The sequence below is a fragment of the Tyto alba genome, unplaced genomic scaffold (genome assembly GCF_018691265.1).
Source record: "Tyto alba isolate M040663 unplaced genomic scaffold, T.alba_DEE_v4.0 Super-Scaffold_17, whole genome shotgun sequence".
Classification (NCBI taxonomy): domain Eukaryota; kingdom Metazoa; phylum Chordata; class Aves; order Strigiformes; family Tytonidae; genus Tyto; species Tyto alba.
Window position 1 is genome coordinate 5166736 of NW_024881279.1, and position 72089 is coordinate 5238824.

The window sequence follows — 72089 nt, forward strand, 5'->3', positions numbered from 1 at the left end:
CAAATGCACTGCAAAATTGCAGCTCAATAAACTTAACTTTATATGTCCTTCTAAACTGATGACACGAGTACAATATCAAGATGTTTTCCAGTTGGGATTTAGGAAGCTGTAAGACATGACAGAAGTGTTCATAACAGGGCATTTCAGCACAAATTTTAACTTGCACGGAGTTGATCCAAAATCAGCTCTCCAGCAAGGAATGTATCTATTTACAACACTTACTCTGGAAGGGATCGATCCCACTGCCAGAGCAGTAAAACACACATTTGCTGCAGTAGCACAGAAGCAGGTCACAGTTTACCAGAAGGAATCATTTACTGTACAGAGCTGTTACATTTTATTTCTGTGCATTTGGAAATTTTGAGTTACATCCTGTCACTTGCAATTGCAGGCATGCAAGTGCTGTGTTTATATTCCATGTTGGTCACTGAGATCACAAACACGATCAGTCACTGAGTTAAAAAAAAAAAAAAAAAAAAAAAAGCAGGATATTTTGCCTGCATGTTTTTCTAGGAGTGGTGGTGTTTTGGGAGATAAAGAGCAAAACTGGAGTATCTGAAAACAGTCCTCAGGATAGCTCTCTTTCTCGACTTCGCTGAGCATCAAAAGAACACAACTGAGTTAGAGCCAATGTTTGTTAAGGATGCAGGCTGGAAATGGTTAACTATTAACATGGAGCTAGGAAATCAGCATCCATCCCTGGCACAACTGCTTCAGGAATCCTGCCAGGAGCCAGTAGCTGAAAGCCTCACTAAAAACAGGACAACACTATTAAATGCCTGGAGTCTTAAATGGTTAGTAGGTTTGTCAAGGTGATATGCTTGTGGTCTTTATTGAAGTGCAAGCTGAGGGACATCTCTGTTATTTATAGAAATGTGTAATCAATGCAGTTTGTGAGCATTTATGTTGTTATTACAAGAACAAAACGTTATCTGCATAATTACAAAGTTATATTCTGATAGGGATTCTTATTTAAGCCTGTTACATGCTCCAGCAAAGCAGAAAATCCCTTACTGAGCACCGTTAATAATGGAGCATTAAGAATACACTGTTTTCTTTTCTTGCTCTATATACAGCTATTTATTTCTAAAACAACTGGGTTTTGGTGCTTTCTAGGATTTCTTTTTTGGGTGCTGGAGAAATCTTTCCTTGGACCTGGCTACAAGAAGGAATGTCTCTACAACCACTTCTGGTAATCTTCCCCCTGTCTTGCTGGGACGAGCCCTCTCCCTCCCACCTCAGCCTGCGGCAGGGCCTGGGACAGGGATTTAGGTGGGCGATGGAGTGAGGTGAGTTTATCAGCTCTAGGCATGGCCTGGGAGAGGCTGATAATGTTCAGAGATTGCTTTCTGTAAGGGCCAAACTGAACTTTGTTGTGCAGAAATCCATTGTATGATGCCAGAGGACTAAAATACCTCTGGTTTCCCCCCAGCAATCTTAGTAGAGTCTAGTGAGGTGGGCATGTCTTCAGGGGTGCCACACCTAGGCACTGCCTCCAGTGGTGGTGGGGATCTCTTGGGAATCCTCCTTGGGGCCTGAAAGGGCTTTTCAGGCTGTACTGATGTGCAGAGTCCTTGCAGCTGATGGTGAGCAGCCGTTTGAGAGGTTCCTCCAGCAATATGGGATGGCCTCGGCCACCTGAGCTCGTGGAATGCTGGGCTGCAGACCCAGCCCTGCCCTCTCCAAACCCAGGGAGTAAAAGTGCAGTATCCTAGTGTGCTGACCTGCGAAGAGTCTGGGAAATATGACATAACCCTTTGAAAGGAGAGGGAAGGGGAAGGAGTGTAAACCCCACAAAAGGAAGTAGGTGAGAAGGAAGGCAGGAGGGAAGGGCAGGTGGGGTAACTCCTGGCAATTAAGCCTCCCTGAGGCAACCCCACTCCTTGGGCAGAACCTGCCTGGCTGCTCCTTCAGCTGCTGCTGCTTGTGCACGACAGATGCATTGGCAGAACAAACAGCCAGTGATGATAAAGATGGCCACTACTGATCAGGCTTTACTTGTTGAGCCAATGGGAATCTGTATCTGGAAAGGTGGTGGAACTGGTTCTCAGGTTAATGCTGTGTCTAGCTGAGGTGTCACGGTCAGACAGCTAAGAGGGGGGCAATCTGAGGAGCCTGCTGCCCTACAGGGATTCCCACACTGCAGAGCCCTGTAGTTGGATGGTAGTTTAGCTGGCTCTTACCTATACCTACTCCACTTGATGCAATTTGCTGTTAGCATCCATGGATGCATCTCTCCATGCTATGGGAAATGGGCTTGTCTCTCTAGTTTTCATTAAGACACAGGAGTAAATTAAGTAGTGGAAAAAAGGACCTAGAATCAAACTCTTTCCTGTACTGAGCACTTGAAGAATTGCTAAGTGTAACATTAGAATTATGTGGCTTTATTGTGGACACGTGCACGCTCAGATTTAAAGGCCAGTGGCTAGACTGAGCAAACATTTAGTGCAGATGGGAGGAGGGAAAACATCTATTTTCTTGTGCCGGTACAAAGGATGACTAATTACACCAGGAACAGCTGCAGTGCACTTGAAACTGTAGAAGACCAGCTGATTCTTACCATGCTTCCCCAGCCAAGTGGCAACACCTGAGACCTGCCAGGTAAAAACCAGGCTCTGTGCTTTGTCCAAGTCATTAGAGCTCCACTTGGAGAGAAGTGAGCAAGGAACAAGCTTTGCTTCACTGCTTAAAGAGTTACTCAAAAAGAAAAAAAAAAATATATACCTGGAAGAAATATTTCAGTCCAAAGTAATATTTACTTGGGTGCTTAAAACTTTGTAAAATGCCCTGAAGGTCACAAGCCATTCATCCTGCTGTGTATTTCTCTTTAAGAAGGTGCTTGTAAGTACTACTGGAACACATGTGTGATGAGGGGTTGCCATGGCAAACAGGTTTTGGCACTATTTAAGACAGAGTTTTATTGCGCAGCAGAATAAATAAGCATGTTAAAGCCACATACAGTAACTTGTTGGCACATACATTAATGCTCCCAAGGGCTGCAATAACTTAAGCACCCTCCCTTTAAACATTTTTCAGCTTTTTTTCTTTTTTATTGACTACATGCATTTAGTATTAGGGCTAGGAATGTCCCATTTCCACCCCCTTTTGAAGTGAGTAATTGAGGCAAAAAAGGAGGACTGTCTAATAAATCATAAAGGGGCATTGTGCACAGACAAGAGGGGCAATTTTCCTTTTCCTAACATACACGAGGGTAAGCCAGCATGAAATCTGGCTGTGTACTAAATTTTGACTTGCTCCCTCTAGACATAGGAGTAGATTGGTGTGTTTATATTTCTGATGGAGCCTGAATAATCAAAAATAATTTCACACCATTTTCTGCAGTTTCTGTCTTGCTTTTTTGTGCCAAGCCAGTCTTCTACCACATCACAGCAGCAAGCTAGTTACTTCAGCTTTAGTCATTTTATGAACCACCTGTTCTGTTCCCAGTTTGGCTCCCAGTTCACACCAGTGAGTCCTGTCAGGTCTGGAAACACTCCCAGCTTTGAGGAAGTGCTGCAGGGAGGCAAGAGGCAAATCTGTGCCTGTAAGAGGGCTCAGGTTTGTGGTGCTCTTAAAGGTGAACATAAATTACACTTTATAATGAAAGCTCTGGTTTAAGAAGAGTTATTAGTGTATTAGGCTGAGCTTTATTAGCTCAGAGGTTTTGGAGCCATGTGGGAGGTGTGACACTGGCTCCCTCTTCTGTGGGAAGCAGTAACTTTTCTGGTTTGGAGAACTTTGAAGCTGCCAAAAGCAGGCAAAGCCAACAAAATCTCCCCCATCCCCTCCCACCTCGGATACATAAAAGCACAATTAGTGCAGATGTGATCAGATAACGCCCAACTGTGAGGCAAGTGACACACTTACCTCCTCCCCTGAGGAGTGAAGGATGGCTGAGGCTTCAGCCAGAGGTGACAGTAATTTTTTCTTGTTAAAAACTGGGGAATTGGTGAGTGCAGTGGATCTAATTGTCTTTGTTTTGTTGGTAAGGAAGTTACTGAGGAAGAGTGACAGAAAGTACACCTCATCCTAAAAGAAGATTGCAGTCTGTGCTGGCTCCCACTGTACTCAGAAGAAAAATCTGTTTTACGTATTCCCTATGAGTTTAGGATGAAAGCTGCAATGTATTTTACCCTTAGGGCCCTTTCTGCCTCTTGCCCCACTGCCAAGATGACCCCAGAGCCTTCAGCAAGGCTTGGGCTCGAGGTCAGGGCTACTTGTTTCTCTTAAACGCTCCTGTACACTCAGCAATCACTGAAACATGCTCAGGCCTCAGGAAATGGGGGACGAGAGAAAGAGTTGATTGTTTTATGAGACATACACGTTTGTAATTGTTGTGGTTTAGCCAATATTGCATACTGATAGGCTCATTATGAATTACAATTTACTGAATAAGAGAATTCACGAGGGAGGGATAGTACATGGAGAAAAAAGAAAGAAAAAAGAGGGAGGTGATTTTTATGCCTATAAAGGTGTCTCCTGGGCATAACTGGAGTTGAAGACCTACCATTTCCTTCTAGCTGTTTGGATTTGCTTGCAATTAAAGCCTAGTGGAGCTGTCAGGGGCTGTTGACAAATATATTATAACCAACTTAGGTTAAGCGAAACTTACTTAAAATTAATCCATCCCTGCACAATACTCCGTTTCACTTCAGAAGAATGTGCCAGGAGGAATACGTACAATCCTGACTGCGTTCGGAGAACCTCCTCAAGGTGGAAATTTGCAAATAGGGCTACTGTAGTATGTAATGAGAAGCTGCAGGGCTTTCAATTATCCCATATAGTCTGTCTCTTTGCAATTTGACTGACAGCTAATTATGCTGGTGCCATTTTTTTGGCAGTGGAATTTAATCTCCCAGATGGAAAGCAAATCAATCTGCCCATCGCTGCAGCTGAGGCATACTTTGGCTCAACTTTAATTTATTCTCCTAAGCCTAAGAAGGCTAGTCATTTCAAGGTACAAAAATATCAAATTTCTTCCGTTAACCAGGCTGGTGAAAAAGTGTGGAAGAGTTGGGATTTCGTAGGCTACGCTGTGAAACGTTGTTGCTCCTTCCTTTGTATTAGGAAACAGCAGTATCATCTCCCCTTGATTCCTGTTCGTGGAATCTGACAAGGAAGAAGCATTTATGAGCGGGTTCCTAGTGATAATGGTTAAACATGAGTTGTGGAGGCATTAAGTAGGATTCTATGGAGGAATGAACTAAATCTCTGAAGAACTCGACACGAAAAGGAATCGGTGGCAATTTTCAAGCACTTTAGCCAGTGTGCAATAGCCCGGTTCCCATTGGGTTTCACACCAGGGATATAAATACAATCCTTCTACTTACCTGCACTCCTCAGGCCTATCAATTATGCTGCTCCCTCCGAGTTGCTGTTACAACTTTAGGTATTACTGTCCTCTGCAAAACCGTTGTAGAACAGAGTATGTGACTAGTTACCACAGGCTACAGACCTGATCTTCAAGTACCAAGGCACCTGCAGCTCTTGTCAGTGCTATTTTTTCAGGCTAGAAAACTCAATTTTAGATAGGATCAAGGGGAAGGAAGCTCACAAAAACTTGGTGTTAATGAATGCTGAAAAATCAGAGCCTTATTTTTCTGCAAACTTTTGCCTGTTTGGTTAATGCTGTTTCAGCCTGCGTGTGGTACCTATGTTTTATCTGTGTGGTGTTATTTTCCCATTAGAGGTACTTTCTCTGAATTCTGAATCTTTCAGGTTATTGGATATACGTACTCTGTTTTTTGGAGGGTATACAAATAAAAAGGTTCTTGATTCCCCTTTTTACTGCAAAAAGCATTTCTAAAAGTGCTTTGCTCACACCTAGCGAGTCCGATTCCAGTGTTTCCTGCACTTGTACAGAAACACAGCCTTTTTACTGACGCTTCCTTAGCACATTTGGAGGCTGAAAGATTACAAGTTCTCCTATCTAGCTATTAAAGCTTATCTTTTTATGTTTTCTTATTATTGTTATAATTATGTTGACGCTCTTCCTAATGAGCCCTAGAATGACATTTTATAATTATGATGAAATCTTGTACATGGAAGCATTTGTTTGTGACCAGTCTCTGGAGGACAGATGTTCTGACACTGCCCCATCAGTGCACTCATTACCATGCTGCACATTGTATTTCTGCAATGTGACAGTTAGGAGGGAGCCTATGCAGCGCCCTCTCGATTTGTAGCAGAGGAGAGAGATCATTCAATAGATGATCAAAGTGCTAATTAGTCTGTGGGAAGAATGATCAATACCTGGGGAAAAAATAGTGCAGGAGCAATGGAGTGTGGGCTTGGAAAGTAACATCTTGTGTGTCTTGTAGCTGATGCTTGAGGTTATAATGCCACTTAAAGATGCTAGCTGCAGGCATGTCTTTGAAAATGTATGTGTAGCAAATGGAAATCCAACATAATCTGGAAGTAACCAGCTAAATGGAGAATTACGAGGAAACCCACCACTCTCACCAGATGTCAGACCTCTCTTTATAAAGTGCTGTAAAATATTGGCGTGTCCTAATGGCCAGAAAATGGGACCTCTTCCAGCGCAACCTTGCCAGCAGGGCTTTCTTCACCTGGGGGATGAGTTTCAGAGCACAGTTGTAAGAGTGAGGTGTAAAGATGGGCACACCACCTTCGGGGAAGGGATGTGGAGGAGCCAGCAAGGCTCTTGGGCTCTTTAGGTGGAAGTTCTGGTTTGAACTTGGTACCCACTGGCAACCAGTGCTGGCTGAAGGCAATGGAGAAGTATGCTGGGGCAGGGGGTGTGTGTTTACTACACGGCCAGCTGCATTAGTGGTTGGTTTCCAGATGGTTTAAGAGTTATTAATCCAAAATTAGTGTGTGTTTTTTTTTTTTTAATAAATCCATAATTTATTAGTTTTAAACAATTAGAACCATTATTTGCTCTTAATTATCCTAGAAGTTTAAATGCCGATGGTAAAACGTGCAGTAGAAGACTGAAGAGCTGTGAGCCAAGTGCAAGGATTGCAGTGTGATCCTGCCAGTGCTTGTCTGCAAACGGGGGGCAGTGAGGTCCCCAGCCTGCAAACAGGGATTATCACAGGGGAAAGTCTTCACCAGATTTCCAAACCTCCTGTCAGGGTTGGTCCTTGCTTGGCCACCACTTTACCCTTACTGATGCTCTGATCTCTGCTGCTGCAGGGGGGGTGTACCTCTGAATTTGCCAAAACGACAGATCTAAACTTTCAGAAAGTTGACATTCAGAAAGGAGCTGAAGGAAACTCAGCAGGATTTGTTACTGAATTCTAAATTATTTGTGAAGTATGAAGGGCTGATTTCAGTGGAATGTAACATGAAACAGAAAGTCTAACCTGTCCATCAGCATGCTAACCACCCAGAAGACACATCTGCATTACTGTTGGCACAAAATCTGCCCTTCCCAAATAATTTTAGAAAAGTAAAGCTTACACAAATGTTGTTATTCATTGCTCCCATTTTTCAGGGTTTAAAAAAATGGATTTCAGGAAACAAGGATTCAAAAAGGCAGATGAGCTACAGGGTGGTTATAAACTTTTCATCTTCGGGGGGAAAAAATGACCCCAAACTTGCATTTTTGCTTATTTTCTCTCTGGGGCACAGTAACCCTTCTGTCAACAGCTAGTTTCAGCTCCAACCCAGCCTGGCAGCCTGAGCATGGCTGGGGCGGGGTAATTATGCCAGCTCAACAAATCATACAGGCTGACAACTTAGAATGAGGAAAGCTTCAGGATCATAGGCTGTAAAATCAGAGGGAACTTCTAAAGTTACACCATTTGGTGCACCCTAAGGACAGTATTACAATGAATTTTCTACTGTGGAAAAAGTCAGTTGACTACAAGCAGAAAAGTAAGTAGTGGGGAACAGGATTTGAAAGAGAGGATCAAAAATGCTCTTGGCCACAAAACGCTTTTAACCTTGGAAAGTATAGAAACAGTTAAAGAGAGAATGTTTATTTTAACCATTGTTTTCAGAGAAGATCTGTAATGGACTTACCAATCAGAACAAGCTGGCAAGGCACTTTCACTGAGCTTTTTCCATATGTGGCCTTCCCAAAGTGTGATTAATTTTTTTTTTTTTTTTCTTGCAAATGGAGCTTGCACATTTAGTTATAACAAGCAAAATGCTAGAGAGATTCCTGAAGTAATGTTGTCCTGGCTGCAGCGCACATGTTAGCAGGAATTTCTTCTCCTGTTTTTCTTGTTATGCACGTAACTCGATATGTTACTTTTTAGGTTCTTGAATATATGCCATAATCTACTCGGGCTGCCCCATGTGGCTGAGTTCAAGGTTGTTCTGGGATCTCTGGCTTTCTTGGCAGAGCCTGCTGCATTTCGGGACCTCAGAGCAGAGCTCTTCGGGCTGTGGAGATGGGGGTGAATGCTGGCTGGGCGGCGCTACAGGCGGACTCACCTGCGGAACAGGCTGGGTCACGGCAACAGAGTCAGGGTATTTGAGGGTTTATGGGCTTTTGGATGAACGCTGAGAAAGAAGAGGTTGCTCTGGTGTTTGTAGAGAAGGAAATACAGTGATGCCCCCGTGAGACCAGTTTCAATACTGCAAATGATTTTACACCGGAGCAAATACTGCAGAAACGTGGTCTGTAGTTCTCAGAATGAGGCGGCTGTGTGAAAGCTCTGGGGCTGTGGCCCTGCTGGCCATGGAAAGCAGCATTTTCCTCGTTCGAGGCAATGCAAAAAGCCCTTGGTAACCGGTTTTGGTCAGACTGGGATGCGGTGCTGAGCTCAGACTCTCACCAGGTGGGAGCTGTTCGTGGCCCTTTTATTTGCGAAAGGGCCTGAACCCAGGCAAGGCGATCCCCAGGAAACCGCGGAGCAATTCACAGAGCCAGTGGCTGAACAGGCAGGTGAGATGCGAGGCCAGAAGCAGCAAGTCCGTGTGATGTGAATTCCAGTACAGTTTGTTTTGGGATTTTCTTAGTTGAAAGACAAAAGTTGACCCTCCCAACATGGTGTAACAGCATAAAGGACAGATTTATTAAACATCACTGGAGGCTGTACTTCTAACTGCTTTGAAAATACTTGTGGACAAACACACTTTTTTCCTGTTACTGACATGAAAATTTTGATACTTTAAAAATATGAGATATTATATATTAAAATACATTCTATAGTGCAGAGACCGAGAATCTGTAATCTCTATGCTCATCCTGATGTGCACATTCCTGTGTTAAAAATCCCCTTCTCTGCTGAAAAAATTAGGGCTCTTGTATCAGGCGTTTCCTCAGGTACTTGCTCATTCATGTTTTTTCCTATTTTTTCAATCCTTTTAGTGACACCTAGTGAAATTTGTGGAAAGTGCAGCTTCAGTATTTATAAGAACTGAAGCAACTGCAGTAGCACACATTGCACAATAAAATGCTGAAGTACTGCATCTTATTTCATTTATTGCCACAGTCTTTGAAGAATGATACCAGATGCATTTAAAAAATGTAAATTTGAGCCTATAGTATGGTCAAATACCTTATATATTAGAGGCAAAAAATTCATTTACTCTTTGTTCCTTTTTAACTTTGGGTATGTGTTTAGAATGACACTTATTTAAAGTTTTGTCTTCTATTGTTGCTGCTGCTGTTCTTCTACAGCAGTCCACTTAGAAAGCTGCAAGTGTGGAGACATCTACAGAAAAAACCAAAGCTCCTTCAGGAGCTCAACCTATGCATTATTAGTATTTCATATTCAGGATACATATATTGAGTCTTGAGCTTACTAGGAAGTCACTCAGATCTGGCTCACTCAGGGCTCTGGATGCGAAGCCCTGTTTCATCAGCAACTGAAGTTTTCAGCAGAGATGGAAAATGTGTGCCTACTCTCTGGGCGGTAGGCTAAAGACTTCAAAGGAAGAGCTTCCTCTTCCGAGCGAGCATTCGTATGCAATAGCTTTTGAACATGTAACCTTTTCTCAAAGTACAAAAACTGTAAAGGCTTATGTTGGTATGGATTTCAGCTGTGCAAATGCTACGGCAACCAATACAAACCAGGCTCATAAATTTCTGGAAAAAATACAAAATGGCTTCAAACAGGCCAATATTAAATGACTGGAACTAGTTCAAAAAACCCCAGGCCTTGCTTGATCTAAAAGGCTTCAACCTCCCAAAGTGAACAGCCAGTTAAGTCAGATTCTGAGCAGGAGGGTCTGAAGCACCAACTGGAAAGTCTGAATGCTCACTGGAAGGAAACCTGACTGGGAGTGTTGCTGGGTGCACAGGCATGAGGTCAGGCACCCCCGAAGGTGTCTCCAGGCCACTGCTTCAGAGCCAGGATTTCACCATCCCTCTCACGGCTAACTTTTCAGAATTTAAAAAATATAGGCTTAAGGGAAAAATGAATTCAAGTACAGCAACAGTTCAAACATTTTACTAAATCAATTCACACAATTTCAAAATTGTAAATATAATTAAGGACAACAGGGTTTCTGTATTTTTTCTTCCAGATTTATCATTAAGACAATAAACAAACACAAATTAGGTTTATAGCATCTGTTCTTTTAAAAAATGAAAGGAACACCACTCGATGTATTGATAAAGCACCACAACACAGTTACAAAATAGGGTCGGCCTGTTTCTTTCACAAGTAAAAGACTACATACTTCTAACAGCTTTCTGCTTCAATCCATACTTCATTAAAATAAAACTATAAAATCTCCTAGATTACACTAAGTTCAGACGATGCCTGGTATACAGTGCATTAACAGCAGTAATGCCAACTATCAGTGCCAACATAAAACATTTTAGAAAGTAAAAACAAAACAAACAAAAAAAAACCCCAGAACAAAATAAAACAAAACAAAACAACAAAAAATCCACCTTTATTCCCCTAATGAGCAAAATTTAAAATAAGGGATGCTCTGCTTCACAATGAGTTAAGGATTTGGGGAGGACGATGGGTAGAAGAGGGGGCTGGTACTGTAGCTTTCTAGGCTTAGTTGGCATCTAGTTTGGCCATTTCCTGCACGTATATCCCTATACTCTCGCTGTCAAAGAGCACGAAGTACACCGTCTTGATTGAAGAGGACATTGTTGACACAAAATAGCTGGAGATGGCTTTCAGGATCAGCTGAGCAGCCGTTTGCTTTGGGAAGCCGTTTCTAGAAGGAGAGGCAAAACAAGAAAGAAAATCAAGACTTGCTAAACAAGCTTTCGATGGTATAAACCTTGCAGGGAATGCTCTGTCTTTTCTCTGTGACAGAACAGTAAATAAAGCTACAAAGTCGGTGTTTACAGTCTGAAGTAGAAGCTACAAACTTGTTTCAGTCAAGATTTAAAATGTTCAAACAGAAGAAAAGCATTCCCAAAATATGAATACAGAGCTCACACACATGAATGGGTTGACCCTTATGATATCTGATGGGTCAGTTATTCTCATTTAACAGAAAAGTAAACCAACAGCCTAAAGCGTTCAGGAAAGCACCGTATACGTTAGAGTTGCAGAGTCAAACCTGTCCTGAAAACAAACCAACCACTGAAGTAAAATAAAAAGGGACAGAGAACTTGATGTAGAAAATTAAGTGTGAAAAGACACAAAGTACAAAATGGTTTTACCACTATTAATGGTTAATAATATAGTACAAAATTAAAGAAATTACTTCTACAGCCTTGCTGTAGACTGAAGAGAGAATGAGTTCTAGTAGTCCGGTGGTGAGAAACAACACTGGCCACACTCTTACCATTTCCAATGTGGTAGAAAAAGGGAAGCAAGAGGCCTGAAGGTGAGCAAGGCTGTGCTCCTGAGTCCCAGGGAGCCTTGGCTGGACGGGGTCAGCCTAACTTCACTGGGCTTGGGGAGCCAAAGTAGCTGTGTCAGGGCTGAGGACAGACTTAAGGGACTTGATGGCTTCTCTAAGCCAACCTCAGCAACACTTTCAGTGCTCCTTACATCCTTTTTAATTACAGGCTGACTCAGCATGAGTACAGTCCTGAGATAAATATCTTGAAAGACATCTGCTTGGTATCAGCTGGGTTGATCTGAAAACCAGAGGCCTTTCTACTCCTCTAGCAACACCTAAAGAGGCTCCTGCCTCCCTCTTCTGGGGAAGCCACAGAGAAACAGAACAACCCTTGCAACTTTCTCAGATAACAAAATTGCACGACTGAATTTCAAACCTCAGTGCCTAATCTGGGAACGCTTCTTACAAGATTTTTCACATTTTTATCCAGCAGCCCTTGTCTGAAAGTTCCATCTAATCTTAAAACAGGTCAAGCCCAAGTAGAATGGTCCGAACAAAGCCATGACCTGAACTGTGAGTTTTACAGGTCATGGCAAACTCCCAGACTGTGGTTTTGGCCCAGCTGAAGTCTGAGCAGTCCCCGAGCCGCAGTGAAGTGCACTGCAGTCATCGGTCTGAAGGTGACAGGCCCTGGTCACTCTGCTACGAGTAGGACCCAAACAGAATTTGAAAGAGCCCGTGGAACATCACCTGGTTCCTTGACATGCACTTCCAGATGTACGATGGTCAATACTCCCTGTTTAAAGTGTGTACTATTAATACCACTAATAATTTACAGATTACACAGACGGCCGAGTTTCTCAGAGTTTCCTCAGCAATTTGAAGCAGCTGGGCTAAATTCACCTCTGGCACTAACAGGTGCAACATCACTTAGCACTTGCTCACCGAAGCACCAAACTCTGATAATAACACGCTGTTGTACTCTCCCTCTCGTTACGTGCTGCAAGACACAAAATGAGAAAGGCAACTGCCTGTGTCACGGCCTGCTTACTGCACATTACCTTACCATAAAATATACTTCGAGAGCAATTCTGTGGTAGTGCTGCCTGTAATGTGATATACATGCTGCCTGAAGATAATGCTTATGATATTTCAAAAACGATGACATGAAATAGCTCATGCTGTTTCTTTCTTTTCTGAAAATGCCCAATTTTTTCTGTTACTGAAGAAGACAAAAGGGAAAAAGCACTGTGAGAAAACCCTGTACTCTTCCAAAGCCAACTGAGCTAGTCAGGGAGAATCAGCTGAGTGACAAGTTAATCAACTGAGAGCATAGTTTTGACATAGGAGTTACTTCCTACTGTTGGCTTACATTGAGAAAAAGACACAGGCTCAGCATGCTCCACATCAGATCACTTGCTAGTTACTTAGGAATGCCGTATCCCGGCATATACTGAGCAGATCTTTGAGGAATTTTGCTCCTAGGCAGGGATTGTCATGCAGGCCAGCATCAGAATCAGTGTATAAGCTGTTTCTGAATTGTTCACAGCGGGCTCTGAAGTCCTACAACTTCCACTTCAGTAGTGTTCCAGCAAGGTGGTCACAACAGGGCGAGTGAAAGAAGAGCAGCCTGGTCAAAGGGAGGCACACGCACAGGGAAGCCGATTAAATTCTTTAGGACCACTGTCTCAAAAGAAAGGAAAGAGACAGTAGAAAAATCAGGAGGATGGTGCTGACCCAATGGCCATGTGTGGGCTGCGAGAGGAAACAGAAGCCTCTTGTGTCAATCTACTGGTCTGAGTTAAATTCTTGTGAAAAGGCAGTTTGAGACTTTCGCCAACTAGTGTCAGTTCAGATCAGTCAGAGCCTCAGAACGAAATCCCTACTCCGAGGGTGATTTTACATTCAATCCCTATCTCTCCTTTCCCTGTTCTCCTGCTGGCCCTACTAGACTGAACTCCAGGCTACCTTTGTGCAGCACCCAACTTGTGCTTTCCACAAGTTGGCTGTAGCTGAGCATCTGGCCCATTGAATGCTACAAGTATGCTATTTTATTTCCCCCCATGATTTATTTGAACTGCCCTCATGTAATCCCATTCCTTAACTATAAAAGAGAATGAAACTGTTTATGTGGGTTTATTGGGTGATGTCTGCTTGACAGATGTCTGTACTAGAACAGCTGCATACATGTGGTGTCTTTGGCATTTGCTGTCTTTAAAAGCTTTACTTTTATTTTTTTTTAACGCTTCTGACATCATAAAAACAAGTAAAGAGTATTGTCAGAATATATTGTTCTCTCCAAAATTAATTTATGCTTGAATATCTCTAATTAAGAGAAAAAAGGGAAAATACACAACCTCATATATTTCTCAAGGCCTGTTGATCCCTCTCCATCATTTAAAACCACCACTTCAACTGGCTGGAGTGAGAATGACGTGCATATGCCAAGTTGAGAACTCAACCACAGATCCTCCCTGTCAGTAACCACATTTCATAACAGGATGTGAATCTCATGATTATTCAGGGTTTCATCATCTTCCAACACCAATCAGCTACTTTGCAGCAACAAAGGTTGGGAGTGGTTCTTTGCTGGGAGCTATCCAGAAAAGAAAGGGCTCTGTGGAGGATACTTTATGTAGTCTTGCTTTAGGCATCTACATAACCAACTCCACAGTCCGTGGAGGAATACGGTTTCTCCCAAAGAGCAATTCAGAGCTGCTCCTTGTACTGACTAGCCCGTGAACCTGACAGCTAATTCAGCTGGCTACTATGAACCCTCCACTATATTTCTCTACCGTTCTAAAAAGTAGGCTCGTGTTACCTCCTTAAAATGGCACCCATGTAAATTACCCTCATTTGGAGCTGTGTCCGATGCAAGTCACTTAAACTTACTATCCCAGTGAAACTTCTATTTCTTTATCGTCATTCACCCAAAAGCTCAAGCAGCACGTCCTGCCCTAACCCACAGAATATGCAGGAATTAATCTAGTGTTGCAACATGGCACAATGGGAAGAATATCCTTGCTGTACATCAGCCAATGCCTTTCATGGCAAATTCAAAAGGGGCAGCTGTTCAGGTTAAATACACAGCGGTGTAATTCAGCCTAGATTTGGCCCTCAGTCTTCACACTGAGCCATCATTACGGGCCAAGTGTTCCAAGCCTCCCTCCCCACCCTGAACCCCAGAGCCTCAGATTAAAAGTGTGGTCCATATTCAGACTCTTCAGAACATGATCCAACCTTCAAAGGCACTGAGCACCCTGTACAAAGCCAGAGGAACTTAACTTTAGGCTTTGGCTTTCAATAGACCTTGGCAAAGGCTTTTAAGGCCTTTTATTTCCGAAAGAGTCCCACAATGTAAACTACATGGAATTCAGGTTATGGATTTTGGGTGAAAGCTTGAAGTGACTCTGCAAATCCTGAGAATCCAGGCACTTTGGGTTTGCTCCTTAAACAAACACTAAGCCATGTCTTCTGGCCATCCTAAGACATATATTGCAGTAAGTTTAATTGTGCACTAAAGCCAGGTAAAATAGAGCCCTTTTCTTCACGTTCACCTCCATACCCCCAATTTATACGAACAACTTGATTGTCTGAAAGACGTCTTTTAATATCCTCTTTAAAAAGTTCGTTTCATGCTCTTTAACCTATTTGCATGCTTTAAGACTCTGCAGGGATCACTACTAGACCTGCCAAACCTGAACTAGTGTTCAGGAGAATAATGCAGGCTCCATGCACAGCTTGAACAGACCTAGAAGAAATATTTCATTTAGGGAACTGATCTAAACGAACAAGAATAAAGTCAACATTGTAGCAATGGGTTTTGTACATGAGAAGGGACTGGAACATAGGATATGGCCCTTAGAAAATGTGACTTATTTGGCATCAGGTTTGTGTAACAGCCTTACCTGCCACTGCCAATTGAAGGAAACGCAATTGATTTCAGCTTCTTTTCATCAGCCAGAGCCAAGCAGTTCTTCACCGTCTTTTCCAGCAGCTCCTCACATTTGTCTGAGCCCCAACCGGGGCTATTACAGTGGATCACAAATTTCGCAGGCAATCCGTGGCCAGCACTGACAACAGCTAGTAAGAAACGAAAGTGAAACATAATTGCTCTCCTCTCCTTAGGATTAAAAGAGTACATCTGTGATTACAATAGCAAACAATTGACAGACATTCCTTTAGCCCCTGTGAATGTTTTAGATTACAAATCACAGAGCCTTAAAATATAACAACATGATTACAGAGACTTTGTATTTTCCATTTCCAGCTGCACTTTGCTGTGGTAATTTATAAATCATTGCTATAATCGAGCTTATTTTAGAGAGAGCAAGAATTCATGGCTGACATCAAAGGAAACACATTTATGTTGGGGATTGTACAAACTTGTGTAACATCTAAGGAAAAAGGCAGCGATCTGTTAGAACGCAAACCCATTCAAGGGATGATCTTGCTTTGGTTCGGCTTATTGCAGAGCTATGGTAAATATCAGGATGCTGGACAGTTGCAAAGAGTTATAGCTTGTGTGACCTTCAGCTATTCCTCCTAAATACAGTTTGTTTAGCTAGCTTCTGATCACACTGCCGCCCAGACTGGATCAGTTCAGAGCTATTAGTGCTCTGCAAACTGGTGAGGAAGGCTGGAAAAGAGGTGAATTAAGATTTTTGCTTTATTCCCAGCTTTGTTTCTGAGTAACTGTAAAGAAATCATTTTGTGTGATTTCAAGACTTTGAGCCTGGTCTTATTAGAGCTTTTTTGTCATCCAAAATCACTTAAACAATGCTGGTTTGAGTTCATCTCTTTCATCACATTCTTGACAGATGGTTGGAGAGGGTGCATTTATAGATTTACAATGATTCGCACTGTTTACGGACCAAGAGGCAAGGCTTTGTATGTACAAAGAAATGAAGAAGAATTTTTACCAAGTTAATTGTATATTATCACCACGATACTACCATGGTCGTGTGGGCACCCAGAGGGTGCAGCAGAACCTGCCTACAAGCTACTGACAGTCAGGGCTCCTCCAGGCGAGAGGCCGTGTCTCAGGAGAGCACGTTCTGGGTTCACACTTCCCATCCCCAAGCGACAACAGACCGTGCTCCACCTGGCAGAAAACAGGCTAAGGGGATCGCTGCCATTTCTGAGAGCACAGGTCTGGGGTTGCAATTAAGAACTTGTAACTTTGGTTTGTTAACAAAAAAAAAAAAAAAAAAAAAAAAGAAAAAAAAGAAGTAAGAAAAACACCCTAGTCACAAGCTGTGGGAAGAAAAACACCTAGTTGAAATCTCATGAGAGCGTACACTAAACCTCCCTAAAGAGTCAGCCCCCTAACACACATGCTTTGGGATATGATCATACGCAGCCACAAAAGTGTAGGTATAAAAAGGCAGCTTATGTCTTAAAAAAAAAAAAAAAAAAAATACCAATAATTACAAAAAAAAAATTAAAAATTAGGTTTGCAAAGGTGCTTAGAGGCCAGAAATCTTCTACTCCATTCTGGAATGTTTATGAGGCACTTTGTTATTTAACTATAGTAGAAATAACTCTTGGAGCACAATCATCGCATATGGATACTATCCTGTAGCTGCTGCAGGAAAGAGAAAATAGACTTTGCCATATGGCATTCTGACTGGAGGTCAACCAGAAGAGAACATTTTGAAGGACAATGGAAGCACAAGCATTTACGTTCTTATGGGTTTGCATATTCTCAACATGTTGAATAGCCTCAGTGTTAGGCAATGTTAATTTGTCATAATGTGCAACTAAAATGTTGGCAGATTTAGGATACATCATAAATCCAAGAAAAATCTATTAAAAGCAGCTGACATATCTCTAGTCAGATGTGAAGTGTAGATAATATCTTCATCCTAAAAGAATAAAACACTGTATTGATACACATCATCAACTTTAATATTTCTCAGGGAGTGTTTTCTAGGGAAGTCATTAATTAACTCATTAGGATTCTGTTGAGGACAACTGTTAATTACCAAGAGCCCTTCAAATTTGAATTCACTTAAGTTTGCAGTCCCTTATTTCAAATGCAAATGCTCTGAAAGGGGAAGTCAGTTATGCTTTTGCTGTAGTAACAGAAAGAGAGAACCATGGACACGTTCTGTGCTAGTTACAATTATATTCCAGGTAAGGATCCTGCTTATTGGTTGAGTAAAGGGATACCCATATAACTGAGAAATCTGAAAACTGTATCTGTATGATTGAGAAATTGATGTGTATCAATTCTCTAGAGTCCTCCAACAAGTCCCTAACAGCCAGTTTCTCCTGGTGTAGTGTAGAGCTCCCCACGCGATAAGACGGCCAAGTGGCCCTCAGATCTGAGGGATGCATCGATGGCTGAGAAAAAAAATCTGTTCTCTCCAACTTGCAAACTATTTGTAGGCAGTTTGGTATGAGCTGATAAGGAATACTGTACGGAAGGAAAAAAAAAAAAAAAGTCATTGATTCTACATACTTTTGCAGCACAAGAATTCCAAGAAAAACTTATTAAAAATTTTAAAAAGCACAGGAAAAAACCCAACATATTAAGCATCAGAAGTAAACAGTTGTAATTTTTCCTGTCAGAGCTGGTCTTACATCTCCCCTTCAGCTTTAGTTAGAATTCGTTTACAAAACCGCGCACACTGTATTTATTTTTATAGCATAAACACAGATGGCAGAATCAGCCTTCTATATGAACAACATGTATCAGCAATTTCACAGATGGTGTAAAATTATGTATCGCCATTACCAAACTTTATTACTCATATAGTAGATTTTTCTCAGATATTACATAAATTTTGATAACTAGGCATCAAAAAGTCGTAAGCTTTTACAGTGATGATTTTGGCACTGATTAAACAAAGTACCCAAGCAGATGCTTAACTTCAAGCACGTGCTTAAGTTCAGTGAAAGTCAGTGGCATTGCAGCAAAGCAGATGTTGAACAGAGTTGGACTCGACTCTTCTGAAAATAAGCATCTCATTAATTGCTTTTCTGAACTGTGCCCTTAATAATCAGCATCCATTGTGTGTGCGTGTACCTGTGAACAGCCTGCTTTCACTTGTAACATTACATCACTACACCATTCCCCGGATGCTTTGGTAAAGGTTCCTTAAAATGCAACGTGTGGACTTTTAACTCTGGAGAATACAAATATCACATAACCCATAAAAGCTGTCTGGAGAGAGCACGAACCCGAGCGTTGTCCTGGCGGGAGCCTGGCTGGCTGACGGCCCCAAGAGCGCTGCCGGCAGCGCGGCCAGTGCCCGCAGGGGTTTGTCTGCAGGTTCCCGAAGCGCAGAACCTCACCTCCAGCTATGTCCAACGGCCCGTTCTTTTTGCGAAGCTCAATGACAGCTTCCACAAACTCCTTGCCGCCTTTCTTTTCCAAAGTGCTCCCTGAACAGAGAATTGTTATTTTACTCCTCTGATCCCAGGTTTCCACAGCAGACATGTGACTCATCATTATTTTTTTATTACATCACTCTAGAGTTTTCTGCCCAAACATTTTTTGGGGACTGCAAAGTAAGATCTAAACCTTTTGGGACTTCAGAATTAGCTAGTCATTAAAAACAACAACAACAACAACAGAAAGAAAAAACCAAAAAAGACAACCCTAACAACCCAAAAACCTCACATTGGTATCCCTTGCTAACATTCTCAGACTCCGATTTTAATGTCAAAACCTCTGACATGACGTCCCTACCTCCTTCCTTATCATGAGCATCTCAGTGTGAAATGTTCCAGAAGAATGTGCTAGCTCAAGAGTGGTGGAAGGTTCCTAATTCCTTCCCCTAAGATTCATTTCCCCTCTCTCTTACAAATTGTTTTAAAGAGCCATTTGCCACAATAAGAATTTGAAACTCACCTGATCTTGGTCCCTGACCCCAACAGGTGGCACCAGGAATGAAACAGTCTCGTGAGTGCAGCGGGCTGCTTTACTTGGTAACTGCCCAGCTTGTTGAGCCACCTTTAACCAAGAGGAAGAGCCTCAGAAATAAGGAGAATCTCTAAGGAACATATTCCTCCAATGAACTTCTCTAACTACAGCTAAGGAGCTGGACAAAGTCATTCTGGGAGGAGAAGAGCTGTGCAATGTTTCAGGGCAACCAAAAGGTATGCTGTTTACAAAGGCAGTCCATCACTAAATGGTTTAGATCTTATTTTGCAGCTCTAGTTTTAAATATTTATATAAAAAAAAACAAACCAAAAAACCAAAACAAAAACAGCCCAAGAAAGCATTTTCCTAACTACATAAGCAACCCACATAATTTTGCACTGTGCATATAATTATAAAGGTAATAAGTAAAAAGCAGTGATATCATAAAGGCTCTGATTTATTACTTTGAAAACTGATTTCCAAAAATTCAGAACTAGCATCTCTAAAGATCTAGACATTTATTTGGTGAAACCCCTTACTTTCACTGATGAAGAAAGAAAAAATGCATTTTCTGATGGAAGTGCACATACTATATGCTCAAGGAAGCAGAGCCCTTCCCCCAAGATTCAGTTTACTGAATAGATCTCATTATAGCTCTAAGAACTAAGAGGACTGCAAGATGCTTTTGTTTTGACACCATTGCTAAATTTCTTTCAAAACGAAGATTAAAAGTTGAAAACAATGCATTTGTTTGTTCATTCAAGAACTGACTCTGTGACCCTGCCTCTACTTTGCTATTGGCAGTTTATTGCTTTTGGGGTACAAAAGCTGAGGACAATTAGAAAATGTACGCCTTTTGTTGGTGGTTTGTTTTTTTTTTTTTTTTCATAACCAATTCACAGTGGGTGTTTGCCAAAAGCTGGACTCCAAGCTTTTTTATAGAAATACTTTGGTCTAGGTTTATTCAGACAGACTCCTCACTAAGAATTTTCTGAAACTCAGTTACCTATCCCTGTGCAACTGAGTGGAAGGCACCACCTTACAAATCTCTTAGAAAAGACAGTAATGGCTTTATTTGTAGCAGCAAGGTGTCTTAGGAGGGTGTGCTAGGAAAGGAGATCCACCCCGGCACGGAGGTGCAAAGGCAGCGATACAGCAGATGCCCCCCACACGGTGCCCTTGGCTGAACCAGGCTAGCAGACGTGGCTGACACCAGGGCCTTGTAAAATCACTCTGACAGAAGAGGGATGGGGAGGGAAAGAAACAGTCTTCCATTCTAGTTATAGTCATCTTGTATGTATTTCAATATCGTTCCTATTTATATTTGTATATATTCCAGTTATATTCCCCTTGAGTCCATGAACTCAGATCAGTCCTAAAACCCATGACATTCATAATCCTTAATTTCTCCTGTTTCAAGGGGAAACATAATTAAGCCTTGTGTAGAACCTAGGAACAGAAAAGATCTATTAAGTAGGTCATTTCTTTGCCATTGCAAAGCTGTTGTACATTTAATGGAATTTAGCCTGGTTTGGTTTAATTCAATCCAGAAGGATCAGCTTTTTCACTTCTACTGGGAATTAATTTATAATTAAAAGCAATGAACAACCCTGTCAGTTTACTTCACTGAGCTCTCTTCTTGCAGATCTGGTACAAAGAAGAGCAAAAGTAGTATTTGGTATGAATCTGTAAGGTTTTCTGCATTTACTCCTCAATTATGTTCTTCTGATTAACGGTGAGGGTTTATATTGAAATTACATTGCAGAACTATGTTGTAAATTAGCTTCATCTGGGAAAGGGCATACTGTACTTAACCATTTTCCACTACATTAGCAAGTTTCTTGATGGAAGTCTTGCTTCACAGCTCCAAGGTTAGTAGCTTATTTGCTCACAGGCATAAATATGTGTCACTCCCATGAGAATAAGATCATTATCTCATGCTCTCCAAGCAGGCATTGGTATCAGTGTTGAAAACAGCGTTAGCAGAAATTTAGGCTCTAAAATTCTCAGGATAAGCCCCCAGTACATTTAAATTGTTAGGGAAAAAAAAACAACAAAAATTAAAAAAAAAAATTTTAGATGGGTAAAAGTTAATCATTGGAAGCTAAGCATTTGTGCACTTCTATTCTTTCTTACAGCAGTCAGAGGCAACAGGAACCTACACTAAGGAATAAGCAGTACAGCTTCAAGAGATAATTTTCTTTGTAGAGTAGCAAAGCATTTCTTTGTCAAAGGGTAACAGACAAACACATTAGCTAAATGGGTCTGACAGACTTTAGAAGCATATTCTTCAGATAGAGGGTTTTAAGACACTTTTATTTTAATGTCTCTGCATAATGTTTAGCCAGCCAAGTCACAGCTGTTCCGGCCCAACAGGCTATACAGAGCTGCATTTGTCTACGTGTTACTCAGAAAGTAGCCCCTTCAGAAAGAGTGGGTGTTGTAGGAGACGCCAGCTCTGCAGCAGGACGTGTGTCCCTCCAAGTCAGGACTGAAATGGGGCCTCCGGCATGGAGGGAGACCATTCGTGCAGCGATGATGAGTTACAATGAGATGTGGAACAGCCACTGGGATCCGGTGACTTTTTTTTTTAAGCGTGGTAGGTCATCACCATTACCAGCAACATCTGTATTCAGCCCAAATTCTGATTTGCCTTCTCAAATTACCACGGCAGTTCAGTTAAAGTAGTGCTACCCTTTTACAAAATCCTTCAAAATACTGTACGCAGAGAGGGGGTACTGCTAAGATAAGAGTTACTCAAGGGACCCTTAATATACTGAATTAAGATGTCTGTCATGTTTTCTATTGTGTCTTCTCTTGTCAGTGTGGCTTAGATGACTGACTGCCTGAAAAATGTACGTATCATCACTAGCCATGCGCTTGTGGGTGTGAGGACCATTGGGCAGGGCTATGAAGGTAATCGGTCCGTAAGGTAAAACACAAAAAAAGTAACCAATCTGAAGAGTTCAGAAAATACAGATGGGCTAGATCCAGCACGTCAGATGTGAACATCTGAAACTTGGCATGGAGAGGGTGTACTGGAACTGGTTAGAAATCTAAAGATCAAGACTCAAACCACATTCAAGACAGGCATTTAGCATGTCAAACAAACAATGTGGTAATTCATTTTCCTTGGTCACATGCCTGCACTGAACGTACTGTTCCTGCCCTTCAAATTTTGGCGGTGCATTCTATTGTTACTTCTGAAAGTCTGATTTGGTGATAAAAATCAAAAATGCCTACTGAGTTTGCAATTATTACTTTCTTTTTATTATCCATCAGGACTGCTGGAAGTGAGAAATGAATGCAAATCTGCATAGCTACAACAAGCTTGTGGCTGCTGATTGACCATGCACACACATACAAACTCCGCAGCACTGAACTTTCCATTACCTACTTCACCACCGGTGTAGAAGTCAGAGTTTGTCGGGTGAACGACAGCATCACTGTCGATCGTGGCAATGTCAGCCTGTACAACTTGCAACTACAACAGGTAAACAGATGTATATCAACCACGTTGGACAGAGACCCAGCACAGGCTCTACATTTACACATGTACCAACGTCCATATTTTCCTACCTTTACATCTCCAAACCTTGCGCCAAAGGAGTATGCTGAGTTGTGTGTGCAGGTGTGTGTAGAGAAAGGGGTGTAGGGAACAGGAGGAGGAATATTGAGTATGACATGATCAAATAAATGTTAAAATGACAAGTCAGAGCAATCACATGAGATCATTTCCAAAGTTTTAAAATCAGCTAATACCCCATTTCACTTTGCAGAAACCTAGAACAACCAGTTCCCCACAGAGCATGACACTAAAATATGGAATCTGTTTAAAAAAGAAATTCAGGATCATCAAGCCAAACAAAATAACTAGTTTCTCCATTTTGTCAGCATCAATAAGCTGACAGGCACTAATCTTCATCTGTGTAGTGATTCATCATTTTGTTTCTAAAAATGACAGTCTCCTTCATATGGAGGAAACCATGTATTTGCAGACAGGGTTGCACTGAATTTGCCTTAAAAACATAAATGATCGATCTGATATTTTTAAGGTAAGGCATATTTTCTAATTATGTGCTGGAATGGCTGAGACACTTGTAAAAATATATATGTTTCTGAGAAAGGCTGATTTAAAAATTAGCCTTCTTAAGTCTTTTTCTTGTTAAATTACTTGTGTACATTCCCGTAGGAAATGCAGTAGTAGAAGAATTATGGGTTCTATTCCATTAAGGAAGTTTTAAAAAAAGACAGCAGCAGGTATAATGAAACAGGATGAGATGGCAGTATATAATGTATAAAAGTTAATTTTTCTTTTACTTTTGCTGAAGAACAGACTTGTTGAAAAAGGATTTTTTTTCTTTTTCAATCTGGAACAAGATAGAAGCTTTAAAGCGATCCACCAACTATGATAGTATCTACAAGTTCAGTGTGGTATAATGTCTGTATTTGTTTTCAGCTGAATGTGAAAGTGGCAGGGAGTAATTGAAGCATAATGGAAACAAATTATTTGACTGAATTAAACATGAAATCAAGGTAGAAAAGATTTGAGGATAGTTAATTATTTAATCATTCCTCTTTTAAAAATGTATGCCTACTCTGAATATCAGAAAAAATCCCAGGATTGCAGTTAGAATGGAGAAACTGCTTATTTTGAAAACAACCTGACAAGAAAGTATTTTAGTCCTCAAAGTATCCAAATAAGAAACCCCCCAAAATAGCTAACAGTCACATATGATCATTATGGAAAAGAATTTAAATGATTTGTTTTAACTGAAATCAACTTGAAGACTAGCAATAGCTGCAAGTATTCAGATTTGGTGAAAAAGTCTTTTGAGTGTAGTTCTTCATCAAAACAGAACCTGGAATATTTTAATTTCTGCTCTTACTGAATGTATGAAGCCCTAGGGAGTAAATTCTGGGTTCCATAATTTCCATGTGACCGTTAGTTGTGTCAACCCATGCCCCATTTACCTAGGTCATCTTTAAGGTCAATGTCAGCATTGGTAGGATTGATAATGGCCTCCACCTCGAAGCCGGCTAAATTACTGATTTCACTGTGAATAAGGTTCAGCTGAAAAGAAAAGCATGAGGTGGGAAATAACAGGACAGCTGGGAAATCACAGAGAAGCTGCAGAAAAGTGAGCTTTGCAACACAGATGGAGATAGCATCACTGCAAACAAATATGCAAAATAAAAGGCAGGTCATAAAGGAGGGTTGTTATCCAAAAAAAATTCAAACACAAGACTCAAACATTGTTCACACTGGGAGGACATGAAGGGACCTACTAACAAGCTCTGTTTTGGCTTTATGTTGGCCGCTATTTGGGATTCTTACTTTGGCATTATAAGGGGGTATTTGTTTCTCCTCAAAGTATAGATGAAAGACACCCTAATAATTTCTTAAGCATCAACTGCAGGAATGTGCCATGACTGCTCAGCACTGAAGATAGATAAAAGCTGATGCTCTTCCTCCTTTAACTCAGCAAACATGAGCACATCTTTGAGAACACACACACATGTCTCCAGTAATTCCTCCATCCTAACAAGGGGACATGTTTCTTTTTCTTTCCTTGTTAGTGGCCACCATATTCTGCACTGCAGGCACTTCAGTTTTCATTTGCACAGTTCTGTTGCCTTTGTGAATGGCTGGGGAAGCCCTGTAAGCAGGCACTAATATGTACTTATTGCTCCTAGCTTTTATTTTATTTGCTTTACTTCCTTCTGTCACTGATGAAAACAGAGATTTTAACCCCGTCCACTAATGGCCATTAACTCCTCTCATCAACACCCAGGTATTTAAAGCGTGCTTCTCAATTGCTGTCTGAATCATTACAAAATCAGAAGGATTTCTCATGGCCATACAGTAGAGGTGAGGAAGTTAGCACAGATATCTAGAGATTAACTTCACATCTGCAGTATACGTTCTTAAAACAATTAATGAAATATGAGGAAGTGCAGATTTCAACTTCTAGCAACACATTTTGAGCAAGACTTACGAACTAATACATAAAATAAGAAGCAAGGGTAACAAACTGATCCTGCTGTGCCATACTGGTGAGGACTTTTTTTGGAAGCTCTTAGATGTGTAAGGTGATAGCACAATTTGCTTACTGCTGACAGTTCGGGTGTCTCACAGTATGTGACCCACACCACAGAAAGAACTCCGTAATTTGAAGGAAACTGAGGTGAATGCCAAACCTGGCAAAAGTCAAAACTACCATAGCTGACGGGTATGTGCAGAAGCTTTGTGACAGGGGTCGTGGCACTGCTTTGTAGCCAGTGTTGGGAAGTCTGATTTCACACCAAGTTTACTACCACCAAAACTTAAACCACTTTAAAGTGCAAAAAATTTTTCAGACTTTCACATGGGGAGATACATTATGTACATCATAAATTATGCTTCTGTCCACAATATGCATTTAAAGTGATTGTTTCAGTAGGCAATATGGAAAGTAATTGTTGATTAGGCAATATGGAAAGTAACTATGAAAGAGAAAGTTCTCATTCATTTATGCAAGTCCTGAAGCCAGCTGCAGTTAAGCCAGGCTTTCCTTCTCATCCAAAGCCCACTGGGTTCAACCTATGAAGTATAACATACATTCAGGCATGGCAATTAATCTCATCAATTACTGAATTTTGTCTCTTGGTTTGTAATCCATGTTCTGTAAAATTAACTCTTCAAATCTTCTCCTTGGGTATGTGAGTTTATGAATAAGGAATATGAGCCAATTCATGTAACCAATACAAGCGAATGGATCATTTAAGGAGGCCAACATCCATATATTTAAGTTTTATGAAAAAATTATTTCCATTTAATTCATGTGATTATATGAATTGACCTTCTTTCTCTTTTTAAAAGCCTGCAATTTCATATAATTTGCATATGTTGCTTGAGTAAACTATGTTCCCTCAAAATAGGGTGATTTTGGCTAAAAATGAGTGTAATTCAGCCCTGGTTTAAGTACAGGTCTGTTCAGGAATTTGTAATAAAATCTAAGAAAGCTTGCTTTCCAAATAGCTTAGAATCCTTTAATACTTCACATGTGGTGAGTTATTCATGCCTGAGTTTGAGTCTTGAGTTTGACTACAAGCAACTGCTGTTTAAAAAAAAAAAAAGTCAAATCAAACCAAACCAAAATGTTAAAGAAACTTTATGAATTTTGAAATAAAAAAACAACAACAAACCACATGCACACACCAAAAGACTGTTTTGTGGAGATTTTAGTATGTTTCTAAGCAGATTTTTTTCATCTTCTATGTGACTCATTTTGATCCCTAATTCTGCGTTCTACAAGTTTTTACCCCAGATCCATTGGATGCAGTCCATTTTGGTTTCAGACCTTTAATGTATCTCTGCTCCTACTCATATATGGGATTTACATAGCAACCAGCTGGTAATTAAAGTTTCAATTTTACAGCAACAACAAAACGCACAAAAAGCTGCCCATCACTGATACCATGTGTTGGCAGCTAAGTACTATTTTGCTAATTTTTGCATATTCTGTCCAATGTACTGTTAGCTATCAGATTGCCAAAAACAATTAAAAAAAAAAATCAGAAGTTTTTCCACAGAATTAAATCCTCCAATGAGTAATTGTTCAATTTTATTACCCAATAGTATGGAGCATGAAAGGCCACTTTTAAAAAGAAATAGGCACAACTTGCATATACATGTGCAACAAAGAATGGACATAACTTTAGGTAACATTTAAATAAAATGTTAGTTAAATAAAATGCAGATGGCACTTAGCACATCCATGAGTATTTTCTGAGCCAAGCCTTGCATTTCTTATTTCAGACAAAATTACCTTTAAAGTCTTGGAACTTTTTCTGGTATGATTTTCATAGAGAAAACTGAAGATGCCTGTTGCAGACAACAAGCTGAGGTCTCTCTGAAAGTCCAAACCCTAACGCTTAGGCTTGAGGTTTTACAACTCTGCCTCTACTCCGTAATTGTCTCAGGAAAAACAAACTAATTAATGTGCTGAATACCACGTCTCCATTGGGATGTCACTTGTAGGATGTGCAATCGTTTACACATTAACTAGATTTTAATACTTAATTAGTGTAGCACTAATACATTTCTCCAGGTATAACTGATGGGTTCTTTGCTATTTCCTGACCTCTAAGAATTTTAGCTGAATGTCAGCAGTTACCTAAAGATTTGATTCAGTAACAGTACTTTTAAAAAACTGAACAATACCCAAGTTTACAACATTCTCATTTGTGTTTTCAGTAATTAAATCTGAGGATATCAGAAGGATGAAGAGCCATTCTTGCAAATAAACCCCTTCCCTTTCCCTTCTGCAAACATGGAGCCAAGAAAAAGATTTTTCCCATTAAACACTTATGAATGACGTGATACTAAAGGACGGGATTGTTTTCTTCTGTCTCTGTATCTAGCATATAGTGGTTTTGCAGACCAAAGAGACAGGCTGTAAAGGTGTTCAAGGATGTCACAGGAGGTTTGAAAGATACTGCTTGTTTGGGTTTTTCAGTTTCAGGTTTCTGTGTTTGCACTGTAGTTTATTAAGAACACACAGAACATGGAAGTATACTGAAAATCTGTATGGACAAATTCAAGACAAATCAAATAACTGTGATTAAATATGAATATTTTTGCTTTTCAAATTAAAAAGCTCAGAATGTTTTAACGTATTAAGCTTTCCTACCATCCATGTGAAGAGTGTAACTGTATCTCCATTTCGCAAATGGGGAAGGAAACAGAAAGAAGAGGTGATTTACAGTATCTCTGAATCGGCCAACGCCAGAAGCCAGGAGTCGTGGTTTCCCAGCCTCCAGCTGAACCACCGGAACACACTGTCCTCCCTACACAAGTGACTAGCAGATTTTTCCTTCCCTCAAAACGCTGGTTAAGGAGAGTGAGGCTCCGCTGAATAGAAGAAAGCTCCTCCTCCACACAGGCAAACACCTTCTTGCCCTCGTGTGCTTTGAGAAAAAGTGACATGCACAAGTCTAAGGAATTAAACTGCAACACTAAAGTCCAGAATCCCTACTGAAGAAAATTTTTAGTTCATTATGTTTATGAATACCAGGTGGCACTAATTTAAGACAACTATAACAAAGTTAGATAACTATTTAAAAAAAGCAGTATTATCTTTTTAAACAGCAATTGCATGTAGAAGTGGCTAAGCAGAAGCATTTTACCTGATTCAAACTCACTAGAGTTTTTATAAATAATTGTTATATTTAATTTGTACACTTCCAAAATGAATAGCAATTATTTGAGACTTCCACGTGTCACTTAAATAATTAACAACCACCACCATCAATGAGATTTCAGGCTGCTAAACCTACACGTAGCAGTTGACATCCTGTCACACCCAGGAGCCTCCTGGCCCGTGCAAAACACACCTCAAATTTAGGAGAGAGGATGCATTCAACTCCCACTGATTCCACGATTGAAAGTTTTATCTTTGTCTTTTTTATCACCAGAAAATCAAAATTATTTTGATAAATTTGAACATGCATGTTTTGAAAATAATTTCTGGGGGATGGTCTGAAAATATTTCTAGGAATAAGCCAGGATAATTGTTTTTGTTGTTTTTACGCTAAATAAAATCTCTTTGATCACTAGAATGCAAGCGTTTTTTGTATTTTAAGTTTTCCACATTTTCAGTCTTAAAATTATTTAGGTTGGTCTAAAAGTGCTATTTTGGCGGTAAAATCATAACAAAGACATGAATACATTATTTATTAGCTCAAACAAGGTAAGAATTTAATTTTTGACTCACACATAATAGGATACAGAAAATTCTTATATTTGTTAGACATAGCCTACTTTTCCTAGATTTTTAGACTAATCATTTACTGTCTCTGAAGACAGTTTGTCGCAGGGAATCAAAAGCAAAATATAATCTGTGCTAGGCACATCTCAACAGTATCTATGCATTCTCTACCCCCCAGAAAATAATCCATTTCATTTTGAGTCTTCCCTCACAGGAAACAAACAGGTTTTCATTTTTCTTTTAATTCTGTGTCCTGTGTTACAAATAAAGGCTAACGCCTGGCCCCTCTCATGTGCAGAGCTACCTGCCAACGAACCAGTATGGGTATGGACATGTCATATCAGTAATTTCTGCAGGGGGCTGCACTCCAAGTGAATGAGAAAGCCAGAAAGTCCATTTCCCAGCACAAGATGCTCACTGGAAAGCTCTACAACAGACGCTGGCTTTGCTCACCACGGCTTAAAGCACTCCTGGTGTTCATGGGTCTCCTCCACTGAGCCCAACAGCAAAGCCCCATTGATTTGCTGGGTCCGTCTTGCTGGAGCACAACACTAGCTCTTACTGCTGGTTTTCTATGGTAACTAAAAGGAGTTCAAAATCTGGTCCAAAAGTCTTACAATACTTGCTTTCTTGAAATAGGAATGTATTTTATAAATTTTGGGTTCTAATTTAGTCATCAAAATGTTTTTAAAAATATGTTCAAAACCACCCCCTAGTAGTAGTCAAATAACAAAAAAATCTACCAAACCAGCAACCTAGCTCTAGCTGTAAAATTAAATGTGGAAAATCAGAAGTCTTGCAAAAAATAACATTACTCTCATGCATGTTAAACTTGGCAAACGAACTGTGGAGGGATAAATGGAGAACAACCTCAGTATGAAATAAAGATGAGTCAGAGGAGATACATTCCACAATGGACAATGGCTCATCTTTTATGATTTACAACGCAATGATCTGATTACTGAATGATAGAAGAAAGATGCAGTTTTACTTAACAAAATTTTGTAGCATGAACTAAAGGCAGGTTTCAAGATAAAAGACCAAATTATTTTAATTAATTGTCTCTTTAAATGGATCCTCTCTTTAAGCAGATATGTATTTGTATTAAACCACCCCATGTCCCAAAGCATATTCACAGGGAAAAAAGGATCATTGACTTCTAGCTTTTCATAAAAGCATCATTTGTTATTATACAGCATTAACTTTTGTAAATAACAAAGCAGAACAAAACATAAAACCACTTTTATGAACAAATGTCTAAAATAGGTTTTGATAAAAACCTGTAAATTATTTACATCAGCAATGAAGTGGGCTGCCCACTGGAAAAAGACATTTTATTCTTAGAATAATCTCATCTTTGGCAGAAGTTTAGCTGTAACAGTTATGCTGTTTATGAATAAGGTGAGACAGATTACAAGCACAAAGGCTTTCCTTCTATTTGCATCTTTAATTATGTAGCCATATGAAGACTCATTTATGTATTTTTAAAATGTTCTAAAACTTGTTTCAGATAATTTCTTTGTTCAAAAACTAATACCATACACCTCCTCAAGTGCTCAGTGGGGAAATGTCCATTGTACCTAGACATTTTGGGGAAAGGGGGGTGGTAGGAGGGGGTATTCCCTAAGCAGCACTGAAAAATAGGTATTCGTCTGTAAAAATGCAGGAGCATACCTTCTGGCCAAGAAACAGACTTTTGGTGGACAGGACTGTGAAACCATCTGCAGGAGTTCCCTCTGTTGTACTGTCAGCACTGGCCGATTTGCTCACTTCTCCCTGCTTCTTCTTCCAAAAATATAGTTAATTAGTTAACTCAAGGCTGAGAGAAAAACAGTTTAATAACACTAAGATATATGACAAGCCATAAATGCTTACCAAGCAATAAAATGCCAGTACAAACAGTGACATTGGGATTTTATCCTTTAGTCTAGCTAAAGTGACTGATTACAGCTGAAGGACTCAACAAAAAAAACAACATCTGCATATCTATCTACATAAGCCTTTTCTTGCCTACAACAGTGCACAATTCAGATGACAGTTGTCTCAAATTTTGCAGGAAAACATATAAGCATCCCCAAACTTTTAACAGCTTTCTAATGGTTTGTGTGGAAAAAGATAATGTACCTATTTATATGTGCAGGCAGACATTCATTCTAAGGTAAAAAGAGACTTGTCAGAGCACAAATTTTATCTCTCTGTGAAGGGAGGCACTCCCAGATGTCACAAACTTATTTTTAGAAAACTGCTTTGAAATCTGGCCGTCCTTAGAGCCAGTGTCAGAGAATACATCTACTTTCTACTTGCCTAATAGCTGGAAACAGGCTGAACAATTTTCTCTGTCCTGTTTAACATCATCACCTTCCTTTATCTCCAGTAAAACTGCAGGGGGAGAAGGAGTTCCCCTCAACCACCATTCATTTTTTCAACTGTATTACTGAAGTAAAATAACAGGTTTCACTAATTAATTGAGATAGTGAATTGAAGATAGTGAATTGACTGCTGTGGTTATAAGCTCAATGGCAAAAACAATCTAATATTTTCTATAAAATTACTACTTATGATTTCATATAAATATTTGGTGCCTCAGCAATATATGTGCTAGAGCTAAAAACCACACCTGGAATATTAAGCAAGCCACTGTTCTCCTGTTGTCCCTTTCCAAAGTATGTAAACTAAATCTGTGGCTAAGCAGCTATAAGAACTTTGATGCAAGGGTATATTGGTGCTTCTAGGAGCTGTAACCATTCTTTACTTTACATAAATGTTCTGAAAATTCGATTTTCGTGGGTCTTATTTCAATTCCCCAGGAGTTTACTGTTAGCCAAATACCAATATAGTAAGCAGACAATACAGTTTATTGTGTGGAAGAAAAACAGAACCCCACAACAGACTTCCTGCTTTTGTAATCAAGTAGGGGAAAAAAAATCCAGATTTAGGAAAATTATTAGTGGATGGTTATTAGAAGCACTGCACTTGAAATGTCAGCTACTAGGTGTTCTAAGAGAAAAAACTAAAGTCAACAGTTCGAGAAAAAAAAAGGTGAAACAATCAGAAGAGTGACCAAGTAAACAATAACAGACATACAGGATGAATACAGCAGCTTTGTTCAACCTGGAAGGCAACTTTTCACATGCATTATCCATTTCATGTGAAATTCGTGCACTTTTTTCCTACTTTCATAACCTATTGATTGACAGTAGATGTTTTGCAAATAAATAAATAAACAAATCATTGGCTACACATGCACACATTAGAAAGATTAGAGTCCCTACTACAAACTGAAACTGAAAAAAAGCAATGAAGGAATGTTCTCCTTAGATTAAAAAAAAAAAAAAAAGCTATTCTTAGTTTCCTAGCATAAGGAAAAAAATCACATTTTGGTCCTCTTGTAATTCCCCTCACCTCCACACTTAATTTTGAATGAGTTTAATTACTAAAAAACCTGAAGTCTAAACATGGAAGTCTCTCGTCTGTATCACACTAATAACAAAGGAGAACATTTGTGGGTCTTTATCTCAGCCAAAGAAATTCTATGTAGCCACAATACAGCTTCTCTGATGCTGCAAGAGATGCAGCTGCCAGATCTAGCAGAATTGCATCCTACTTCAGGAGGATTATTTCACACTCCTTGGATTCCACCAAATCAACTTACAGGAATCTTATACTATGCTGGAAATAAACAAAACCCATTAAAAAAACAACAAATAACAGAAAAATACAACACTTGAAAACAGGACTCTGACATGCCAACGGCTGAGGACATTATTACAATGCAAGTGACTTAAGCTGTTGTTTTTCTTCAATATTTAAAACTGGAAAATGCTGCTTTAGTGTGACTTTTGAAAAAAATACCCAGACTCCTTGTTTCTTGCAGACACAGATCAATAATTGAACAAAGTCCAAGCAAGTTTACTTTGCGCAGCCCAGCGCAGGCACCTGAGCAGTCACAGCACAGCTACCCCTACAGTTGCTAAATAAGATGGTGTTTGCTCACCAGTAAGCGTGACTAGCGTAGTCCCCATACATTCTCTTCTTCTGGCTCTTGGTGCCTCCAGCCCGTGCCCACCTAACCACTGTTTCGTACAAAGAACAGCATATTTACAGCTTGCCTGCCTGTCCTGCAGGCCTGTGCTGCTCCTGAGTGTTTTCAGACTTCCAGCCATGCTAGGGAGAGGGCAGCACTTCTGCAGCATTTGCTTACACTGCTACTGAAATCACTAGTGTTAACACCACACAGGACAGAAAGTCTACCCTACGTAATGCTCCCTACAGCTACTACTAGCAAGGTTGTTTGGGTTTAAAATAAACAGATTACTCTACCTTGGATTTCCTTGCCCCTTTCTTGCCACCTGTTTTCTTTGATACAGTTTTTTTCTGTGATGGAGACTTTGCCTTCTTTGCTGGAGGTGGAGTGATGATGGCTTCCAGTTTTCCTTTTGATCCCCGCTTCTTTGCCAACAGCTCTGGGTGAATATTGGGTAACACTCCACCACTGGCTATGGTGACTCCTTTCAATAGCTAATAAAAACCAAAAAAGTTGTAGATGACAAATTCCAGCACTTACTCACCAATAAATAGAAAATGGCATTTACTGCAAACTTTGTACAATGCCTTGCGTTTTAACTGGGTTTTGGATGTTTCTCAACATATTATCCTTGAAGGAGAGACATGAAATGTATGAAATGAAGCTGATCACATACTAGATTTTAACTATAAAGGGAATATGTATTTTTCTTGCACATATGCTTGTTACTGTCAGTATCTCTTGGGCTCACACAAGATCTGTTTCTGTGAAGCCATGCAATGAAAACTGTTACCCAGCTACTAGAAAACAGGACAGCCCCAGCCACAGACATCAGGGTTCTGCAGGGCAACCTGTGTGAGAGAGGTGGGGCCCCGAAGTCCATGGTACCGGACTGCAACGGGTACCACGCTGTGGAGAACCTAACACAAGTCCCAATTGCTGAATTTTCTCAAAAGTGCATTTTTAAAACAGACTTTTTTTTTTTTTCTTAGAAAAAGAAACTTCAAATGGAGGGTAACATTTATACAAATCTCTATACCTGGAAGTCTTTCTTCAAAAAAATCTTTATGTAGTTGAAGAAAAGCAGATCAATATTCAAAAGTGTGCAGTTCATTCAAGCCTTTAAAAGCAGAGGTGAAATATATCACGTTCTGTATTTAAAACCACTTTAACCCACTTTTTATACATCTAACTGGGACTAATTCACTATTCAGGAGGATACAAGCAGTGACATCAAAGTCCCTCAGGTACTCCCACCTTCTGATTTGTGTTTACTGCTCCCCAACCACAACTCAGTGAGGCTCCAAGCTTACAACGGGATGATGAATGGAAAGTATTATCAAATTTCAGACAAAGCCAGAAGGAGGTTGGTTTGGGGATATAACTTTTTTTCCCTGCCCCATGATGATACATAGGTTTGGAAAAGTATCTTTTCAGATGTGTTTTTACAGCACCTCATACAATGGTACATTAATCCTAGCCAGTGCCTCTGGCTGACACCACAACACTGTAATAATAATGCCCAATTTTTTTTTTGGCTAAGTTAAAGGCATCTTGAAATCCGCAAAGGACACAGACTTGCAAGAGTTCCAGAGCTCTTAATTCTGTAGTCACAATGACAGACTTCAGTGGGAAGAGGATAGGTCCCACTGAGTCCTAAGCTGCGTAAGGCAGAAAACAAAAACAAAGAAAAGCATCTACAAGATATTCTTCATGTCTATGTAGCATTCATGACAATGCCCCAGTCTAACAGAAGTGGCTTTAATAGGGCAAGCAAATGTCATATTACATCTCCATTGCATTTTTACACGTTTTAAGAGTCCTGAAATACATAATTAAGCTGAGTGCTGTAGCTAGTTAGACGGGCAGTGTGCTAGTGTGTGAATGAACTGCTTCCTGGTGGGCTACTCAGTAAGCAGAGGTCTTGAATTACAATTCAGCTATATGGAAAGACAATTTTAAAAGCCCTAAAGGAAATCCTGGCCCTCACACAGTGGGGTTTTTTCTTACCTGATTTAATTCTTCATCATTTGCTACAGCCAACAGGATGTGTCTAGGAGTGACTCGACCCTTCTTGTTGTCCCTTGCTGCATTTCCAGCCAATTCAAGAATTTCCGCTGAGGAAAAAGTAAGCACCTTTTAATTACACTGTGATCTTCAAGAAAAATCAATGTGTTATTTAGCATCCATGCAAAAAGATACCTGAATTAGAACACATTATTCCTAACTGCTGTAGAGTACCCTCAATAGATATCTAACTCTACATTTATAATTTTCTTTTTATATGTCTAATCATTGAAGGGCAAATGCACACTTCAAGTCCCATGATCTAAATGATATTTACTTTTTTGTCCTCTTAAAGAAGTTCCCCTAGATTCTTGACTTTCCAGCGTTCTTTAGACTACTGTGTGTTCATCTCCTAGGATTCTGCTCCTATCAGGTGACAGAGAACTAGATGTCCAAATACTATGGTTTTCTTCTTCCCTCAAACCTGTCATAAATGTGAGTTTTGGCTTGCATCGCTTTTTTATTACTGGAAAAGATGATATTCTTAGTTTCTCATTTTTAACATTATGGAAGTGTGTAAGCACACATCCAAGTCAGAACACTAAAAATACAAACTCTGCTGCTATGCTGACTTAATGATTTTTTTCCTCTATCTGAGAAGAATTTTCTGTCCAGAAAAAGTAATTGATGAATCACGTTTGTTTACTCCTAATAAATTATCTCCTTAAAAGAAATCTATAGTCCTGACAAAATACATTTATCAGCTGTCCATGTGATGGCTTTTATTGGAATTAGGAAATACTAACTTGCTCCCCTGCAAGGATCTATGAAGTGAAAGGCTAGAGCATTACCTGCTAACTTATCTGTCTTCAACTCAACAAGCCTTAGGCAAAGAATGCAATTAATTACAAGAAAGTCTGGGGAACAATTAAAAAATGACGTAACGTTTATCTGACTTTGTAATTATGTGCTATTGCTGTCTCCATTATACATAACCTTTCATCTCCCTCTGTACAGACTGTGCTTCACTTGCTTTTGGTATATTTCCTTTTGCAAACCTGGTAACTTTTGAAGAAAAAGGAGAAAAAAAGAAAATTGAAATGTCTTTTTTACATCTATTACACACTAATATATTAAAATTTAACGTTAGAATAGGGTATGAGATTGCTTTCACATTTAACAACTGACTATACCATGAAAGCTCTCCTATAAGCTTGCTTTAGAGGCACACAGAACTGAATTAAGACATTAATCTGGAAATGAAAAAGACTAAAATCAAAGCCCACATGACCACATGCCTTTACCATAACACATAGTAAATCTTAAGTAATACTATATAGCACAGACTATGGCTTTTCATTAGACTGAATTTAACATGATACTCCAATTATTTTTCATCGTAAGTCCCATAATAAGCTAGTTATGACACCTACTGGAAAACTTCCAGCTGCTTCTGGATGTTCTACAGTTAAACTTCATCAAGGATTTTGGTAAGCTTTCACTATTTTTGTGTTCTTCAAAGTGCACAATTAACTGTATTACAGGGTGAGATAGAATATTAAGTCTAAGCCCCCAAAAGTAACTCAACATTTCATGTTGACAACAATTGCTTTAATTTATTTTTAAAGAAGGATTAGCAGGGTAAGGTCAACCTGACTATGCTTTCCACACCTCCAAAGAACTCAATTAAGCTGGCATAATCCTTTTCACATACTTCTCAAAAGCCACATCTCAGACATGTGAGGGTTAGCTTGCATTCAGCACTGCATATAGCCGCCTGTTGTGACAGAGGACCTGTATCACCTTCCAAAGGCCAAACTGTGCTCTCTGTTACACCCTGTGCATTCCCACTGACCTCAGTAAGATTCTGTGACACTGTAATAACACCAGCATCTCCATCTTTCTAGATGAGGAATTGTTTTGTTTGTATCTCAGACTTTATTACCAGCTGAAAAGCATGGGGAGGATTTGCCCCAAACAGCAAACTACTTTTTGGTTTGACTCTGTTTCTCCCACCTCCGCTTCTTTACTGCATCAGGCACCGCTAAACAGTTGGGCCGTGTTATTCTCTGCAACTGATCAGCATAACTATGCAGAAAGGTCATTTTGTAACTAAAGAGTCTAAGAAAGTGTTATGCCTGTAAAGCACAGAGGAATGTTTTATTTGTTCCTCATAAAACTAAAATGTCTGCCTTGTACAGTGGAGAACTGTTCTTGTAAGTGCTAAGCCCTCTTCCTTGGACAGGAAACTCATTTTGAAACTACAGTTTTCTAATGGTCCTTTAGGGAAGTTGAGGTACCCCACTTCCTTTTCAGGAACAGAACGCTTTGCACTGGCGTTGAGGACCACAAAAGTGGAGCTTGGGGAGAGGGAGAGAGGAGGAGGACGGCATGAAGGGTGGAATTTTTCTTCTGACCTTCTCAGCTCTCCAATAATAATCAAGTATTGCTTGCACAAGCAGAGACACCCACAGTACACAGAACAGCAAAACACAGCTACGCACACAAGGCTGGTCAAAGGGGGACTCTCCCCTATTCAAAACCAGAAGATTAGAGGTATTCAAGCTGACGCTAATAGAGGCAACAATTTTTTGATTTAGCACTGACAGAGACAAACCTAATCCACACCCAACAGATCAGAGCAATTACAAATGCTAGAAACGAAGACCTTCTGGATCCGGATGGGATCCGGAGTACCTGTCTGGATTTTGCTTGCAGTCAGCTTTACTTTCACATCTGTTTTATGCTACTTTAATTCTAAAGATCAAATTGCATTTCATCCAAGTTTTAAACCAATTTTAAATTAGATGAAAATCTAGCTATAGGAGAGCTGACTCAAATTTCCAAAATAATTGCTCTAGATTTAGGTATGGATCTGGAAAGAGTAGTAGGTGGGAAAAAGTATTTAAAATTGAGATTGGATCTGAATTCTTAGGCCAGACCCATCTTTGGAAATGCCATTCTACCAGGTTCAAAGGTCTGAGTTATTGAAGAGTTGTGTTTCACTAAAGGTAATCTTCTGACGTTGGAAAAAACAGACTTTCAAAAATCAACTCCTGCAACTGAACAGGGTCAAGAGAGAAAGCCTTGTTCTAAGTGTTGCCGCAAAAGAAAGTGTTAAGAGCTTCTATGACATCAGGATTCAGTCAGCTTATATTTATCCAGCCAGAAGACCAAAACAAGAACATTTTACAAAAATGAGGCCTCACAAAAAGGATGTAAGTTGCATAATGTCTATTCCATTCCTTTCATATATTTACTCAAGGCATTTCCCCCCTAGAGAATAATTACACCACCACCACTGAGGCAAAAGGCAGCTATGAGACACACTTTACAGAAGTACTAAACACCAAAATCTCTACTTTTTTTTTAAATGAGGAAAATATACAAGTTATTCAATATTATAAGCTTTTGAGGATATAATCCTTCAATTACTACATATCGAAATCTTAGGTTAATATGAAGAGATACCCTTTATATTTGCATAAATTACTTTTTCTGTGCTTTCAAATAATTTCAAACAAAAAGAGCAAAACAGCATGTATTGCTTTAACTACAGATATAAGAGAATCTAGTGAAAAAAGCTGTGGGAAGTATATAATTAGGGAAGAAAAAAATTAAGTAGGAATGCCGTATCAGCACATGATATATTCATGTATGGACAGCTGCTATATAGCAAGGAAAGGGATGGATATCTTTGGACTCTGACTATAATGTGAACACATCAATTTGATTTCAAAGACATAGTTGTGACCAGTATTTTTTTTTTTCTTTTCAGTTATCTTTAAAGTAAATGGTTAAAGTGGGAAGAAAAACTTAGGAATTTTTCTTTTAAAAATTGGCCTAAATGTAGTTCTCATTTATATCAAATGAAAGAATCCTCTGCAATGTTTAGAAGTAGGCAGATGGATATGGGTAGTGAAAAATGGTCTAAGCCTGTTCTCAACACTTGAACCCAAACTTGTTTTTATAGTTCTGAGGTTTTTAAAAGTTCAGTTAAATATTTTTAAAGGAGAAAACAAAACAGGTTGTATATCATTGTACTTAAGCCTGAGATAAGACCACAGGAAAAGCTAGTCTCAAGGCATTTCCTACTCAAACACAACCAAAAAGTTTTAGAAGTCTCCACATAAACCTCACCCTGAAATTTTCAGAGTTCCTTATCCTTTACTTACAGAGACTGATCTCTGGTTGTCTCTTGGACATCCTACTAAGTTCCCAGTTTCATTATTTGCATTTCCCTGGTTCACAGTGATACTGCTCTGCCTTGAATACAGTTGCTTCGGTATTTCACAACACTTGCAAATTTTGGAACAAGACCTCAACGCAAATTGAACAAAGTTAAAACGAAACAAACTGCTATTAGACATAAACAAAGCTGTCACAGTAGCAACTGCAGACCTGGATGGAAACAAAAGCAAATGCATTCTTCTCACACTCCTGGAGAATGCTCTAGTTAATTTATCCTAAATTTCAAACAAAGTATTACTGGTCATTACTGAATAAAACTCCTTTAAACCTTAAATGACAAGGCCTTCAGTTTACCGCGCATTCTGGCCTGTAATACTTTCTAAATGTGAATAATCAATTCAATCTGGTCTGAGTTCATCATCCCCAAAATGGTTTGGTTTTTGTTGTTTTTTTGTTTGTTTTGTTTTTTTTTGGAGGGGTTTTGGGGGTTTGGTTGTTTTTTTTTTTTTTTGGTTTACATCTCAAGCTAAAACACTGCTGTTGCTTTGATTTCCTTTGTCCACCTTCTCTTCAGGGAGATGAAATCATAGCTTTGAAAATTAAACTCTTAACAACTAACAGGTGATGAGTTGACACAAGGCCAGTTTCTGAACATGCAAGTTCTAACAGGAACAAATCAGGGGTTCTAAAATATTCTGAACCCTCCCCTCAAATGAAAATTGAGAACAATATCCAGAAATCAAAGAAAAATGAATGTTGATACAATTCCACTGAGAAAATATGTATTTGCTATAAAGCCAACTACATGACAAGGAGTCTGTTTATTGTAGTTTAAATTAATCATCCTTCCATCAGCATTTTATTGACTTCAGAATCATTTTACATGATTCTGGAAGGTTTCAACCCAATCAACCCCAATCATCCAAGATGGTTAAAGGTTTCCTGCATTCTTCTCTCTGCGTATTCCACCCAATCCCCCTGGAATCTGAAGTTGTGAGAGCAAAGGTAGAATTATTTAACAACACTTTCCCTCTCATGCATTCCAATAAAACAGTTCTCAGCCTTGGTTCAAAGTATTGGAAATTTGATGCAGTGAAAATCAGTTCAAGGAATTTTACTGCTTTGAACAAGCCTTGACGAAACCTCAACTCTCAACAGGGCAATCATTCTCTTAGGATGCGATAAAAAACCCAAACCCTTCAGTCTTTAGTGTCTGAGCTGTATCAAAACTAAGCCCCTTAAAGGAGAAATTGTTAACTTTGCCAAGTTATTATAAGGTTTGCATTTCTGTGAGGCAGATGAGAGACTGCTGTTTACATAAAACTCAAGTTCAGGTCACGGAAGCCACTTCCACTTAGAGCTGTCTGATCTGACTCACACTTTTCAGCTCTCTTCTATACTTTAATACCATCCATTATTTTTTTGTAAGAGATCCAATGTTATTTAACTTCCTATTTTTTTTAATTTCTTGTTTTACTATTGATCTGTAAATGGTGTGAGAGTTCACTTTTCAGGGAAACCTGAAAGTGAATTTCATCTCAAATGTGCTTTATTACAAGTTACACCCTGACTACTAATTTAAAAAGAGATAGCCTATTTCTTCTCTGCTGATTTCAGTAATTCCGATCTAACTCAAATTAACATTTTTTTCTTTTTCAGGGAAGCTTCCTCCACCTAGCAGTTTACACTTTGTTGTTACTCCTAACAGTTTACATATGTTTTAGAAATGCACTCAAACATGATTAATATAACTGCTGCCAGACGTTACTTGATCAAGTGCAGCATGTACGCTTTGGTCTGGCTGTTACGGAGAACAGCAGACTACTCCTGTCTTAAGACTTGGTCCTAGCCTAGTCTTTGACCTTTGCAGGCACATGTCAGGAACTTGCATTTTCAAACATTAAAGAAGTAGCAGATGTCAATCATCTACTGAAACTCAGCGAACATTAGTAATGTTATTGACAAAAGAAAAATAGGACAGGACTTCCTATTGTAATTTTGGATTTTACTGAAGTGACTCCAAGACTGGGGCTTGAAAGAGGAATTGGATATGTGTATCAAGGGAGTGTGTACCCATGCCCCTGCAAAGAGGAACAAGACACACAACTCAGTGTCAAAGACTTTACTAAACAATGACCAAAGCTGATGTGATCCATGTATGTTGTGCTCTCATTTTTGTAGTGTAGTCATTTCAATGTGATCTGGCAGATGGTGATAATGGCTATATTAGATACTGCCTCTGACAGTGAGGGAAGTGGGATTAAGTGTTTATTACTGAAAATAATATGACTCATTAAACTGCTGTTCTCTCAAAGCCCTTCCCTCACGTCAAGTCTTTTTGTATCAAGAGAGCAATGGAAGCCATAATAAATACAAGTATCTGTAGACAAACACAATGGTTATTATTTAATTAAAAATACTTACAAATATTTTTGCCCATTACTTTACAGAAGCAGTATAGAAGTCAATATATAAGCATACTCAACACCTCTTTTTTGAAAAATCTCTCTTGAGAACAAAGCATGTAAAAAAAAAAAAATCTGTAACTTCAGGTGTTCTGTGGTAGGTGAACGTATAAACTAGCTATAACTTCATTGGAGAAAAAAATAAAATCAAGCCTGACATCCTGTCCCCAGCCAGTGCCCGAGAGCAGATTCTCAGGAAGATTAAAGGAACAAGCAAACTTAAAATGCTATTCTTCCAGATCTTTCCCTCTGATTTCAGTCATGTGCAGCCCAGTGGCTTCCCAACTTAGAAATGCCATCTTTGTGTTTAGTCCCTCAATGGATTTTTTTTTCTATGGGTGTGTCTGATTGTTTTCTGAAACCATTTAGAAGGGTTTGTTACCCATTTTTGGTATTCATTACATCTTGTGATAACAAGGCTCACTACCTCACAGACAGTTTTGCAATCTGGAGGAAAAGTACCTCCTGTTTGTTTTGAAAATATTGTATTTCACTGTACTACCCCTAAATTTATTTTTCGCCAATGAAGTTTATATTGAGAATGAAGCATTTTATCTGACTGCACCTAAGAATCCACATGGAATTTCATCCCTAAAAGAAATTCAGGGATAAACATACCATGGAAAAAGACTGAAGACCAAACACATATCATGATCTGAACTTTGGCATTCTTAAATAATCCTTAATGAAAAAAGAAAAGGGGAAAAAATAATGTTTACAGTACTTGATGTAAGAACTTCTAGAGTTTGACAAAATCTGATGAAAGAAACTGCTTGCTAACTACTGCACACTACTCTAGAATGCTAGGATGCCTTCCTGCTTTCTAGCTATTTCTGCTAGAAGCGTCAGTCCCAAGAATAAAGGGTGAAAGAAGAAAAGACTTGAGCTTTATAGATTCTTTTGTTCTTCTGAACAACAGATACAAGTTAAAGGGAAGAAAGAAACGTGTACCAAAATCAGCCATATTTTTGTTTTACACTTCACGTAAACTCCATTCTTCAAAACAAAGTGTGATATCAATATTAAATTGGACAGTAATTCATGGTAGAAGTCATTATTTTGTTGTAACTTAACCAAATACACAGATGTAGTGACTGTTAGTCAAAAAGTATTTAAATTAAAATAACTAAATATGTTATTAAATTAACTAAAATTTAACGCTTTCAAGGGAGAAAATAATTCAGTGACCATGATGTAAAAAAATAAACCAATCCTGCCCAGCATTTTGTACACTATTGCAATGAGACACATCACAACGCAAATTCTGATGCATATTTACCGCTCTGAAATAAGTGTCTATATTGACATATTGGTGTGCACTGTTAAAGCTTTTACTATGAGAAAGTGCTTTGGCTGTTATTGTTTTTCATCAAACCTGATCTGTGTAGCTTGGAGAACACATTAGGACCCTAATCAGGTAAGTAATTTTGTATTGACTTAGGTTTTGTAACTCGAGGTCCACTGACATTTATGGGACTACAAGAGAAGATAGGAACATACATGTTTACAGGGTTGCAGCCAAGGAAGGGCGTATCAGTGAAAGAAATCTCTTTATTTATATAACGTTTGAAGCTGACTGATTCATGCATTTATGAGTTTGGAAAGAAAGTTGGTCGTTCAATTGTTAACAATGCAAAGTTTTATACCTAAAGAGGCACTTCTTACAAGTATAGCAATTTTGAACTGTGACAATCTCACTTCTCTTAAGAGCATGACAAGTCTTATGTAAAAGGAATGTTACAAAGGAGCTTTGCTATGTTGATATTTTCAAAAGGTCTCTGCTTGTGAGGCTATTGCCATAAACAACCCTGCTGTATTTTAGGTCCAGTATTAATCCATATTAAAACCACACTGGAACCAAAGAGGTAGTTTCATGCTTGTTCAAGTGAGGCACAGGTCCTACAAGCCCCTAATTTATTTTAAACCTCTTCTGGGACACAGTTCGTGGCACAACAGCGTAATAGGGATTAGTGTTTCTAAAGCTGCCTATTTAGATAGAAGAAATGTATCTTGGTAGTGAATGCACATTTCAACAGTATCAAAAAAGATACTGCCAATTAATTCTCTTCTTAAATTTCATTACTCCCTAAGGACTGTTATTTATGGTAGTCTCAGAATGCCTGGAACTTGAATCTGCTTTTAACCTAATGCTTTTTTACTGTGGACCTCTGAGCTCCCCTCTACTTCCAAGCAGAAGTTCAGCAGTACATCTGCTTTGACAAAAAGGGCAAATCATTGTTTTCCTCTGTGACCCTGTAAAAATTTTCAGCAGCAAGCAGAACACAAGAGGTGAACAGCAGTTCAAGTTGATCAGCTTGCACATCGGAAAGTGAGCATCTGAAGTGAGCAGTTAAACTTACTGCATTCAGGAAGGACTTTCATTTTGCAGCCAATCAGCAGCTGGCTTAAGAAAGTTTTCCACATCGAAAATTAATCAAGATGAAAATGCAAGGAACTGAGCTCCAGCACATGAACCTCCATTAAGGGATTCTGGTGACATCAGAAAGCCTGAAAACAAAAACTCAGGTAAGCACCAGAATGCCTCAGATGCAATTCTAACCATGGGATTCAAAAGGTGCTTATTTTACATTTTAACAAAATACATGATCAACGGTACACAATGGGCAATAAAAATCCAGTTGAGAAAAAAAATCTAATGGGGAAAACAGACATTTAACATTTTCTTCTACCTTACTTCAATATGTACAGAACAAATATAAATCAAATTCTCATTTCTTCTGTATTTCTGTTCTCCTGCTGTTTTATAAACTTCTCCTTCTCCTCATTTGCTATGACATTTTGGCAATTGAAAATTATTTACAGTGTAGAGAAGACGATAGGGGGGTAGGGGGAGCAGAAATCACTCGCAGGCCTGGTTTTTGCTGCCTTTAAATATGCTCAAGAGATTTCTGGTTTTTAAGGGCAAAGTAGTATATTTTTCAGTTAGTAAGAAAGTTTGGACTATATTGTAACTCGTGCAAGCTATACATCTGAAGGGAACATATCTGATTACATGTATGGCTGGACCATTTCTGACAAATATGAACCATACAACTTAATCTGAGTGGCTGTAATGCCCCACATGAAGTCTGTGGCCATCATCTTGACTGACCTAGTAATTTTTTTTGACATAAACTGATAATGATGCACTACCTTGCAGAGAAAATAAGGAGTGGATCGCAGTTTTCTGAAGTACATGTTAGGGAAGATAAATAGGCAATGAACCATTGTAAAACAAGTGCCACAATAAGGAAAGAAGACAAAAGGAATTACTAACACTGAATTTCTTGACAGCTTAAAGTGGTTGATAATGCTTAAAATTAGTTCTGCACCATGAGCAGAAATTAATCAAATATTCTGACTATTCCCTGCAAGATAAACAGTACTGCATGACCTGCTACTGCAAAGAAGGAAAAGAAATAAGAACCATGCATTATATTTCTTCAGTATCCACACTATTTCTCCAGACTCAAGTAAGGAAGTATATCTATTTGCTTCAATATTGGTAAAACTCAAAGATACTTTCTACAAATTCACCCACAAATACACACTTGCATCCTACTTCCAGTGGACATTATACATTATTTTCTTAGATGAAAAGCAGCAAATAGTAAGCAAGTAGTATGCTTAAGAAACCAAACTGCAAACACCGGGTGTGCTGATAAGAGGATTATTTTGTCATATTACTTGTAGGTAACAAGAATCTTTAGTGAATAAGTAAGAGAAGGAAAACACTTGCTGTGCAATGTGTTTAGATGTCAAGTATATTGAAATGTAAGATAAGGAAAAAGACCAGAAGACAAATTGTACATTTAAGAATATAGTAGGGTTTTTTGATTTCTTTTTTTTTTAAGGTTACTATAACAGATAACACAGGGAAGACATACTCCAGCCAGCACCTGTAGAAGTAGTTGTCAGAAGCCAAGAGACTGCAAAGCAGCACAAAGACACACCGTTTTTAGTTCACAGAAACTGAAGCAGCCAGACTAATTTGCGTGTGCTAAAATAGCGCGTGTTCCTGCTAGCAGAGCTGTGCCATGTATAGACAGGCTAATACAAATGTATGAGAACAACATAAATATAGTTTGAAAAAGCACTTCGTCAGGCACAGCCTGAATGAGGGCTTAAATTACAAATGGGCCCATACACGACAAGAAATTACAGAATGGGTATTTTTACTTTCTGATGAATAGCCGTACATACACAGTAACAATAAGTTCCCTTCAAAGTACAAAGTAGATAAAGTCCTAACTACAGATGGATCCAGAACAGAATTCCAAGTCTGAACAGCTGGAAGCATTACGGAAGTTCAAATCTCAAATTGAACCAAACCAACATCCCAGCTCTGAGCACATTATGAGCTAATTTCAGATTTACAGAGTTAAACTTTAGCAAAGGCCAGCAAAATTTAGCACCTCATCTTCTAAAGGATTAAAGTCAGTGCCATATTCTGCACACACATGAACTAGTTTTCAAACCTTAGTAGGTTCCTTTCTATTAGGTCACGTCTTTCATTTCCCTTCCTAGTCTTCTCTGAAGTTCTTCTTTCCTACAACTGCTTTTGATATTTTACATTTCTCTTCTCCTTCCTGGATGCACAGGATTGCTTTTTTGATTAAGCCAATTTATTAGCATGCCACTTCACATGGTCTCCTTCCTATTATGTCACGTTCCTGCTTTTATTTTGAAATGGTTGAAATGCTTTGATTTAGTCTCAGATCATGTGCTGACATGAGCATCTTTAAAAACTCTCCTGGAGAGAAGTCAGGATTTCTCTGGTTTTGTGAAGTAATAACTGCCAAGAGGTAAAAAGAACACAAAGCAAAAATCTCCAAGCATCCCGTTTCAAGGGAGTGTTTCGGAATTATACTGAATAAGATGAATGACCTGAAGTTCAGAAAACATACTGAGCACTAAAGGCTAAAAAATTGCATTAAAGACTAAAAAATTACACTATATAGAGTGTGAAAAACTTACAAAAAGAGAAGGGAAGAAAAAGCCCCATCAGACTGAAACAGTCATAAAACATAAAACTATTATGAACTCAGTAAGGAAAGAAAAGAGTATCTGTGCTTTTGAGCTGCATCGATGTATATGAATTAAATAAAACCCTGAGCAACAAGATACTAGGACTATCTACCTAGCCTTCAGAGGAGGGAAAAAAAAAAAAAAACAAAACAAACAAAAAACCCAACACCCTGAAAATATTTAAAGGGAGAAAAAAAGAAGCTACCTTTCCCCTTCGCAATCCTTCCCCCCTCCTTTTTTGATTTTTCTTAAAGTTGTGTGTTTAACTTTTTTTAGACTTTTTTTTTTGTTGTTAATCTCTTCAGACAGTTTCCCAGGATGCACAGCAGTTAAAGAAACACCTTTATTTCCCCAGCCTATTCTTCTCTGCCTAAACCATCACTGCCTCAGTAAACACTTTAAATCAAACAACTAACCAATAACATGTGCTGCTCATTAGCAGTGCCTTAAGCTCACCTGTATTGTTCTGTTTCTTTAAAAGGGCAGCATTCAAAGCACCCTTCACCCTAAGAAGCATTTTATTTGAGTTGTTATTGCTGTAAGCAGGAACCCAGCTGAAGGAAGTGTTTATTTTTTTAAGGCCATCTATGAAGTTTAAAAGCATTCTTTTAAAGAAAAGGCCCAAATAAAGAAAACTATGAACGTGAACAAGTGAAGAAAGAAAACAAAGATATTTGATGGCTGAGAAAATTCAATAATGTAATCTTAATACCTTACAGAAAACACTCTAATTATTCTCTAATGTTACCAATCTTCATCTTTAGAGGAAGAAGAAACTTTAGAGAAAAAACAAAAAATCACCTTATTTCTGTGCTTCAATGTCAATACCGATTTGTAATGTGTATCTAAAATTGTCTTAAGTCAGGTCACTTCAGTTTTAAATACTCTCAGCAAAATTAAACCACACACTTTGCTACTTTGTGCTTAAGTCAAAGAAAGCATGAACTGTATCTCTTCTTCAGAGGCTCAATGCACCATTAGAGTTTAAGGACTACTGTCCCTTCAAACACTTGAACCTGCTGCAACCAGAACACTGACATAAGCAGATGCACTGTAGAAAGAAACACTGCTATGAGAAATGAGATCCAATTCAAGCTTTTCCTTAGTCATGCTAACAGAATCTGTCTCCAAACACTAATCCATCTAGCACTTGTGCTTTTTGCTAAATTCCTAGCCTACAGGTATATGCTTGTAAGACAATCTGGCTGCATGAATGTGACTGAACTGGTGGTTTCTTCTTATCCATTCTTAAAAATTTATTTTAAACAAACCAATATTGCGAAAAGCCCATATGTTGATGCTCTTACAGTTGGGGTTAACTTTCTATTAGAAGACACCTTTCGTAATGTTGTTTGTGGGGTAAATCTGAAACCCCACAAGTCTCATTTGAGATAAGAACCACTATGTAAAGATCTTTACTTGCATGTTTAGTTGAGTATGTCTTTGGGCAAAGCATTTTCTTCCTTTGAGGCTTCTTTCTAAACAGAGGAAAAAGAATACTTTTGTCCTCCAAGAAGGTACTGTGAGGATGAGATAATTATTTAAGGTGTTCTCATTCTGATGTGATGAGAGGAACAGAGAAAGGACTACAAATGTAAGCAAATAAGCTATGTTGATCTGGGGCAGATGAACAGATTCTGCATTTATACACAGAATCAACGAAACAAATTGCAAACAGCATATGCAATCTCAAAAATAATCTGTAAATTGAACAAAAATGTTTAAACAGTGCTGTAAGCAATCTCAGCCTTGTGTAAACACTGTGATACTCTCTTATTTAAAAGGAATGTATATGCTTAACAGACAATCATAACCCAAACAAAGCCATCAGGCACAAAATTGGAGCAGGAAGGCCTGCAACACTGTAGGCCCAGTCCATATGCATTGATGTTAGTAGGAATCCTTCTGACTGCCCATGTGGAAGACCACTGTTTACAACAGGTCAAAGCAAATCCAGTGCACAAACGCCATCAAAGCTCTGAGGCAGGGCTGGAGGGTACCTTGATTTTGGCTTAGCCATAAGTGCTGTAGTGCTGTGCTGATCATACTCCAGTTATAATTTTTTTAGTCACCTATAAATCAGAAGATCTTTTTCCCCCTCTTTTTTTTTTTTTTTTTTTACTCTGTGCAAATTACATTTGCATTATTACATTCACTGCTGCTATTTCACATTGTTAGCAAAACCTACCAGTCAGATATTCCAGTACAGCAGCCATGTACACTGGAGCACCAACACCAATTCTGTACTTCGGGTGGCCTTTCTTAATGTAACGTAGCATTCTTCCAACAGGGAATATGACCCCAGCCTTTGCGGAACGGGAAGTCTTGGTTGACTTCTTCTTTCCACCCCTGCTGGACATTTTGTCTGTACTGGGTCTGGAACAGCACTCTATATATTAGGGAAGAAGGAAGGAAAAAAAAAAAAAAATAATAAAATGTTATCAATAAGAACTGATGCTGTAATACCATATACTGAATTTAAAGATCAGTATTTTGGGGTAGGCAATGCATTAAAGCATCTAAAACACACAGCCAAGTTGCCTTTTTAGAGTATATACAACAAGAACCTAAAATAATTTTATACAGAATGTTTACTTGCCATTGTAATCTTGACATAATTTTAGACAGTAAATGTATAAGACAGAAAAATTATTTCATTTAAATCTTCTTTGGAATTACTTTTATGAAATTCCTAACAGATTAGCCCCAGTACCATTAATGGAGCTAAGTGTGATAACTACCCAAGGTAAAAAAGTTTCTGCATTAAAGCAGAGGAAGGTTTCTGCAAGGAGCCCGACACAACCCTTTGCTCCTTCATTGAGCATTTAACACCTGTGTTAAAACTGTTACATACAGGAGTTACTATATTGCCAAGTAGGAAAAACTGTATCCACTAAAGGTGTCATAAAGGGTATTCACCTTCCTTAAAGAAGGAGATTTTCAAGCATGTGTCAATTTACAAAACAAAGGCCTATGCATGGAAAAATACTTCTCCTGTACACTAAATGTTCTATTTTTAGAAAGATCTGAAATGAACTCCTTGAGATTTGAACCTAACAGAAACCAGCTATCTCCACATCAAAGTCTCTACTGCTTCCACATACCCTCTAGGAATCTGATGAGCTTCCATCTGCCACCTTTCCTTAACATAACAGTGGGTCTAAACACCCAGCAGATATCTGACAAGTGTATCTCAGTTTGTGTTGGTGAAGAAACCTACTGCTGATACCACTGTCAAACATATTTTTTTCTCTTTGATTTCTGCTCAGACTGTAAATAGAAACTGACAAATCCAAAGAGGCGGAGAGTTTGCAGGCTCTCAAGGTAGCTTTGAAGGTTTAGGCAATGCACTGGGTTTTGAAATGAATTCAGAGGAAAGCAGGCTGTCCCCATCTTGCCCTCCCTCCCTCCTGCGTGTCTGAACTCTAGGGAAACCAGCTGTATGCATCAGCGATACACATACCTCTGTACATCCTAGTTCTTTCCTTGCTGTGCAAATCCTACCTAATACAAATGCAAATTCACTGCTGTGTTTCTCTACTCCACAATGAAACCCCTCTAAGCCCTCTTTCCCATCACACCAGTTGTCTGCTTGTCTTTTTGTTTTCCTCTCATTTATTCTGAATTCTGTCCTTGTCCTTATGAACCTAACTGTATTTGCCACATGTCTGAATCCACAACGATTGAGCGAGCTCAGCATTAGGCAAAACAGGTTCACCAACCCCACTTCTAAGTTTTGCAACTTCTGTTCTGTGCTGACATGTCCTGCAGGTCTTTTAGATCTCAAGGAGTCACTGAGATTCAGGCTACAGAACTGTGAAATGAAACCCACTCAGGATAACTAAAGAAACGTGAGTATCAAGCATTTCTTTTCCTTTCCATTTCCACACTCCATTCATTAAGAGTCTATACTTGCATAGCACATTTAAGTAAAATAAATGCAACTGCCTTACTGCTTGCTAAAAGTAAATAAAACAATCCCATTTTATTAGCTCAGATGATGCTGCACTACATTTGTGTCACACTGCATTTATGAAACTGATGTAGAAAAACAGACAGAAAACTTTGGAAGGGGGAAGCCATCAAAAGGGCTCCTTCTCCTTTCCTCTGCTGTGAACTCAGCTCTGTAACAACTATTATTCTGTGAGGAGGAGGACAAAAGCCAATATTCTTGCACTGAGAAATTGCCTAACCAAAGCTCACAACTGATTTAAAAAACCTTCTGGTTAACTGCATTTTCTCATCTAGTTAGCTCTGTCTTTGTTAGCAGGAAGGCTGGGTGTGGCTTCGAGTTGGCTGTGGACTTTTCAGCCACAAGTAATTTTCATAGTTCCTAGTCCATTCCCACCAATACTACAGATGTTTAATCTCACAAATGTTGAGAAGTTCATGGAATCAAACACCAGGCAAATCAGGAATGAGAAATAGCTGGGCTTCTAGCTTCCCTCATAATTCCTTTGGTTTGTAACTAATAGGTGAATGATGAAAAACACAATTTTTCTAGGGAAAACCTGCATGCCTTAAACGGGAAACTTCTATTAATCATTTGTCTTATGAGTTTATGAGATAGTCAGAATAGCTGGAAGATAATATGGAAATCCTTACTTCCTGGTGTTGGGTTTTTTTCTTTGGAAAAGTGTCATCTAGCCATCAGCTGCATTTGGATCAAAGCATGAGTAAAGTATGTGGCAATACAGAATTACTGCCAAAGAGGCTTTGAAGGGGCGGGAGTAAATACAGCTCACCCAATCTAAAAATCCAAATGGAAGACACACATGGATGGCCACGCTCTAACTGGTAACAAAAAGAGATGAAAAAGCACTGCCCTTTTCACTTTCAGTTCCAAGAAAATGGCTATTCATAGAGAAGGGAAGTGGTTTCTTCATATGTTGAAACAAATATGTAGTGTATATCACTGTCTCTGGATACTTATCAGCTATCCAAAGCGATACTAAGTTTGTTGTTAACATACTGTCAGTTGTCATAGGTCACACTCAACCACCCTCCTCTATAACACCCTTGAGCAAAACACTTTGCTGTTAGGTTCCAACCTCTTTCATCTGGCGTTCAGAAGATGTTCTTCACTTTAACATACTATTTTCTACTTAATATCTCCAAGCCTCCTGTCATCTGGAGCTAACACCTACCCATATATAAAATGGTATATTTTTTTTTCTTTCATAATAAGCTTATTTTATCCCTTCTGCAAACACTATAAGTTAATTTCCCCTTTTATTTTATACTTGCGGTGACACTTCTCTCGTTAATATTTAGGATATTTCTGGACCTATCTTGACAATTAACCTGATCCTCTCATACTGTACGTTAAAGAGCTTTCTAGCTGTAAGTTTATTTGTAAGGAAAAACTTTGTCTGAATCAGAAAGGTGGGGGACTTGCATACTGAAAAATGCAAAAACTTCTGGAACTTTTAATATTAAAGGTGAAATGCAATAAAGATGAGTTTCAGAGTTTCTTGTCTCAAGGATCCCACTCCTACAACATGTAGTGAATCACTGTATCTTTAGATGTTGGGGGTGGAGGGAGGAAAATTCCAATTAAGTTTCAAGTAACACTTTTAATTTTGCCAGCCATGTAATATGGAAAGGGAAAGAGCAAGCCTGGCATGGAAGACCTTTTCTGGGCTTAATTACAGATTCAGGATCATTACTTTGAAGAACCTGTTTGTCCTGCCTTTGAGCCAAGGGATGGCCCAAGAAGCTCTCAAGTCTTCTCTAGTTCTAGTTCTCCACAGCAAAAGAAAAGGGAAAGAGAAGATGCTTCAATTGGAACTGTCACCAAAAAAAATTACTGAAGTTAAATGTAAAGAGCATGGCAACAGATCAAAAACTGAAAAAACTGGGTGCCTTACATGTTCTCAAATGGTTTATCTTTGTTAACACCAGAAACTCTGGAATGCTGCCAACATTAACGAACCAGAGCAGTTTGCTGAGTCACTGCTAACCAGCAGATGAAGGAGGCAACCAAAGGGAACTTTACCACATGTGCCATAACTCAGACATGATTTGAGCATGATAATTTACAATTAGGAGGGAGGGAAGGGGAAAAAAAAAAAAAATCCCAGTCAATGGACCAGTCCTTTTGCCAAATACATTGTGTCTTCAAAGATGTGACAACAAAGTCATTTTGTTTCAGTGTGACAGTTCACAAAATTACCACTCTGATCATCAGGGGAAAACACACAGGAGTCAACTTATCTATGTCCACATTTGACTTCAAGTCAGATTTAATGCTACATTCTTCAGTGGCTCTGCTGTGCTTGGACCCAGATTGCCCTACTTGCAAAACTTAGCACCTGATTCATAGTCTTTTGACAACCCCTTAAAAACTGCAGCAAGATTCATATGGCTTTCTAAGAGTTCAAAATTCACACAAATGAGAATATGATGGTATATTAATTTGGCTCACAGCAAAGATTCAAGACACAAGGTCCTCTCCTGTCATGTCTTTGTGAGCCAGAAATAAATTTTCTAAGAAACAAAATAATATTAAGGTGTAGCAATGGAATCAACATAATTTTTTTTTTTCTGTTTGAAATTGGCTGTAGTAACTCTGGTTGGCCATATTTTTCTATGTGAAGATAGATACTCCACTAAACCACACTTTCAAATACCATCTTCCTAAAATGCTCACAGGCATCTGTTTGTCTAAAAGGTTTAACCACATAATTCTGAAAGTACAGCCTGCACATCCTGGTAAAGCGATTCCTAATTTCCAAATACCAGTATTCATTAGCTCAGTCAATTTGACACTTTCATCAAACAGTAGTAATAACCCTCCCCTGCTACTAATAGTTTTCAGGTACTGGTTCTTAATGACTTAAATTACTACTATTGCTGCTGTGGTCAGGCAGGGACTGTTCTGATCATGGGTTTACACTGGTGTATTAACTGCACTCAGCAAACAGATGATTAAATTTAGATCTACATGATCACATCAGCAAGTGTAATGAAATCCAGAAGACCATTACTACAGTAAGAAAAATACTAAGATCTAGTAATTATTTTTCTCTTCTTTCCAGTATAAAGACTAAGCTGGGAAGTTCATTTTTGTATCATAAGAGATTAACTGCAATGCTATTTTTGTTCCATTGTTTCAAAAGATTAACAATGTAAGTGCTGCCATTCTCTCTTAAATCTATGTATGTACTATAATAATAGCTGCTCGCTGAACTCTTTTTGAAAAGGTGCATTTGAATTTGCTTTGACAACTAACTTGCTCTGTTCTTGGCTAATCAGAACCTAGTCTGGCATATTTATAAAATGTACTGCTTATAGAGTTGGTATAAAATGGTCTCTAATAATGCTTGCCTAGCACAACAGTGTCTCAGTCTGTGAATGTGGTTTCTAGGTACGACAGTTAATAAAAGAAGAGCTAATCACTCAGTTATTGTTCGATCTGATGTGATTTCAAATTTTAGCTTAACTGCTTTATCAAAGCACTTATCATTCTTTGTGGTCTGAAATGGACAGAGGAATGAAACTGGTTGTGAAACAGCTGTCCCAGCTCTACATTAATTCCTCATCTGAAAAGGCAGTACTATACATACACCTATTTTCACTTGGAAAACTGAGAGAATATCCCTCATCTAGGAATGCCTAATAGGTGTACTTTCTCCTGAAGATTAATAAGACTAAAATCCCCATAGTGATAATGTAAAGGATGGAAGAAGAAAAATATCATTTTCACAAAATCTGTGTGAAAAACGAAATACTGTTGCACAATTGTATTCCACTGGCAAAAGTTCCTCCCTCCCACAATGGGTCTGAAACCCTGAAACAAATATCCCCTTAATGCACAAACCCCCAGTATGAACAGTACTGGGAGTGTGACAAGAGTTTTAGCTGGGCATCCTGCCACCAATACTCAGGAAAACGTAAATACAATTGTCTACACTGACCACTGCTGGGAGTACTAGTATGAAATCAAGCCCATTTGTGCTTTTTGTATATTAGGTAGGAAGCATAAAATTTGATACAGGACCTTAAAATCACTGGACCATTTATGAATTCAATGTTCAGAAAAACTGTTTTAAAGAACATTTTGAAAACTTCTTTGCCCCTTGACGCTTTTGGAAGAAATCAAAAATGTAATAAAGAATTCATTGTGGATGCTTCCAAGGCAAAATCCAGATGTACAATGAAATTTAAGATAGACGCTATACCGCTGAGGGGAGGGACTGCAAGAACTTGACCCACTGAGGAAGCTATGAATGGTGTGATTCTAGCCATCACTCCTTTTGGATCAAGGACCACGAGCAGAATCCTGCCCATCCTCTCTTTAGGATGGTTGTGGGTAAGGAACTATAGCTTCTTTTGTGTTCATAGTGTCCTTCCCTAACAAGCAAACAAGCACTGCACTCTTTCCACAAAGACTGCATGTTTCTTTTCTGACTGTACCTCTATAAAGCATTGAGCTGACAAAACCTAATGCTCACTGCACTGCCCACTGGGTCGATATTCCCTCTCCCAAGGGAGGCTCTTTCTCTCTCTTGTGGCATCTGTTCCAGATTCCTGCTCCTTTATCCCTACTTTATAAACTTGCTGGGGCAGGACTACCTTTTATGCAGAACAGACAGCAGACCTTGGTTCTGGTTGACAGGATTGTACCAAAATACTTTGGAATTTCTTTGAGAGGACAGGATTTTGACCATTATTCCAGAGTGTGATTAAATCACCTATCTTAGCAAGAGAATATCTTTTATCAAAGCTCATTGCTGTGTATTGAAATTTTACCTGCAGAACCAGGCAACTCCGAAGGACAAATTTAAACATGCTGATTTTGCTGATTTCTTTTAAGACTAAGTTTGCAGTTGTGGACTTCTCCTTTTGCTAATGCTGATCTATAAAAAAAACCGTGCTTAAGCACTCTTCCAATATTACTGTCATTAGGCCAAGTTCTAGTTTTATTACTAGTTTTTTAGATCAGTTACAGCTTAATTTACACTGTCAACATTTGGTTTTACTGGCAATTAGAAGGTTATGTATTACACATAACGAAATAAAGTTATTCTTTAGGAACCCAGAAGGCCTAAAAGATTTCAGTGTGAAAGGTCATGATGCAAAACACAGACAAATAACCAGGAACCTTTAGTAAGTAAACAACAATGTAATTCCTTTCTTTCAGAACACTTAAATAACACACAAACAAAAAACCAAACACATTGGGTAGCTTTCTAGGGACCACTGGATATAAAATCTCTCATACCCAATTGCAATAAAATATATTTTTCAAAGCAACTGTAACTGCCTTGTTCCTACTAAAATCTTTTCACTCTGGGTTGTATCTAAGAACCCAGGTTCTGTTTTTATTAATTGCTCACTTGCTCCTTAGCTCAGTTATTTCTTCTGCTCTTAGGAATGGGGGAGGCAGTGGATCTGCAAAGTTCCCTACAAACCTGTTGCTAAGTGACAGCCTCACACACTCCTGGGGAAAAAATGGTCCTTCATTTGTATGGTCAAAAGATAAATAACAAGCCTCATCCAAATATATTTCAACAACCAGTCTCCTTCCATCAACATAAATGAAGCAACCTCCGTTTCACACCACCCTACTTGCATATGAGCTGGTTCCAACTGCCGGCTTCAGATGCAGATTCATGGGCCTTCTGCAACTTACTTCTGAAGATTACAGAGGAAACAAAAGGATTATAGGAAGATGTAAGTTATAGAGACAGTTTGTTTCCCTGTCTCCTATGTGCACAAATGTGTCGGTCTTTGGTCTAAATCCAGGCACTCCTGTGAAACACCTTGTGCCAAATTCTAGGAACCTGCATTCACCTGCGTCTTGCAGTACTTGCAGTCCCCTATGAGAAACACCCACACCCACAGACAGTCCGTATAGGTTGCTCAAATCCTGCAGGCAGACATATTGCAGGCTATACAAGAAGTGACAGTTCTAAAAGAATAAGGGGCCCCGTTTCTAGCTGAGCATTTATTTTTACCACTCCTGAAAGCCTTTGCTTAAGGTTTTAAAAACGTCGTTTAGCTTTTTTTTTTTTTAATTAAGTTATTCACATCTGGCAGGTAACTTTCACGCCACGGTTTCTTCATCCCAAAGTGAAACGCACTGAAAACGCATTCTGCTGCTTTTCACTTGCGCTTTTTGCGGTCTCTCTAGATTATCTTCTGCTGCCCGATGACCCGAGGTGGGAAAGATGGAAAAGGAGTCCGTACGGGGCGCAGAAAGGCGGAGAGACGTGAGGAACGGCGGCTCGACACCCCCAGCCGTGCCTGGAAACCTCGGCGCAGGGCGAGCGCCGGCGGGGTGGCCCCCGGGCTCCCTCCAGCCCCCACACCGCAACCCGGCCGCCGAATCGCCCGAAACGAAACACCCCGCTTGCCACCATTTCGCTGGGAGCGGGGTGTGTGTGTGTGTATGTGTGTGTGTATGTGTGTGTGTGTGTGTGTGAGAATCTCCTGCCTTCACCCGAGGCACGGCGAGAAGAGGCAGAACCGACAGACCGCCCGGAGCGGCGCGGTCGTCCCCCCCCCCCCCCGCTTTTCCTCACGAAAAGGCGGGGGAAAGGGGCCAGGACCCCCCCACCCTTTCCTCCCAGCCCACCGCGGTTGGCTCGGAGCGAGTGTCCGTGTGTCCGTCCCCCTCCCCCCCCCCCCTTTTCTCTCTCCCCACACGGCGGGCGCCCGTTTCGCGCCGGCCCAACGGGCGAACCCCAGTAGCGACTTACAGCGCGGCCTGCCTGGCGGCAACACGTCGGTCTGTCTCCCGGCGGCAATACGCCTGTCTGTCTATCGGTCTGTCCGTCTGTCGGCCGGCGGCGGCCCCGCTGCCTCCGCTCCGCCCGCGGGGCCAAACGGGGAACGGCTCGACGGGCTAGCGACGAGCTCCCACAATGCCCCGCGCCCGCCGCGCGTCACATCCCTCCCTCCCTCCCCTCCGCACTCCCCGCGTGGCCCCGCCCCACACGGCGGCTGCCTCGCGCTTCCCCCCCCCCCCCCCCAGCCCCTCACGGCAACGACGCCGCTCTCGGCCCCGCTGTGAGGGGGATGGACAGACGGACACACGGCGTTGGCCCGGCCGCCGTGCGAAGCCTCCTGCCTCGCCTAGACCCGCAGCGCGGGCTCCCGGCTTCCCTCAGGCGGTGGGGGGCTGTTGAAAAGCCCCGGGCCCTGTGTGGGGCTGGGCCTTGGCACCGCGTCTTCCGCAGCTGCCGCTGGCTCCTCGCTGCTGGCCGGGCCATTGTGTGAGGGCGCATTCGCTCCTAAATCTTCAGCGGCGAGGAGGACAAAAGCGAGGAGGGGGGGGTGTGTGTGGGCGGTTAGCGCTGCCTTCCTCCCGAAATGGAAGTTTCTCCTTCAGGGAGGGAAGAGAATGGAGCGGCTGAGTTGTTACAGCTAGTGCAAGGCGTACACGCTCGCTCTGCTCGCCTTGCGCCACACAAAAATGGCTTGCTGCCATTTTAGACAGGCCCCAGATGGAGCTTTTGGAGGAGTTTCTGTGTGGGAGACCGGGAGAGGGGGGGTGGTCCTCCCAGCCCAACTTGCTGGGTTGCTGCTGGCCCCAGCCTGCACGCCCAGGCGACAATCGGAGCGTGAACCCCCTCACTGCCCTCTCTCCAGTCTTCTTCCACTTGCCTTTGCCCACCAGCTGCCAGTGGAACAGGGTGGCTGCTACAGCGGGTCTTGGCTCCAGGACAGACAAGTCATGACAGATTGCCTCTGCATTTACAACGGTGGAACTAGAGGCAGCTGGGGTTTTGAATCACATGGAGGACTCCTGGTTTGGTAATGCTCCCAGACCCTTCTGCTGCTCCCACCTGAACGGAGCATCCCCATTCTTAAGTACCCAAAGTGGGATGCCAGCCCACCACCTCTTCCCCAGTGTCCCTTGCTCTTCTTTCATGGCTAGAGCTGTGACAGGTGACAGTGGCTTAATATCACTGCAACTACCAACAGCTAGTAGAGGAAAGGAGTTTCTCTCCTGCTTTTCTCATCAACCATCCTGAGCTCCAGCTCTCCTTGTTTTGCTCAGTATCAGCACGTATTCACAGTACCTTTGTCATACAAAATAGAAAGCAGAAAGGAAGAAAATGGTTTAAAGGAAGAATGGAAAACGTGGAACTGGGGACAGCCTGTATAAAACACATGGGGATGCTCTGAGACACATCCCTTCAAAAAGTGTGACTGAAATAAGGGGCGAGAAGATGTAGCATGCACAGGGGCTGCGTGCAGTGCATGTGGCCTACAAAAGCCATGTCGTGTGCAATTCCACTGCCCAAGCTCAGGCAGTATAACTGCGGTGTCCTCATCCATTTAAATGGCCAGGTTTGCTCTGTTTTTTAATGCAGCTAAACTCTGCATCTCCGAAGACATCTCTCATTAGGGTTCTGTGCAGCACAAGGTCAAATGCAACTTTGGTCTGACTGTGCTAATTGTAACCTGAATGCTATTGAGACACACAGTTTTGCCTAACAAAGACTCCCTGCTAAGTAAAGTACCCTATAGCCCCTGATCGCCCTTAACCCAGGGATATGGATACAGCACTTATTAGGCCATCTGGCATGGCTCTTCTTACACAGCTGAGGACACACTCTACTTTCCCCGTGTTCCCATCCACCCACACCACCTCCCTCCCACCTTTTCCTCCTCCTCTGCGTTCACAGCACAGCGGAGCTCCGCTCCCTTTTTCCTTGCGAGCAGTGCTACCCACACAGTAACCCTTCCCACGTGCTGTGTAGAGCACCAAACAGAACTGGTCCTGCTTGGCTCTTCCCACTCCGTTTTGCTGTCACCCACACAAGTTTTATTTAAAAAAAAAAAACAAAACAGCAAACCAACAACAACCCCCAAATATTGCTGTTGACACGATGAGCTGCAAAGGCCTATGTGGAATTTTAAAAACCCACAACATCGTCTAATGGGGTTGGTACAAGCATACAAGGTGAAGGGAGCTGGCCTACAAAGACAGATAGAAGGAGTTATCTGAGAAACCAGTGTAGGTCACTTTCTATGCTCTTCTACTATCATTGTTCATTTTATCTGCTTTTCAAGAGGATTCTCTGGATTTTGTGCTTTTGAAGAAAGCCTTTGAAACACGAGTGGTGAGAATTTCTGGAGTGAGAGCTGCCTGAGTTTGCAGAGGGCCTGAACAATTTGTCCATGGAATAGGATGCTAGCATGGAAACTGCAGTTGGTCATTTGAATGTTAACATTGGCTAGCTCAGCACGCACCAAAGCACAGATATATCATACTGGATCTGCAGAGAGCACCCATTTTGAAAGCACACAGTGTGTCACAAATGTCTAAAAGGGAGCATTGCTTACAAAAGTCTGTGAAACTACACTACATAAACTACCTCACTAAAACAAACCTTGGCTTAGATTTTATTCCCTTTGCCAGTTCAGTGATGTATTTATTTATATACAGAATGATAAAAAGCACCTTTCCAGAGCTTTGCTGTCTTTATGATTAATATAAACAGTTCATGTTCTTACATTCTTGTATTCTTACTTCATTTTGACACCCTGACTCTGTAATCAATTTTAGCAACCTCAGGGGACTATTTGCAGAAGATAGTTCTGAGTGATTGAGAATATAAACACCTAACTTGTTTATGTGCATAGACGGCAGAGAAGGAAATATTACTTGGGAGGGGGCAGAGCAGCGTGGGAAGGGTTGTGGCTGATGGTAATCCTCTTAAACTTCGATAAGCGTGTTCACTTTGGGATAGCTATCTTAATTCTGAATGCGTCACCTCATTTGTCATTGGTGTTTATTTGTCATTGTGTGTTTATTGGATATTGAGAATGCATGCCCTAGGTTACTTCAGTTTGCTGAAATATCTCTTCAGGATTTAGTGTGCCCAGCCAGCAGATCCCTGCTCTTTTCCTTCCACCTTCACATGGTCAAAAGAAAGTACAGATTCCTCAGGCACAACCTGCTTCTCTGAAGGGGCTGTCTGAACCTCCTTCAGCTGCTTAGCCTTCACTTTTTGCAAACTCTATGACTAATCTATGCTTCAGTTAACTCCTTACAGTCAGGTTACACTCACATAGATGTACCTGTAACATGCATAATGCTGTTGACATTCTTGAATTCTCCATCACATGGGCACAGTGACCTCGTACCAAATCCAGCCAGTGTTCATCATGCTTTTAATGAAACCTGCAGACCTAGTGTCTGTACCAGCAGAGTATTAACTGTGATTTTCAGAGGGCTGACACTGGCCTTCCTACAGATTGCTGTATTCCACCGGGGCTGTTACTGTATTGAGAAATTACACAGTACAGTGTGGGACAGGTCTTAACTTTACTCTGGATTCCAGCCACCATAAAAGTATGCAGCTTCCCCATTATTCCAAATTAGCTCATCAAGATTGGGAGCTTCTGCAAATGAGATTGACCACAAACTGATGCTGGAACCATGGTGTGTTTTGATACCCATTTTGTGCAGGTTCGAAGTCATTGATCTTAATAATCCCTTTTTATCTTCATTATCTAGACAAACAGCGAACTGCAGTTTGACCTCCATCACACTTCAAAACCCGACAGCTGACTTTAAGTGAGCTGCTCTTTTACACTCAGCCTTTATCTATCACAGGTGAATAGAATTAATTCCATTTTCAGATAGTCACTCTTTGCTTTGACATCTAACTCATGACAACTGTGAGGATATTCCCCCTCTTTTGAACATGGAAAACAATTATTTGTTCCTGCCTCGGTGTTCTCAAGGCACTGCCAACTCTATATTAATTGTCAGGCGCGGTGTTCTGTAGCAGAAGTGCCAACTGGTGCTATGTTACAGTGAGATTAATATTTCCAGGGCACAAGAAGTGGATGTCTGGGATTCATTTCCCAGGCTGGTAGACAGAGATAAGTTAGTACAGATAATTTACTTATTTTGTTCCACATTTTTGTAGGCAGGCTACCTCTTATTTTTTGTCCAAAAGGGAAATTTTTGCCAACCAACTTTTTCAAATATGTATGCCATTTTAGTAATTGCTTCTTCTAGAAAAAATCAACTATGGACATTTTTATCAGTGCTTGTGCCCCCTATTAAAAAAATGCTCAATTGCTTTGAAAATATTTTGAATAAATTGTCACTTTTTTTAAAGAAATGTAGGCAAGCTTTTTCCATTTTAAATCTGGCAAATGAGAGCCACTATGGCAATTGCACTTCTTAACCCAGGTTGTGAAGTCGTTTGTTCAGCTAATGGATGCTGTGACTCAAAAAAATGCCAAAGTCTGTAAAATTGTAAATAATCTGTAGATTAGGGATAATATTAGCCTGCAATATAGTGCATTTCAAAACCTCTTTCTTCCAAATAAAACCTGAATGCTGTTTGGAGTTACAAAATTAGTCGCCCAACAGCAGTATGACACAGTGACATCAGGAAACGTAAATGCTTGTTTCCCAGCAATCTGGAAGAAGCATGCTCTAAAATAAGACTGAAGCACCCTGGAGCACCCAGAGAACAGGCACCCTTCCCTGCCTCTCGTGTAGTCAGCTCTGAGCATAACCTGATTCCAGGTTGTGCATTAAGCAAAGCAGTTCATTCTCTTCTGGTATTCAAAACTGCCTCTTGCATGACTGCATTTTTAATGTCAAGTGGCTGGGGAAAGTTCTGTGTTATTGTGCAAAGAAAGTATTAAATCTAAGAGCTATGGTTTATATTATTAAGTCAGGATTCAAAATTACATCCCATGATGATCTGCTCAATGGTTCCTGGTAGCTGGTGAAAAGCTTGGCAGAGAGTCATGTAGTAATAACTCATTTTTCTTATTTTTAGTTATTAAATCCCATTGCTTCCCCAACATTAATTTTCCATGTAAGCAAGAGATATAGTTGCCAGAGGGATTTTATATAATTGCAGATGGTAGGAGACATAGTTGGTAATTGCAGAAAGGCAGAGGGAGATGTCCAAGAGATGATATTCTATTAAGATGTGGTTGTTGCTATGGAATACTTTTACTAACTGCTGTTCTGCATGAGAGCGCTATGATACATCATCTCAAATAAGAAGTTATTTTTAAAGCAGACTCATTTCTTTGCCTGCAAAAGCAAAATCAGATCACCTCTCTGAGGAATATTAATTAAAAAAGCTCCTGTGCTGGACAACAGACATTATATAGAATATAGTTCATGAAGGAGTCAAGAGAATTAGAGTCCACCATAATGCAAGGCAGCAATGAAATCGGGGGCATTTGTATCCATCTCATGAGACAAACCCTACTCTTTAAATTAAACAAAACTTCTCTTGCAGATACGAAGGTCACCAGCAGTCATAGCAAACAACAGCTTACTAGAGGCTAATGTCCTAGGTTTAAACTGAACTTCATAAATTTATTCATATCAGAGAGACCATTATTTCTTCTGTTTATTTTGAAGTATGTTCTCTGTGTGGAGAGAGGGGTACAGAATGGAGAAATAATGGTGCTGGAGGTTTGTTTGTGATGGACACAGAAATATGAACCGTGCTTACACGTTTGTGTCAAAAGTAGTGCCAGGTGACATGGTCACCCTGGGCTCTGCTGAAGGACCCGAAGGGCGCTGGGAATGCAGCAGCTGCCCAATTGCTTCGTAAGAACAGTCTCTGCCTCCATCCCTCTCTGGGAAATGTTACATGGAGAGGTTAAAAAACCAGTCATGAACCGCAAATTTAGTAATGCTGTCTCACCAGTAGTCAAGTCACTCCTGTTAGTCTGTAACAGTCTGTCGTTAGCTCTTTGTGGGGTGGAAGTCTGAAGAAAAGCTGTATGTCAGGACAATGGAAAAAAGTAATTCAGTAATAGACATGAGCAACAAGTTTTAGTGCATGCTTTGCTCATCTTAAAAGTCTAGGTCTTGGGAAGTGTATAAGCAATGACTGGAGCACATGAAGTTTTTCCCATGGCATGAACAGATAAAAACTTTGAAATAAGGAAGAAACAAAGCAACATCTCCCTCTATGGGAGTCCCCTGCATCGCAGCCCAGGCTCTCCTGCAGTGCTGACTACCTGTCCGGTGGGCCGAGCCTCGTCAGCTGCTCCTGCTAATTCCAGATAGGCCCTGTGACAGCGAACAGATGCTGGGAGTATGAACCATAACTGATTATTTCTAACTGAAGTCTTGGTTTCTTGACAACTACTGAGAACTTGTGCTTTTAAAAGGTTTACACATGTTAATGAGAAACTCGATTATTGCTGGGGTTTGCTTTCTTTTTTTTTTTTTTTTTTAATCCAACAAGACTTTTCAATATCATTGTGCTGACGTGCTGCTTTTGGTGGGTAACCAGCATGCAACGAACTGTATATCACAGGGCAGACAAGTCTACCCTTCTGTGCTTTGACAGTCCGACCCTTCTGCATAGTCCCTGGAAGAAGAAGGAACCTCATTATTTTACCCATTACAGAGGGAGGAAATGTCACTGTGCTGAACCCAAACAAAAGTCTAGAGATGTGAGACAGGCTTCTTTTCTGTCATCTTCAGATTATGCCACTAGGCAGAATAAGAATAAGCAAGTGCCTGCAACATATATCTACTTTTTTCTTTTTGGTGGACAAATATTCCTTGTTGCCTTCTTTACATCAAGCCCTACAATTCATTTTGAGATATGTTATTCCCTTCTACTTGCTTCTTGCAAATTCATCTGATGACATTTTTGTCTGTAAAAATGGCTTATTGAAAGCACTGGGGTGAATATCAGTGAGAAATATGCCAGGATATGTGTTTGGAAGTGCTTAGAGGGACATTCTGAAGCTTGTGGATCAACCAGAAAAGCAGAATTAGTCTCAAGTGTCAGTTGACCTGTCCCATAAATTGAACAGGGGAAGGTAAAGCATTCTCTGGGTGATAGTTGTGGTGAATACTTTCCAAACAATTCATACAATAGAAATACAGTCACATAAACTGTTTATTGGATAATAAATGAATACGAAATATGAATAGGAAACAAAATGAAAATCTAAATCTCTGTGCCTTATTTTGAGAAGAAAATAGTGTTTGGTGACTTCCTGAGTGTACTGATTATTGTGAAAAACCCCCACAGCTTGGGAATATGCCTCTTAAATTAATTTTTGATTTCCCTATATGCTCTGCACTGGATTCTCAGAGGTTTATGTCTCATTAATATCATAACATTTTTCTAAGGTCTGGCCAGTTTTGAGAAAATAAGAGATGTGTAGTTTTATGCTAAATTACCTTTGCCACACGTGGAAGCATTTACTATTGCACAGCATTTCTCCTGAATACACCTCATATTCTTAAACTGCTCTATAGATTGTTTTTCCACTGAAGTTGCTTTTTAGGTACTACAATAAGGAAGAGAAGACAAAAATCTTAATTTTCTTTCAGTATATGGTTTTATAAAAATATAAGCACACAGGAATCCCAGCAGAATTAAATGTCAACTTTCTGCACCAATCCAAATACCCTTGTTATTGTGCACATGTGTCGTGTTCTGCATGTGTATGTACAATTAGTTAAGTCCATTATTATACAATTATTTGAAATTTATCTGTGGAAACTGGATTTGGCAAACAAAACAATATCTGGCTACTTAAACCACTATCATGGTTTAAAATGTCTTCGTGAAATATATTCCTTTTTTTGTTTTAATTGAGAGGGCATTTGTTGCTTCTTAGACCCATTTGCATTTCAGTGTATTTCTGGGCTCTTGCGGCCAACATTTTCAAATGTGATTAGCGATTTTGCAAATCAGATCTTTTAGACATGTTTCTATTAAACAGAGATTTAGAACTCATTAATCACTTTAGAAAGTCTTGCCTAGTATTTTTCTTAATGGGATGTATCATGAGATCTTTGTTAAGCCCTTTACGACTGAAAGGGGAGCATCCTTAAGCACCTTTACCATCTCTATGTGAAGACGTGATGCCGTTAAAGAGCTCAGCCAGCAGGTGGAGTTTAAATTGCATTTAAACAGCAGAGCTTTAAACTCTGATTAAGGCTTAGCTGGAACTGTGATACTGGAAATCTCTCTTACTGACAGTTCTGGAAGAGTGTCGGGTCGTTAAATCTTCCATCAGCTGTCAGACCATTTATATGTAGGCTACATCACTAGTGCAAAGATGGCATGTACAGTTTATTAACTTGCTCGCACTGACTTTGCAGTAATGTGAAGTGCTAAGTAATTGTCACTATGTGTAAATTATTTTTTAAAAAAGTCAGCTTTCAATTTTATATATACCTGAACACACATGAAGGGAGAAGGAGCATTCAGATGAACTGAATTCCCAACTTAAGCTTTTTTATTTTTTGCCTTGATGGCAAAAAATAGGATTAGGATAGGATTAGGGTAGGATTTGATGGCAGTGCTTCACTAGAAGCTGCATTAAGCACTGAAAGAGATGAGAGAGTCAAGAAATATCTGACAAAAATCATAACACTGCATTGGTAGCAATGGGAGGTAGATGAGAGAAGGGTTTATTGCATCTGTCACTAAGCTTTATTATGAATCTAGTGCTGAACAGCAGCCAAAGCAAGAGCAACTAGAGCTGGCCGACCCTTCTGAGCAGGATATGGCCATGGTTGGCATCTGCCTGGGAATGCAGCCAGACTCCAGGGCTTATACTTCCATCTAAGAGATGAACTGTGTGGTCTGGCACCACTCTATCTTAGACTATGAGTTCTGGCTTAAGGTTAAAGACAAGACCTGATTTATAAATGCTGTTATGATAAGCTGTTCTGTTCTGGAGGCAGTTTCTGCTGTTATTAATGAATCAGTGTAAGAAGTGCGTAAGACTGCAAAGAAAAACAATGATGGGATTTGCTTTGGCTAATAGAGATGTAAGTGGTACTGGCATCCAGGGAAGTCCTTATGTCACAGTTTTCAGGGAAAATAAAAATAAAATGTCATATTATGCTGTGGTGATTTGAAGGGTGAAATTTTGCACCTTCCTGACAGGAATGGCTTGCAGAACCTCTCAAAGATGCAGTCTATAAAAACTAAAGTCATACTGGCCACAGAAACAGGCAGGAGCATGCAAAGAGGAAAGGGAATGCCAACCAGACGGGCAGATCAGGGCCTGCCAGGTTACCCTGACTTTCTCTGAGCTATGCAGGAGAAGAAAGGGAATTGGCAGCCATTAAAAGCACATGATGACACAACCCGATTGCTGCAGAGACAATGAGAATTACAGACAGAGCACTGAGGAAACATCCAGGCTGAAATTTCAGTTGCAGAGGCTACAGAAAAACTACTGCTTTAATCTAAACCAGGTCTGTTCCTGAACTGGTGTTAGTAAACCTGTGACAAAGGACTCAAAGAAGAGATGCAAAGCACCACAAAAATCATGTTCAAAGCAGGTGACACAGGCTGGAGAAAAACTGCTGGAAAATGCCCAGGTGTTTGGAGGAATTGAAATGTCTTTCAGGTCTTTGCATCTGAAAACACGCTTGTATACTCAAATCAGTCAGGCACCTGCTCAACAGAATGCCTTAGAAGAGAGAAGGAAGTAACAGGAGCTATAAAACAAGCATCTCAGCACCCAAAAGGGACACAGCAGCAAGGGAGCAGATGGACAAACTGCACTAGGCCCAAGTAACATTAAACAAAGCCCTAGCAAGAATTTACTACCAAATACCCTCAGTTCGGTAAATACATTTCACCTGGCAAAAAGGAGAATTTTCTCCATACTAAGCACCAAAAAAAGGAAAGTTGGCAACTGATGCTGGAGAAGGAGAGCTGCTGTGGCTGCGGAGGCTGTCATAAATAATGCTGGGAAGCATTTCAGGAGTCAGGCCATCCCTGCTTGGGTGGTCTCAGACAGAGAGCTGAAGTTTATTCCTGCCATCTTGCTGGCTGCAAAAATTAGTATTTTGCTTGCCACCCCAGTAATCTAAAGGCCTGGATGATGTGCTTTCTGCCACAGCAGAAGATTGGCTTTGCTGATCTAAGGATCTGTTGCAGTCCTGAATCTAGTGTTTCAGTTTCACATCATCACTTTCTCATAGCTCGCCAGGAGGCAATGCTGAATCAGCAGCTTGCTCAATGAAAACTTCTTAAAGAAAGCTCCGAAAAGCAAAGAAAATATATGGCGTTCCACTCTTGAAATGATAGGCTATAAAATGCCTTTCCAGTCTCCTGCTGCAATGCCTCATGCCTGATGTCAGCATACTTGTGTACTTTGGTTCTTACAGTCCCAACATTATTATACCTGCCAGTGTGGAAAGGAGTTGCAGACACAAAGGAAGAGAAATGTGCAAAGGATGAAGGCTGCAACTACTGGCAAGTTATAAACCTCCCTAAACTATAAGTGGGAATTTGGGAAATTCTGCCAAGATCAGGCTATTTAGTTTTGTTTGTTTGTTTGTTTTTGTTCTCTTCTAATTAAATAAACCCCTTTCTCATATTATTTTATTCAGCTTCTAAATAAAGTAGTATGGGGTATGGGGTCAATGGGTTCCACCTGAAGTCAGATAGGATCCCACCAGTAATGCGATGCTTGGATTCCCACATATTAACTGCAGTATTTCCAGCACACTGATTTTTATTTCAGACATCAAAAGAAATGAACAGGCATTAAAAAAAGAGAAGAGGGAATGAATTCAAAGTCAAGGATGGTGATTTGCTATATAAGATAAAAGAGGGGATGGTGAGTTGACACATGATTTTACATTTTGAATTGCATCTGAGCCTCCATCAATCAGTTCTGCCATGAACTCCAGTTTTACTCAGGTTTGCTGTGTATTCTGTGTGATCTTGTCCTTTACTGCCAGTATACCAACCACTGGGAGAGAATTTACTATTAGAGTATTGCAAAACTGGCTCTATTGTAATGTTTTCAGTGTGGGTCAAACTAAGTTTGTGGATTTTATATTTGCCAGGGGTGAGGAATGTTTGGACAGTCACCTTGTAGGGCTGAAACACCACAACCTGTCTGTGTGCCATTGCACCCAGAGACTCCTATGAGAGGCCAGTGGCATTTTATAAATGTGCCGAAAAAACAATGAATTGCAGTGAAGCTGGGGAGAGCAAGCCTTCACTTCATTAGTCAGTAAATTACAACAGATGGTTTTAAAATTACTTCATCAGCAGTGAGTTTTTGTTTTCTGCAGAGATCCATGCAATCACCTCAATCCAAAGACAAAGCAGACAGTGGGTGTTTTATTATTATCATGTCTTTGACGACTTCTGCCGGTCGAAGGGAATGAGGAGGGAGGAATGTAAGATGGGGAACTGGCCGTGGGAGAGGATTATAGAAGATCACCACCTTTGGTTTCCAGGAAACTTGTGTTTTTTTGTTAAAGGACCCCTATTTCTGTGCAGGAGCCCCTACTCCTGTACCATGTAGCTTTAAGTGTGCAGGAGACCTGTGGTAGCTCTTCACCAAGGGCTATTGCTTTTTTTAGGTTATTGTCCCCAACGTGTGGTTGGGAAATGTTCACCTCCTGCTGCAAAGAGCAGTGTTTGTTACTGTCACTGCGGCGTGCGTGTGTGCTGTTCCTTTGCAGATGGCTGTGCTGTAGTTGATGCAATACAAATTCAGCTCTGCTTTGCAATGCTCCTTTCTTTAAACCTGGGCAATAGCTCAACGGCCACGAAAAGCAGTTGTTCAAAAGGCAAGGGGAGCCCCCCAGTTTTGCTATTTGACTGGGTTAACTGCTGAAGTTAAAATGAGGACGCTGTGATCAGTTCACAATGTGTAAGAATTGCCATGGACTGTTTAGAAGAGGGGATTATAGTGTGAGAAGCAAACGGATATAATATTGCAGCTGGACTGAGCAGGTTTAAGCTATTGAGGCTGCAAGAGGATTCATTGGAAGAGAGTTTGCTGATTTTATCAAATAAAGACCTCTGTCATATATACATCCCAAAGATGTGTATTTTCTCCGTAGGCAGTATTTGCTGTGTTTTGCATGAAGTATTTATTATTTTGCTTTATACTGTTATTTGTCAGTGTCTCTGGACTGTATAAAACACACTCGAGTACCACATTCTCCCTGGCTTCTGGACTCCCGTTACCCAGAGAGCATCAGATGGGCTCTATCTATTTCTCCAGAAGGCATATAGGAGACATGGTACTGTATTAAAACACTTAAATGTACAACCCCAATGACCATATTTTGGTTATCAGGCAAGCTAACAGCTCTAAAAGCAGAGTTAATATAATTAAACAAAAATGCAGTATTAAAATAATCCAGAAATTTGCAGGAGATGTAGCAGAATGTGAAGACAACTTCTGCACAGGGAGGTGATGTAGTGTGATTGTGTCTAGGAATTGGTCGGTACTTTCAAGAAGAAATAAATCCTGAATATAGTTGCAGAGCTGCCAGGGAAATGGGAATGAAGGGATGCTGGAACAGTTTCTGCAGGGTCTGGCAATAAATAACAAGAGGATTAGAGAAATTATGAATTAGTCCAGTATTTTACTGCAAGTTTAAGGGTGCAGGAGGGGGAGAGTGGCATGACAGAAGGTCATGTCCCATCAACAGCCAGCATGACAGGAGGTCCCTGGTTTACTCAAGAGTTTAATGTGGCTGAGTCCTGCACAGCTCCTTCTTTTTTCTTCATGAGCACCAAATCCAGAGAGGCCTCGCTGCAGGAGGTTCTGAGTTTCATCTACTTCATAGTCTGGTTGATGCCAATATATGAAAATTATTAGGCATACAAGCTGATGCTGTACACATCCAGCTAGTGAATAACAGAGGTGGGATTTTTATTTCTGTGAAGTATCAGTCTTTCCACATGAACCAACTCAATTCCAGCCTATGCATCTAATGTTTTCATCAAAGAGCTTCAGATATGAAACGGAGCTAGTGCCTTTGGCATCCCAGAGACACTCATTATGGTTTTAGGCAGCTGGTAGCAGGATAATGCATGTGCAGCAAAGATTTTCATATAGGTATCAGGAAGACACAGGGATAAACTGATTTGTTAAAGAAGCAGATTTAATCCAAGTCTTCTCTTCGTAAACCTCTCAGCAGCGTTGTCATTCATAATGATAGTCAAAAGGAAGTCTTTCTCTGATGCCAGGAGGGAAACCAAACTGCATTTTCCTAATAAGAGAATTATCTCCTTTGTGAATCTGTGAAGACATGTTGCAGTTCCACCCTTTGGGAAGCAATGATTTCAAGACACAGCCTTCTTTTTCACTGTGGGTTGACAGCCTTGCCACACATAATTGTGTTTTTCCAATTTAGACTCAGGACGACTAAAGTAAAACAAAATAAACCTGGAGAACAAGGAAATTGGGATTTTGTTTGTTGTTTGTTGTTTTGTTTGGGTTTGGTTTTTTTTTTTTTTTTGGCTCATTCCTTCCTAGAGGCTTTTATCACGTTCTGTAGAAATAGTAAGTTGTAGCAGAGACCTAGCATTTCTTCAACTTCAAACAATTAAAGGCCTTTTTGTGGCAAGCCTGTACCACCATGTTGAGCACTCATATCCAGCAGTTAGCTGTCTCTGAATGGCATTTGAGCATTAGCAGAAGTGTTATTTCATGGTATATTTCTTCAGATCAAATTTGACTGCCCAAAGAGACTTCTAAAAAACTGAAACCTAAAACATGCCATGGTTTACAATAATTAATGGAAACAACTGAAAAGAAAAGCAGAACATGAAGGTTTCCTCTACACGTCTCTGAATTAATGCTCCAGAATCCCAGTGAATGGTCACACGTGCTGTCCAAGAGGTGGATCTTTGCACTTTGACTCCAAATTTTGAACACATCAGAATCTAAAGCTGTTGTACAAATGGCAATAAAAGCAATTTACTTTGATGTCATCTCATTTTCAGGCCAACAGCAAAGAGAATAAACAGTGATGAGTGAATGGCAAGTTTTAAACTGTCTTTGATTAATCTAAACTGGCTTCAAATATATAAGCAAGCAACTACGGTAATTGGAAATACATGGCACTGTGTTGTCCATTGGGGTAAACTGGCACAGATCCACGATGCTGCTGCACCCTTTGACACCAAAAGACAACGTACTCATGGTATTTTACCCTGTTGACACTTTGAAGGTTGCAAGCCTCCATGTTAAGGAGATGTGCTATGCTTAATGTGGTGCAGATTGCATCTACTCCTATCTTCCCTTCCCACGAGTGATCTTCAAACGCGGCAGATTCAGTCCCAGTTCAGTTACATCTACGAGTC

At 40.0% G+C, this 72089-nt stretch overlaps 1 protein-coding gene across 5 annotated transcripts; it reads right to left on the reverse strand.

Moving 5' to 3' along the window:
• Nucleotides 1-10354: 10354 nt before the first annotated feature.
• On the reverse strand, nt 10355-57902 carry LOC104364082 (core histone macro-H2A.1). 5 transcript variants are annotated; one of them, XM_033006061.2, is made up of 9 exons: nt 57726-57902; nt 49208-49408; nt 35339-35445; nt 33625-33822; nt 30979-31086; nt 22946-23036; nt 18982-19071; nt 15588-15762; nt 10355-11100 (listed from the first exon to the last, which is right to left on the reverse strand). In XM_033006061.2, the coding sequence occupies exons 2-9, from the start codon at nt 49377-49379 to the stop codon at nt 10935-10937; spliced, it is 1107 nt and encodes a 368-aa protein (XP_032861952.1). In that variant the 5' UTR covers nt 49380-49408; nt 57726-57902; the 3' UTR covers nt 10355-10934. The 5 variants fall into 5 exon arrangements, with proteins under 5 accessions (XP_032861952.1, XP_032861950.1, XP_032861951.1 ...); XM_033006059.2 differs by lacking the exon at nt 22946-23036 and adding an exon at nt 24527-24626; XM_033006060.2 differs by having other exon boundaries at nt 30979-31089.
• Nucleotides 57903-72089: the final 14187 nt, after the last annotated feature.

Excerpts from the sequence above, each read along its gene's own strand:
- LOC104364082 (XM_033006058.2), bottom strand. The coding sequence starts at position 49,379 with ATGTCCAGCAGGGGTGGAAAGAAGAAGTCAACCAAGACTTCCCGTTCC. Across the intron at positions 31,090-33,624 it reads AAGGGGCAAGGAAATCCAAG|AAGAAGCAGGGAGAAGTGAG; the intron begins GTAGAGTAATCT and ends TATTTTTGGAAG. Across the intron at positions 24,627-30,978 it reads GTCTGTTTCTTGGCCAGAAG|CTGAACCTTATTCACAGTGA; the intron begins GTATGCTCCTGC and ends TTTTCTTTTCAG.